At 35.1% G+C, this 72,089-nt stretch overlaps 3 protein-coding genes across 3 annotated transcripts; all 3 read right to left on the bottom strand.

Annotated features, from left to right (window-relative positions):
• Positions 1-28,026: 28,026 nt before the first annotated feature.
• Positions 28,027-30,513, bottom strand: LOC127097370 (probable pectinesterase 53). Its single transcript, XM_051035871.1, has 5 exons — positions 30,209-30,513; positions 29,885-30,074; positions 29,587-29,787; positions 28,288-28,523; positions 28,027-28,183 (listed from the first exon to the last, which is right to left on the bottom strand). The coding sequence occupies exons 1-5, from the start codon at positions 30,511-30,513 to the stop codon at positions 28,027-28,029; spliced, it is 1,089 nt and encodes a 362-aa protein (XP_050891828.1).
• A 9,491-nt stretch (positions 30,514-40,004) lies between these two features.
• LOC127097362 (probable pectinesterase 53) lies at positions 40,005-42,491 on the bottom strand. The gene is made up of 5 exons (XM_051035860.1): positions 42,187-42,491; positions 41,863-42,052; positions 41,565-41,765; positions 40,266-40,501; positions 40,005-40,161 (listed from the first exon to the last, which is right to left on the bottom strand). The coding sequence occupies exons 1-5, from the start codon at positions 42,489-42,491 to the stop codon at positions 40,005-40,007; spliced, it is 1,089 nt and encodes a 362-aa protein (XP_050891817.1).
• Positions 42,492-63,648: 21,157 nt separating this feature from the next.
• On the bottom strand, positions 63,649-64,188 carry LOC127097352 (uncharacterized). The gene has a single exon (XM_051035850.1). The coding sequence runs from the start codon at positions 64,186-64,188 to the stop codon at positions 63,649-63,651; it is 540 nt and encodes a 179-aa protein (XP_050891807.1).
• Positions 64,189-72,089: the final 7,901 nt, after the last annotated feature.

Here is a 72,089-nt window from a genome sequence, read left to right as displayed (position 1 = left end):
ATACATATTACACAGACTCAAGGCATGGTGTTTACACCCAGGGAAAACTGGGGTTTATCCGGTTAAAGTTCTAGAAAAAAAATGGATTGGGTAATCGATTACCATAATCATGGTAATCGATTACCCAGACAAAAAATTGATTTTTTGGCCATTTTGGAATGTGTAATTGATTACCCTAATCATGGTAATCGTTACACAGATGAAAAATTGATTTTTTGGCCATTTTGTACTGTGTAATCAATTACCCTAATCATGGTAATCGATTACACCTGCGCAGGCAGCAGTAGTAGCTCTGTTTTTTACACAGAGGACCTTTTGGTTCACCGCTTTCAACCCCTTTGCTTCCTCTATAAATAGAGCACTATCCCACCCATTTTTCAAGCTTGAAAGCCACAAAACCTCTGTCCAAATCACATTTAAGCTCCCTCTTTTCAACCTAAACCCTAACTCACCCAAACTCTCTTTTCTTCTTTGAACCACCAAACCACTATGTAAAAATGCACAACCTCCACACAACAAAAACAATAGCAAACTTGTGAACTTCACTTACATAATCATTCACCACCACCATGTAAACATACACCTTCCTTCTCTTCCATTTTCCTACCACAACAACCATAGCCACCCTCTTCCAAGCTTTTTGCTTCATTCTCAAACCCAAACACAACAACAATCTAGTTTTGACACCACAATCTTGATAATATTTTGGACTCAAACTCCTTGACATTTTTGGTTTTGTTTTGTGTTTGAAAATGATTTTTTACTCTTGAGTTGTGTTTTGAGAGATATTTGAGTCAACTTTGAGACAAGTGGGTTTTGTTGGGTTTACACCTTTTGGGGATTTTGTGCTCTTACTACTTCTTATCCACCATTTTCAATCAAACTTTGTTTCTTGCTATCATTTAATATTTATTGTTGACTTGTTGTTACATTTATTTGGTTGATGAGTTCTATTAGATCATGACCATGGTTGTTTAGAGTTGATCAAATCTTCAATGTTTCAAACCTATTAATGGTTGATCAATAGATCATTCATGATACTTTGAGGCATTGATAGATTGCCTCTATTTAACCCATATTTGAGTCATTTGATGCATAGATTAAACCATATTCTCTATATTAACTTGCTAACCCATTTTCTTATTGTTATTCTACTAACTACTAACTACTAACATTTATATTATTGCACTTTAATTCCTTGCAATTTATTTTATTGTTACTAACCATTAACTACTAACTTCTAACATTTACATTATTGCACTTTACTTCCTTGCAATTTATTTTATTGTTCATTTACATTCACTAACCATTATTATTGTGATATTGCCATTCTTTATCTTGTGATTTACTTTTATGTCATTACCTTGTAATTTACATTCAATTACTCATTATCATCATCATTGTACAAACTCATCATGCATGTTTATTTACTTGTTATTTATTTTATTGTCATCATACATTAAAAATAACAAAAACATGATAAAATGATAAAGACCAAAAATATTCACTCCACTCTTAATCAACTTGACTTAGAGGATTTCATCTTAGGACCTTTGCTTGGAAGTCTTCCTTTACTCTTTATGATATTTTGTAAACACTTGGATTTTTATCCGTAACTTACATGCATATTGTAAGAATGGCATCATGGCACCACCTTAGGGGGACATGTTTGCAAGACTATTATCCTTTGTTTAGCTTAGGTCACTTTAACATACAAAAGGCTTTCTCTTGGGCTACCTTACAATGAGACTCTTTAATTTCTTGTTGGTTACTTTGCATTCACGTTGCATAAGCTAAAATTCATAAGCAATCTCATTTCAAGACCATTTTCATAATTCAACTCATATGCACATATAAATACAAACCTCGGTCAATATCGAGTGCGCCTTTTCCAAATCAATTCAAAACACCTTTGTAAGTCGATTACTTGTAAAAGTATCGCCGTCAACCTTACATGGCTTACTCTTGGGCCTTCTTGCAATGAGACCTATTCGGTCTTCATTAATCGATTAGATGAACTATTCACTAAATAAATTCAATTCATTCACAAAAAATACAAATTCAAAACCTCGATCCAACATCGAGCATTCTTTATTAAGAATTAAAAACACATAATCACAATCAAATACTATTTCTCTTAAGAATAAAAGAGGTAATGGTTTTGAGTATTCAACTCCTCTCCTCGATTATTTAAGCACGAACTCTTGTACTCGATTAATCGAACAACCGTCATTTCTAGTCCACCTAAGCACAAACAAATCAAATTCTTTTACAATAAGAAATAAAAAGGGAGATATCTTTAAGTCTTCAATTTTCTCTCCTCGACTATTTGGATACAAGTTCTCTTACTTGTTTAGTCAAATAATTGTCGTTCCTCTACAAACCTCAAAACCCCGATTAAATCAAAATAGTTTTTTATAATAAGTTGAATGAAAAAGGAGTTGACTTCGAGTTTTCAACTTCACTCCTCAATTGGACGAATACGAGTTCTCTTACTCGGTCAGTCGAACAATTGTCATTTCTCCGTAAACATACAACTTAATCAAACCATTTTCATAACAAATTATACGAAAAGGGAGAAGGTCTTGAGTCTTTGATTCCTCTCCTCAAATGCTTGGATATGATTTTGTTTACTCAGTCATTCAAGTATTTGTCGTTCATGCTAAAATACGTCAATCTTATACAACCTTATTTTCATAAATACTCAGATGAAACAGAGAGCGGTTTAGAGTCTTCTATTCCCTTTCTCGGTTATTAGGATACGTGTTATCTTACTCGATTATCGGAGTATTCTTCATCCATTCAAAACACCTTAATTATCATCAAATCCTTTTACAATTAAGGATGAAACAAAAAGCGGTCTAGAGTCTCCTATTCCCTTTTCCGATTATTAGGATACGAGTTGTTTTACTCGACTATCCGAGTAATCGTCACCCAACCAAAAACATCTCAACCAATCAAAATATCTAACATATTAATCCAACTTGTCACCCTCATGTGATCAAAACTCTTTTCAGAAAGAACACTATTTAATCCTTTCTAATGCGCATAACAAACCAATACTTAAGCCTTCGCCGAGAGTAGACAAGCCAACGTTTAGCCTTTAGAACGCGACCTAAAACAGCTGTTCGGTAAAAGACACCAACCAACCGTAGTTCCCCGAACTACGAATGCTCTGATTTCCTTATTACACCTTAAGGATACGTAGGCAAGAGATTGTTGTATCTTCGCGAGCACACTAATGAGAAAACCCCCCTTTCCCTTTCTGAGGTTCTCAACCATTTCTATTTTTAATAATTTTATAACCTAAAGATAACAAACAAACATAAATTAACACTCGAAACACACATTAGAACTAAAAGGTTCCCGTTGAGTACAACGGACGTAAGGGGTGCTAATACCTTCCACTTACGTAATCCACTCTCGAACCCGAATATGGTTGCTAACACCTTCCCTCTGTGTAACCAACCCCCTTACTTGTAATCTCTGCCATTTTATTAGTTTTGATTTGAAAACTTATTATATTTGGGTTTTGTTTTTTACTTTTCCCTTTTCCCTTGGAAACAATAAAAGCGCGGTGGCGATTCTGGTTTTATTGACATTAAGTTTATCCATAGCTTAATGGTCATGAATTTACCATTATAGAAATTAAGTGGGGACACTGATGGGGAGTAGTCTCTAGTGGGTTTAGCCTACTCTTTTATGTGTATATAATTGTATATTTAATGTTTTTATATTTGTTTATGTGATATAATCTGCATGTTGTGCTTGGTGATCTCTGAGTGGTCAGATAAGTTCTAACCCGAACTTGAATGCAATTAAGCTAGGAGGATGGTATTGTCATGTTCGACTTGTGTGGAGTAGTCCTTAACAAGTTGGCTTGAGACCCATCTACTCAGTGGAGAATCTTTTGGAGTTATGACTGTCACACAAGTTATTTGTGGTTAGACATTACTTTCTCGGATTTGGGGTCCGAGAATATGAGGACCGTAGAACATTTAACCCTTCTTGGCTTATTTAGGACGTAGTGTGGAGACTGTTCAAGTTAGACTTGATAACAGTTGTTACACGATACTACATTCTGACTAGTTTGTCTTGAGAATATTATGGGTTGATGAGTCAGTCATCCTAACCTGTAATATCTGGTAGATGGAATTAAGACTCTAGGAACTTTTTAGAACATGATCTATAGGTTTTATCCTTAGTACACTCCTTTGGGATGGTTCCTAACCTGACTCCATGCTCGTGACTCACAACAAACCCTTGATTCTTGGTTTATCCAATCAAGTCTTGGCAATATCAATGGAACTTGGGTGTTGATAAGGTGAAAACCATAATCCACCAAAATGGATGGTTGATCTTGACAATGACTTGATTCATCCCTTGACCTTTGTTTGTTTGCCTTGCGTCTGATCCCTTATTTGGGATTGTTGCATTCATGCATTTATGTGCATCATAACATTCATCACACAAAAAATAACTTCAAGGACCTGAGGTTTTATTTGCAAATATTTTAAAACCATGGATTATGAACGAAGGAACACTAATAAGTACAATTTCAGATGCCCCGACTTGAAAGAGTTAAGGAAGCTATCATCCTTTGTATTAGATCCCTTGGATTTCAAGCAACATCATGGGAAGCTTTTATCTATTTTGTCTGCTGATGTGGTTGAAGGACTTTTGAGTGTGTTGGTTCAGTTCTATGATCCTCTATACCATTGCTTCACTTTTCCTGATTATCAGTTTATGCCTATGTAGGAGGAGTATGCCCATCTCTTGGGAATACTTGTTTCTGACAAAGTTCCTTTTAGTGAATTAGAAGAGATTCCCAAATCTCATATCATAGCTGAAGCTCTTCATTTGAAGAAGTCTGAGTTTGAGGCTCATTGGGTGAAGACAGGGGGACTGTTTGGGTTGACTTTCGAGTTCCTCATCAAGGAAGCTATTACTTTTGCTCAAGCCGGTAGCGTGGATGACTTTGAAGCTATCTTTGTGTTGCTCATCTATGGTTTGGATTTGTTCCCTAACTTTGACGATTTTGTTGACGTTAACGCCATTAGAATCTTTTTGATTGGGAATCATGTGCCTACTCTTTTAGGAGATATGTACTTCTCTTTGCATCTAAGGAAATCTAAAGGTGGTGGAACTATTGTGTGTTGTGCTCCTCTTCTGTATAAGTGGTTTATTTCGCACTTGCCTCAGACGCCTGCTTTTATGGAGAACAAACAATGTCTAAGGTGGTCTCAGAGACTTATGTCTCTCACTAATGATGATATAGTTTGGTATCATTCTTCATTGGGGAGCTTGGAGATTATTGATTGTTGTGGTGAATTCTCTAATATACCTCTCATTGGTACACAAGGAGGAATCAACTACAACCCTGTTTTGTCTCGTCGTCAACTTGGGTTCCCCTTGAGAGACAAACCTAATAACACTTTGTTAGAAGGTCTTTTCTATCAAGAGGGTAAAGATCCCCAACATTTGAAGCAGAAGATTATGCATGCTTGGCATAATGTGCATAGGAAAGTAAGATCCGAGCTTGGTCCGTGCAACTGTGTAGCTTTGGAAGCTTACACTCTTTGGGTGAAGAAGAGAGCTTTAGAGTTAAAGATGCCTTATGCTTGTGAGAGACCTGTGTCTATGGTTGTGGATGAGCCATTAACTCTCCCTAACCAAGATGTAGAGGAGTTGGAAGACACACTCGCCCAGATGAAGCAAGAAAAGGATATGTGGGAAGAATATTTCCATGCTTTGAGCCGAAAGCATGGGGAGTTATAGCCTGAGTCTAAGGATAAAGATGCACCTATTGAGCTTCTTGAAGACCGAGTAGTAAAGAGACAGAGAGAGCCAGAGGTTTCATCTTCCTCTAGTATGCCTCAGCCTTCTATTGATTGGAAGAAGATTGTTGATCAGCTTGTCCTCGAGAAGACTCAGATGAAGACTTCTTTTGAGTCTGAGATTCGACGCACCCGAAGGAAGTACGTGTCCGCGGCTCGATCATCTGCCATTATTGTTAGGGATCCTTAGGATGACTAGTCTCCTTTCCTCTTGTATTTTGTATTTTTGGTTTCTGAAATTGTACTCAGTGTAATCCTTCCATTTATATAAATAAAAGAAATTTTATGGTCAATCAAATTGTGCAATTGTTATATATTTGAAAATAAAATAGTATGTTCCTTCAAAAAAATCAAAACATTGCATTTCATGCATCATTTGGATAGCAGGTTTTTCCTTCTGCCAAATGTCTTATTGGTTATTCTTCTGTGCTTCAGCCAAGCTGACTCATTGATACAATACCCATGCCAATCATCCAAGAATCATGGAACACTTAGAGAAAGAGAACAGAGACTTGAAGGACGAGATCTCCCGCCTAACTGCCATGACGAAGTTAGTTTTAGCTGCTCAGAGTCAATCTTCTCCATCGCCCGCAACTCCTCCTCCTTAGAGGAAGGTCATATCAGAGGTTGTTTCTTCAACTGTGCCTGCCACTCAGTTCGCTCCTACCATGCCTGCCGGATTCCCTTGCGCAATGCCGCCCAACTTTGTGCCCGAGGGTTTTTGCGCCTACTTTTGCTTCCATGACGGCGTTTAGCCCTGTCATGTCTGTTCCACCACCGGTTGTTCACACTCTGCCTCGTGTTGAGGACACCATCTATCATTCAGAAACATCTAAGGGTTCAGATGTCTATGAGAAGATGGATGAAATGAAATACCAATTCCTTGAGCTGTGAAAGGAGTTGAAGACCTTGAGGGGAAAATACTTGTTCGGTAAGATCGTTGCGAAACTTTGCTTGGTTCCCAATGTTAAGATCCCGATGAAGTTCAAAGTCCTTGAATTTGAAAAGTATAAAGGGAATACTTGCCCACTCAGCTATCTTGTCATGTATGCTAGAAATATGTCGATGCAAACTGATAATGATCAGTTACTGATTCATTATTTTCAAGACAGTCTAGTTGGTGCCGCTCTGAGGTGGTACATGGGTTTGGATAGTGCGAGTGTCTGCATATTCAATGATTTGAGTGAACCATTTGTGGAGTAGTACAAGTATAATATGGATATGGCGTCGGATAGAGACCAATTGAGGTCATTGTCTCAGAAGTATAAGGAGACATTTAAAGAGTATGCCCAACGATGGAGAGAACTTGTTGCTCAGATCAACCCTCCTTTGGAAGAAAAGGAGATGACCATGATTTTTCTCAAGACCCTCAACTCACTTTACTATGAGCAGACGATTGTTAGTGCCCCCAGTGATTTTACCAAAATGGTAAACATGGGGATGAGACTAGAAGAAGGTGTCTGAGAGGGACAGTTGTCTAAAGAGGAGGTTTCGTCAAGCAAGAAATATGGTAGTGGGTTCGCTAGAAAGAAAAAAGGAGAGACCACTACAGTGTCAGTGGGGAGGCAAATGAGGCCCCATGTCAGAAGAAGTCTGCAACCCCGTTAACATCATCATCAAGTATCATCCATTATTCCAGTATTTTCTAACAATCAATCAATGCCAGTTCAACAACAACATCAACAACAACCACAACAAAGAACAAACAACTACAACAGTAATCAACGACAACAGAATTTCAAGAGGAAGAAGGTCTCTTTTGACCCTATTCTGATGACTTATGCTGAATTGTATCCATCTCTGGTTCTTAAGAACCTTCTTCAATTGAGAAATCCTCCACAGATTCCAGAACCACTTCCATGGTGGTACATGCCAGAGCTTCACTGTGCTTTTCACCAAGGGGCTCCTGGCCATGATATTGATAATTGTTACCCCCTAAAATATGAAGTCCATAAGTTGGTCAAAAGTGGGATGGTGTCCTTTGAGGACCGTGCGCCTAATGTCAAATCTAACCCACTACCCACTCATGGTAATTCATCTGTCAACATGGTGGACGAATGTCTTGGGGAATTCAAGATATATGATGTTCGTTTCATTAGAAGGTCCTTGGTGAGGATGCACAAGGATATCTGTTTGGTGAGTGATTGTGAGCATGACCATGACGGTTGTGCAATCTGCAGTGTCAACCCCCGAGGTTGTGTGGTTGTGAAGAGAGATATCCAGAGGTTGATGGATGAAGGTATGATCCAGATTTTTGAGTCCTGTCACTTAGGTGACGATGTCATTGTCATAGTTCCTGTATTCAAGACTCCGGAGATAGTAGTAATTCAGTTCGACAACATCCGCAGTAACAATGTCAGTAATAGATCAGTATCGCCATTGGTAATACGGTTAGCGGGCCCTACCCCGTACCCATCCGGTAAAGCTGTCCCATACTAGTATAATGCTACTATGTTAGAGAATGGTCAAGAGGTTCCATTACATATGACCGACTCTGTTGTGAGCATTGCTGATGTGACAAAGGTGACCTATAGCGACCGTGTTTTGGGGCCTGTATTCCCGAAGAGTGTAGAAGATGTATCTGTTAGTAAGAACGTGGATGTGTCTGCAGTGGATCCAGTTGGTGCTCCAAGATGTCAAACTAGTGAATCCAGCGGTTAAAGCCTACTGATGATGATGAGGTACTCCGTTTTTATCAAGAAGAGCGAATTTAATATTATGGAGCAACTGCTCCAAACTCCCTCCAAGATTTCAGTGTTGTCTCTGTTTATGAACTATGAAGTGCACAAAGAAACATTGAAAAAAGTATTGGAGCAAGCATATGTAGAGCACGATGTTACAGTGGATCAGTTTGATCATATTGTGGCTAACATCACTTCCTGCAATAATTTGAGCTTTTGTGATGAAGAACTTTCTAAGGAAGGTAGAAATCACAACTTAGCGTTGCACATATCAATGAATTCCAAGGAGGATACATTGTCGAATGTGTTGGTTTTATACCGGTTCTTCTTTGAATGTACTCCCCAAATCAACTCTGTCTAGACTATCATATCAAGGAGCTCCGATGAGGTACAATGGCGTGATTGTCAAAGCTTTTGATGGTTCTCGCAAGACTGTAATTGGTGAGGTGGATCTTCCTGTAAAGATAGGTCCAAATGATTTCCAAATTACTTTCCAAGTAATGGATATCCACCCGGCCTATAGCTGGTTGTTAGGAAGGCCATGGATACACGAGGCAAGAACTGTCACGTCAACTCTACATCAAAAGTTGAAGTTTGTTAAGAATGGTAAACTTATTATCATTGGTGGAGAGAAGGCTCTTTTGGTGAGCCATCTATCGTCTTTCTCGTACGTAAAAGCTGAGGATGAGATTGGAAATTCGTTCTAAGCTCTATCTGTTTATGAGGAAAAGAAAGTTGGGGCACCTATGTCCTCTTTTAAAGACGCTCATAAGATTGTTCAAGACGGTAATTTTAATCAGTAGGGCCAGATGGTAGTGGTCGCCAAGAACCAGAGCAGAGCTGGTTTGGGATTCCAGCAAAGGTCGTCTATGATTAAAGTTGAAGATGTGCAGCCTAATTTCCGTAGGGGAGGGTTCATTCATGGTAATGAACAACACTTAGTTGCTGTGATCGAGGGTGATGAAGATGAAGACTGCACCAATTTTGTGACGCATGGAAGAGCTTGCAACAATTGGACTGTTGTCGATGTTCCTGTTATTATGCATCATTCTAAGTAATTACTTTTACTGTTTTTGAAAATCCTTCTCCTGTGCCTATGGGAGAAGTGAACATTGTTTGGCATTTTCAAATTTGATCATTAATAAAATGCAATTCTATTCATCCACATCTATGATGTTTTATTTTTTGCTTTTTCTGAAAAAATGGTAATCACGAAAAACATAAATAAATGAATACAGTTGTCCATCTGCATAATATTTGGTCACAAATCACTTCTCTAAAATCAAAATATCAAATCATTATGCAGGTTGGTTTCTAAACACATTGAACACAATGCTCCTACTCCTTCGCCAAACTTTGAATTCCTTGTGTTTGAGGTTGTGGAAGAAAGTGATGAAAAAGTGTCTGATGAATTAACTCGTCTACTTGAGCATGAGGAAAAAGTTATTCAGCCATTCGAAGAGCAGATTGAGTTAGTCAACTCTGGTTCCAAAGATGATGTGAAGGAAGTCAAGATTGGGTCTCGACTGTGTCCAGAGGTCAAGAAGTGGTTGATTGATCTTCTCCGAGAGTATTCAGATGTGTTTGCCTGTTTCTATTAAGACATGTCTGGTTTGGATTCTGAGATTGTGAAGCATAGATCGCCGTTGAAGCCAGAATGCCCTCCAGTCAAGCAAAAATTGAGAAGGACCCATCCTTATATGGCAGTAAAGATCAAAGAAGAAGTGCAGAAGCAGATTGATGTTGATTTTCTTATTACCGCTGAATATCCATAATGGGTGGCCAATATTGTGCCTGTTCCAAAGAAAGATGGAAAAGCCCGTATGAGCGTTGATTATAGAGATTTGAATAAATCCCGACCGAAAGATGATTTCCCTCTGCCACACATTGATATGATGGTAGACAATACATCTAAGTTCAAAGTCTTTCCATTTATGAACGGATTTTCCAGATATAATCACATCAAGATGGCACCCGAAGATATGGAGAAGACCATATTCATTACACCTTGGGGAACATTCTGTTATAGAGTGATGCCTTTCGGTTTAAAGAATGCTCGTGCAACTTACCAAAGAGCAATGACTACTCTTTTTCATGATATGATGCATAAAGAGATCGAAGTCTATGTTGATGATATGATTGCTAAATACATTGACGAAGAAGAACATGTTGAGCATTTGTTGAAGCTATTCCAGCGTTTGAGGAAGTATAAACCCTGCTTGAATCCCAATAAGTGTACATTTGGTGTTCGTTCTGGTAAATTGTTGGGTTTTATTGTCACTGAGAAGGGTATTGAAGTTGATCCTGCCAAGGTTAAAGCAATACAAGAAATGCCTACGCCCAAAACTAAGAAGCAAGTCAGAGGTTTTCTCGGTCGCTTGAATTATATCTCAAGATTCATTTCACGTATGACTGCCACATGTGCACCTATATTCAAGCTTCTTTGGAAAGATCAGTCTTGTGATTGGACCGAAGACTACTAGAAAGATTTTAACAGTATCAAAGAGTATCTGCTTGAGCCTCCGACTTTGTCTCCGCCTATTGAAGGACGGTCGTTGATCATGTATTTGACAGTGTTTTATGAGAGTATGGATTGTGTTCTCGGTAAGCAAGACAAAATTGGAAAGAAAGAATATGCGATTTACTACCTTAGTAAGAAGTTCATTGACTGTGAGACTCGGTATTCTATGCTAGAGAAGACTTGTTGCGCATTGGCTTGGGCTACTTAACATCGACGTTAATATATGTTGAATCATACCACTTGGTTGATATCAAAAATGGATCCAATCAAGTACATTTTTGAGAAGCCTGCTTTAACTGGGAGGATCGCCCGTTCGCAGATGTTGTTATCAGAGTATGATATTGAATATCGACCTCAGAAAGCGATTAAAGGTAGTGTCTTGGCTGACCATTTGGTGCACCAACCGATTGAAGAATACCAGTCAGTGCAGTATGATTTTCCTGATGAAGAGATTTTGTACTTGAAGATGAAATATTGTGATGAACCATTGCTTGAAGAAAGGCCAAAACCCGATCCCGGTTTGGGCATGGTATTTGATGGAGCTGTTAATCAATATGGTAAGGGGATTGGGGCGGTGATTATTACTCCTCAAGGCACGCATTTTCCATTTATAGCTAGATTGACTTTCAAGTGTACAAACAACATGGCTGAGTATGATGCTTGCATTATGGGGCTTGAAGAGGACATCGATCTCAGAATCAAGTATTTAGGCGCCTATGGAGATTCAGCTTTGGTTATGAACCAGATCAAAGGTTGAATACCATATAAAGATTATGCGAGGGGGATTTCAACTTTATTTACAAAGGTTGAATTTCATCATATCCCTCGAGATGAAAACCGGATTGCATATGCTCTTGCTACGTTGGCTTCAATGATTATGGTGAAGTATTGGAATGAAGTTCCCAATTTGACTGTGATACGTCTTGACAGGCCGGCTCATGTGTTTGTTGTTGAAGAAGTCAAAGATGAGAAGCCGTGGTATTTTGATATCAAATGTTTCCTCCAATGTCAGATTTACCCGTCTGGGGAATATTTGAAAGATAAGAAGACTTTGAGGAGATTAGCCAAAAAAAATCTACCTGAATGGTGATGTGTTGTACAAGAGAAACTTCAATACGGTTCTGCTTAGATGCATGGATAGACACGAAGAAGACCTATTGATGATTGAAGTCCATGAAGGTTCCTTTGGTACTCATTCCAATGGACATGCTATGGCGAAGAAGATGTTGCGAGCAGGTTACTATTGGCTGACAATTGAATCTGACTGTTGCAAGTTTGTGAAGAAATGCCACAAGTGTCAAATATACACAGATAAGATTCATGTTTCTCCGACACTATTGAACGTCATTTCCTCTCCATAGACCTTCTCCATGTGGGGAATTAATATGATTTGCATGATTGAGCCCAAAGCGTCGAACAAACATTGTTTCATTTTAGTGGCAATTAACTACTTCACAAAGTGGGTTGAAGCGACATCGTATGCGAATGTAACCAAGCAAGTTATTGTGAGGTTTATCAAGAATCAGATTATATGTCGATATGGGTTGCCAAGCAAGATCATTATTGATAATGGATCGAACTTGAATCATAATACGGTGGAAGCGTTTTGTAAAGACTTCAAGATTGCGCATTATAATTCTTCTCTCTGCAGACCCAAGATGAATGGGGTTGTTGAAGCTACAATTAAGAACATCAAGAAGATCATTCAAAAGATGGTTGTAACGTACAAGGATTGGCATGAGGTGCTCCCATTTGCTTTGCATGGGTATTGTACATCCATTCGTACTTCAACAGGGGAAACCCCTTTCTCACTTGTTTATGGCATAGAAGTTGTGCTCCTAGTAGAGGTTGAGATCCCATCATTGCGTGTCTTGATGGATGCCAAGTTGACTGAGGCTGAATGGTGTCAGACCAGGTATGACTAGCTGAATTTGATTGAAGAGAAGAGATTGACTGACATGTGCCATGGTCAGTTATATCAGTAGAGAATGAAGAAAGCATTTGATAGAAAGGTCATACCTCGTGTGTTCAGAGAAGGTGACCTTGTGCTCAAGAAAATTCTATCTTTCAAACCAGATTCTAGGGGAAAATGGACTCCTAATTATGAAGGCCCATATGTTGTTAAGCGAGCTTTTTCAGGCGGTGCTTTGATACTTACAACTATGGATGGTGAAGAGTTCACTCGTCCCGTAAACGCAGATGCAGTCAATAAATACTTTGCCTAAAAAAGAAAAGAACAGCTCATTAAGTTGAAAACTTGAAAGGGCGGCTTAGGCAAATATGAGCGTCTCGGTGGATTGAAACCTGAAAGGCAGATCCAAGCAAAAGTTAGAGACATAAAACAGAAAAAAAAATTATCCCGATAAATTGAGTACCCCACCTTGGGGAAATTTACGCAAAAATTAGGGATTATGGCAAGTAACTACATCCTGATGATGTTCAGTTTTGAAGACATTCTTGAGCAAGTCAGTCAATTCTAATTCATCATCCACAGCCAATGCCAAGAGCACAGTGGATATCAAAGTTGGTATAAGGACCAGTGATCATTGTATTCAATGTAGCCCTTTTCCATGTAAATAACCATTTTTCAATTTTTGTAAAGATCTTTGGAGTCTTGTCATTTACAGACTACCATCTTATTAAATAAAGTTGAGCTTTTATCCAATTGTTTCTATTCTTATTTATTATTCAGCCAAATAGATTTAAATTTTAGTACGATCATTTTTGTAATTAAATTTTAAATCAAAATCATGTTTTCTTAATCATATAAAAGCAATTACTTTAAGGAGCAATTAATGTCATGTAAAGGAATACCAACAGCGGTTTGAAAAGCGGTAAGCCCAAAATGTGGAGCATTATTGGTTCTCCCCAAGTAGTGGACGTGATCCCTATTTCATCCCCCGCAGGTTTTCAGCAACCAAGTTTTGTTGGTTTCCCCAACCGAGTTTGTTGGTCTCCCTTGAGTTATAGGCGCGTTATTTTGGCAGTTTGCATGGATTCGATGGAATTTTGCTTCCCCGCAAGTCGTCAAAGTTACTCCTGATTTTGAGCAGCTATTATGGTCATCCTTTATAGGGTTGTCTCCCATTTAATATGGTCTTGACCTAAAATTCCCCGCAAAGTTTGTAGCAGTTTCCTCAGCAGATCCTCTCCTTGTGCTTTCCCCAGCCCAAATTAAGCCATCGAGACGTTTGATCTCTCTCCACTAGTTGTTTCCCTCCTGTGGGGATTGGCTAGGAGTTGTATCAATGATTCAAACCAGTGACATTTGTATCCTTTGTGATCATTTTGTTAGCATAATTATCATATATACATATACATATACATATACACTTATATAATTTCATTATTGCATTATTACACTTGGTGATGCATTATTAATTTTGATCCTTTGCTATGATGGTATACTTTTCCCCCCATGTAGATTTGATTTATCTATCCTCTTTCAATTATAAAGTGTCATCCCATTAAGCAGAAAGGTTTTAACCTTTCTCTTTCTCCACTAAGTTATTTCCTCGAGGATAATCATTATTTCGGTTTCCTCCCTAGTGGATTATCTGGATGGAACCACCCCCTTGAGTTATATCCTCATTGGGTTGAGTCTTTGATTGACCGTTTCTTTCTAGATCTTACTTAGATAGATGCTTTTGGTTCCCTAAGAGTCTATTACCCAGTAACTGGTAATATTCTTCTTAGTTTGCAAGTATTGTCTCTTTTGCCCAATACCCGGTGAGAGCCACCTTGTTTCCCCAGCGGATTCGTTTTCACGTCTCCCAGGAAGATTATCCTTGATATGTTCATCCTAACCAATGACGGATATTTTCTTCCCTTGCTTTGAGTTTATCCTTGATGTTTTCATCTTAACCGATTACGAATATTCTCTTTTTAGTATTCTACCCAGTAAAAAGGTATTTGTAATCCCTATTTTGTTCCCCATAGAGTTAATCCTTGATATGTTCATCCTAACCGATGACGGATTTCCTTCTCTTTGCGGTCTTCTGCCCAGAAACCGGTAGTTGTAAATCCTGCTTCCCATTTGCAGAGTCTATCCTTGATATGATCATCTTAACCGATGACGGGTATTCTCTTTTTGGTATTCTATCCATTAACTCATAGATGTAATTCCTATTTTTCCCCTTTGAGTCTATCCTTGATATGTTCATCCTAACCGATGATGGATATTCTGTTTCCGGTATTCTATCAAGTTTTCGATAGATGTAATCCCTACTTTTTCACGCAGTTTATCCTTGATATGTTCATCTTAATCGGTGACGGATATCCTTCCTAGTGTCCCGAAGCAAGTCTATCCTTGATATGTTCATCCTAACCGATGACAAATTTTCTTTCCTTTGAGTCTATCCTTGATATGTTCATTTTAACCAATGACGAATATTCTCTCTCTTTGGTCTTTTTCCCAGTAACTGGTAGTTATAAATCCTATTTTGTCTTTCTCCAGCAGATTATTCTTACCCAGTAACCGGTAACAAATACACCTCCTGGTTGCTCTCAGCGACTCATCCTTGATGTGTTTACCCTAACCGGTAACGAATATCCTCCCTGTCAGAATTCTGTTATCCCCTTACCCAGTAATCGGTGGCGGATAATATAATTTGGTTCCTCCTGTGTTGAAGATTATTTCGTCCCCAGTTGAGTTTAAGTGCGTATTTCCTCAGTGAAATCGCTATTTCCTGCTTGGGTCGAGTATTTCAATTCTGATCTACCTGCAGATGTTCTTATTATTCCCTAGTTGAGTCTTTCCATTTGATTTATTTTCATGGAATCCCCCGTGTCCCCCAGTAGTTTTAAGTCATAGCCTGGCCTACTCATAACCCGTGTATTTCCCCCAGAGTCTCTGTCTCCCTAGTGAGTTTTCCTTATGGAATGCATTTCACTCCCGCGGACTTTTAGTCTCTTCGGATTATTTTCCTTTGTGGCAATATTTTCTCCATAGATATTATTTTTGCATTCATATCATATGCATCATGAGATCTCGGGACCAAAATTTGTTTCAATATGTTGTTATTTAAGCCCATTCTACTTAGTCGATGCGAAGATTTTAACCTTCACCCCTCAACTAGAATGTCCTTAAATAGGGGCAGCTGTAAGCCCCTAATTTTGACCCTAAGATCCCTCATGCTATCTCATCATATGCATTGGCATTGGGATCACATATTGGTATCCTCCTTACACCTTTTTCATTGGGTTTGCATTGGAAGAGATCACTAAGCATCATTTGATTGTATCATACTTTTTTTCATTAATTATTATCCAAAATACCAAAAAATATGTCACTGTATAGTTTAACCCTTTTTTAGGTAGAGCACATGCTCACCTTTGATCTATCAAGCTCACATCTAGGGTTTAAGACCCCCAATGCAAGGAGTTCAATCAAGAATTGGTTTAATATGGCTCTAAGCATCATATATGATACCCCATTATCTTCACATGTTATTTTGATCAAGAAATCATCAAGAGTTTGGAGTTTATTTGCCTTGGAAACCCTAATTCATTTGGGTATCTTATGTAACTTCTTCCACAAGATTATTCAACCATTGATCAAATATTTCAAGGGATACTTCAAATTTCATCACCTTATTCATATATGACCCTCCATGAGTCCCAAAAGTCTAGAGAAAATCAAGCTAGCAAGTTGGTTCGTGGTGGTTGACCAGAGGAAGTCAACCGATCAAAATTAGGGTTCCCTAGACCCTATCTCCTACAATTTTTATCAAATGAAATGATTACAAGACCAAAGTTACTCTAAATGACATTCCAAACAACTTTTATGTTGAGGTCTAGATCTAGGTTTGCTTGGAATGTCATTTTTTATGGTGAAAGATTATAGGTCATTTTGTCTAAACCCTAATTTGGAGGTCAACTTCCCAATGCCATAACTTGCTCAATTTTTAGGCTATGAAATATATTCAAGTTTCATGATCAAATTCAATACGTGTACTTAAACGTTTATGTTTGGAGGAAGAGAAAATTCAACTTTTAAATGCATGTGATATGAGGAGACATTATAGGTCATTTTGGACCCATGCCATTGAACAAGTGATTTTCCTCAACTTCTAAAAAGCATAACTCCTTCATGATAAATCCAAATAAGGTGAAATTTATGACTAATTTTAAGTATTTTGAGAGAGATATAACTTTGATGAAGGAACTTTTCTTATTTGAAGCTCATATAAAAAGTTAGCCAAGGTGGAAGAAGTGAACATATGGCTCGACGCTTAGATTTTTTTTTGATATGTTTGATTTTCCAAACTTCAACCTCAAAATTCATCATGATCAAAGATTCTAATGAAAAAGTGTTCAACATGAAAGTTGTTCCTCTTGACCTAACCTTTTCAAAAAGATCAGTTTCATCCCATATGGACAAAGTATGAGTGACTTGCGCATGGATTAGAGTTGGATCACCATTTGGCATAATCGAACTTGCATCTTCCATAGACAAATGCATGGCTTTCTAACATGACTTCATCAATGTTTGTACATAATTTTGGACCTGATTGAATGATTATACGAGCCTATCACACTCCCATGCATCCATGCAAAGGCAAATTCTATTTTTGGAGTTTTGAAAGAAGTGTAGAATTATCAATGATATGGCTATAAATAGAACCCTTCATGATCAGAATTAAGGATACTTGTGCACCAACTTTGAATCCCCAACCCTAAACCCTCTCATTTAAAGGATAACCTTGAGGATATCCATTGGAAATTGAGTTTGTATCTCCACTAATTTGATATTCAAATCTCCAAGAGTCCTGCTTCCTTTTTGATCCAATTCTACTCTATCAAGCATCCAGAGTAAGGCTAAGTGAAGTTGGAAGCAAGATCGTGGCCATCTGAATCTGCAGTGGAGGTGATTTTCTCATTTTTTTTCATTTCTTAAATTCTCACTCAATTCTCCATAATTCTTCTTGATTTTTGGCTGTCTGAAGTCCTACCAATGTAGGCAAGAAGATTGAGTTTCTTTGAGGTCAAATCGAAGCAACTCAGATCATGATCCTCAAATTTAAACTCCCTGAATCTTTCAATATACTTGGAGTTAGATGAAATTGAGGCCAGATTCGAGCTCCTGAGCATTTTTACTTTAAATTCATGTCCTTCTTTTTTATTTTGGTGATGGTTGAAGGTGGACTAGTCCAGTGAGGTCCATCGTAGAAGAAGATCGGAGTCGCAGCTCCAGCGATGCGTTGGCATGTCTCAGACCATATGATCCTCTCATTTTGTTTTAATCTCACGCGTTGGTTTTAATTACCATCCCTGGAGTGCATTGACTAGAGTCCATTGTGGAATGCGCATTGAGATCCACTTGATCTGCCACCTTAATTAATGAGGGAGATCAAGTGGTCCACGTTTTTTTGCATTTTCTATTTTTTAGTTTAATTGCTTTATTTTCATTAATTTATATTAATTTTAATATTGATCCAAAAAATATGAGACTTTCACCAAAAATTCTCAAATATTTTTCTATTTCGTTTTCTAAATTAAAATTATTTTTTAGATCATTATTAAAAATTTTCATGATTTAATTATTTTTTGCATTTTTTTAATTGTTTAAAAATACTTTTAAGTTTCCGAAATTAATGAAATTTTTTCTCCAAGGTCCTTTGACCTTGTTTGACCTATGATAAATCTCATGGCCATTTATTTGGTGTTTTGATGAGATTTTAGGATTTTGACCAACCATTATTTAATTTAATGCATTTTTTAGTGGATTTTATTTGTTTAATTGCAAAATAAATTGTGTTGAGCTTTTGGTATTGACTTGTTGAGTTTGACTTGTGTTGTTGGGCCTTGGTCAAGGTTGATTTGACTTTGTTGAGTTAAAATCATTGGATTTAGGGCATTGATGAAATGTACATTTCATCTCCCAAAATGAATGAATGGTTTAATTTGATAAAAGTCCTTCTTTGACCAATTTGTGTTGATTCCATTTCCCCTCCCTCTTCATCTCAATCTCATTTTGCTCTCATTCATTTCATGGATCTATGATATCTCTATGTCCTAAGGCTAGTTGATTGTAAAATCAACATAAGTATGGATGAGATTAGGTCCACCCCTTTTGCATTTTCTTTTAATTGTGGTATGTTTTATGAGTATGGTTCATAATACCATATCTCTAACATGCATTAGCACCAAAATTTCTATTGTGCAGCCTCAAATAGTTGTGACTTCTGCATAAGTCCAATTACGATTGCTTAACATAGCGCTAAATTTTGACACAAAAGAAATATCATTCTAGTAAGTGAGATTGTAAGTCTCCCCTCTTTCATGGTATTGTGTGGAAACTTAGACTTTTTTCCTTCCTTTGTAAGATGTCTTGGTTCAAGGATCCATGCTTGTGAATAGTGGGTTGAGTGTTCTCCAAAGAATGACTTAAACAAAACAAAAGCAAAAGCAATACTAACGTCTAATCAACTAACAACTAATATTTAATTTCAAGTCATTTACTTTTATGCACTTTAAATTCAAGTTTTTATTCATTTTCTATTATTCATACATTTAACATGTTTATTTTGATGCAATTTTCATTTTGCTCACTTGAGCCATACTTGGTGATTATATTGTGTTTGTATATACTTGTTTGTGTTTGTGGTCCTTTGACCTTAATGTACATAATAACAACAAAAAACCCTAAAAGACATTTGTGTGGACTGTTGGATTTGATCTGAGATATTGGACTTAGAATGAGGCAACACTCCCTATGCAAAAGGACTTGGCCAATGCCAGCTTTCATGAAATCAAGTGCTTGAGAAGTGAACTTTCATATGAAGTCATTTGTTACATGGTCTTATTGAGAAGTGAACTTCCATGAAACCAAGTGCTTGATAAGTGAACCCATTTGAGTTCATCTGTTACATGGTCTTATTGAAGTTGTTACTTTGAACCTGTGTCTAATGCCTATTTCTGAAGTCATCTGATACATGGGAGATTGTGAAGAAGATCATGCAGTTGCTAGCTTGGATGTGGATATCTTTATTTGATGCATTTCTCTTCATCTTGCTATTTGTGAATTGATATTGCTTGATTCTAAAGTCCAAGGGAAAATTGGGTTTCTATATGACACTCTTGTCTATTGGATTGTATCCCATTGGTAAGATCTTTTCAACTTTTAACTTTTAAATTTGTGCTTAGGATTAGTCTCTTCATATCCTCCCCACTTCTTTAATTTCAAATCTCTCCCTATTTTTCAAAAATCTTCTTTGCTTGTGATTTCTAAACTTAGACTTCATTGCAAATTAGAAACTTTGGCCTTATGCCATTGCATTTTCAAACTATTTTCTTAATCAAACTTGTAAATGAATATAATCATATTGACATAAAATTTCAAAAGTAAAAAAGAACTAACACTCATTCAAACCTTTTAGACCCCTTTGTGCCACTTTCAAACTTAAAATTTTGTTAAAAAGCAAATCATTCACTTTGAAATTGATACCACAAACTACGAGGTTTGGATCCCTCATTTTATGTTGGTACGTAGGCACAAGTCTGAAGGTCTTGTCAAACACAAAAATATAATTAATGAATTATTTTCTTATCCCCACACTCTATTTATTGCAAACATCATTTTGTACAAAAACACATATGCACACAAAAAAGGGCTCCCTATGACTACCTAAGACACTTTGGGTGCTAATACCTTCCCTCTGTGTAACTGTAGCGGTGTATTCGTCGCTATATGATCTATTGGTTAAATCATAAGCAAAGCATACAAGGAATTAGAGTCGCCACCGCACTTTTATTTATCCAAAGGACTGGCTAAAAAGCGAACAAAAGCCTAAGAAGTTTTACACGTAGAAAACTAATGAAAAAGATCAGAGAGTCTGAGTAAGGGGTAAATTACACAATGGGAAGGTGTTAGGCACCCACTACGTCCTAGGTACTCCTAGGGAGCCCTTTTCACACTTTGTTGTTTGAAAATTATTTGTTATTGACATAAGCATTGTGCAAACATGATTGGGATGGTGAGAAAAGAATATACAATTTTTATTGGGTTTGAACGGATGAACCCGTTGCCTACGTACCTTCCATCAAAGGTAAGGATCAAAACGCCGTAGTTCGGCTAAAAACTTCCAAAAGTTAGTTGGGTTCAATTTTAAACACAAACCCTAGGTCTTACGTTATCCACGGGAGAAAACTCAACCTTATACAAACAACAAGTCCACCATGTGAGAACAGCTTCAACTTGCCAGGGAGGGGTTAACCCTATAATAGGCAAGGAAGACTTACAATTCAATCACTAAGGACAAAAGGTGAGATTAACATCAACCACTAAGATAAATCAAACCTATAGCTCATGTATGAAAGTATTAACAATGGACAAAGCCAAAACAAGTGAATGGGTGAAGTTAATTGATTATGATTATGAAAATGGAGTCAAAGTATGATTAAGATTAATTCAAAGAAGTATTATGAAATGGAGTTTGAAAAAAAGTCAAGGACTTGGGTCCAGTTTTTTAGTTAGAAAAAAAACATGAAAATGTTTGCACAACACTTAACTCAAATTGAAAAGCAAAAGTGTGAAAAGGTTTAGGACATAATGGGGATGAATGGATGAAGGTGGATTGTAAAACTTCTTAGAAGGTTCACCTCTTGAAATCATATAGAAGATGATTCAAGTGTGTCCTTTGGAATGAGCAATGGATAATGACAAACAAACAAGGAAGAAATTCAAAAAGCGGATACCGGATGCCAATCACTGGTCTTATACCAATCTCCTAAAACAGAATGGGATATTAGATGCCACTCAATGGACTTACACTAATCTCCTCAGAAGAAAACAGGAATGAAATATGAAAGTCAACTGCCAATCTATCTGGACTTAGGTTAACTCCACACATGCTCATAGGAATACCAATGCCACATTACAGGGACTTACAATGGATCCTCACATACAAGAACAAAAGCAACAATATGATCATAGGAAAGCAACTGCCAACTTACAGGGACTTATAACTGCATCCTCACATACAATCAAACCAAACAACAGAAGATATGAGTGACCAATGAGGTCTTACACTCTATCCTTCCATATCATAGGAGCAAATGTCAAAGGAATGGACTTACAATTGTCCTCAACGGGCAAACAACAATGATAGCATCACAAAGACAAATGAGATGATCATGCACTAATGGGCAATTGATGATGATAAATGCATAAAGCATACAAGCAAACATGTGCATGTATAGCAAGCAATCAATCAAATGAAGTCAAACAGCACGCTCTATAACCAAACAAGGAGGCTCATACAAGAGGGTTAGGCACTGAGGCCAACTGGAATAGGGTCAAAGATTTGCTCTTAACCTTGCCATTGAGAGGCTAAGGTGAAGCAGATGAAAGGATATGAGGGGTGTGCCTCATTGCTCTTATCCCTGGTCAGGGAGAGCATCTGAAGATAAGAAAGTGTGGGAGCTCAGAAAGATGGAGCTCTTTCCACATTATTGACTCAATAGATCTTGGGCTAAGATCTCAATGCTACAACCATGTAATGGGAGCAAGGAGAAGACTCACTGAATAGTGGGAGATAGGCTACTTATCTCTTATATCCACCAATTGCCTTACTTGAAGGACTTTTCCTGTTTGGGACAAAATTAAACACACACAAGCATTGCCTCTTAAGGAGGACTTCAGACAGTTGCCTGGCCAAGTAACAGGCCAGGTCTTCCAGACTACATGAAGAAAAAGGAATTATACCTCAAAGAAAATTGCTAAATAGCAAAGCAAAGCAAGTTCAAAGAACTTAAGCAACTAAGGGTACCTGAAATAGTCAAACTAATCAGTATACAGTTCAACAGTTAAAGCAAAAGGAATTGAATCAACAGTCAACACAGAGGAACAAGTGTGCAAAGCACAAGACTCAAATCATATGAGTCATACCACCTACAAAACAAAGAGGTTAGCACATGATATATAATCAAGCTCAATCAAATTTGTATGATCTCTTTGAGGCATTGTTGCTTAACCTGAAACAATGAACTCAAACATAAGCCAGGAGACCCCTAGGACAAGCCTAGAGTCAAAAATAAATGAGAAAGTCAAAACAGCAAATGAAAGTCAACCAAAATCAAGTTCAAACATTTTAGAAGCAAGCTCAATTGGTTTCATATTCATATCATGCATTATCATCATTTCACAAACAAAAGAATGCAAAGCATGGCAAATGAGAGCATATAGAAGTCAACAGCAAGACTTATCTCAAAACCAAACATGATCAATTCCAAAAATTATCAAATAATTCATGGTCAATCACAATCCATAACATGACATGCATATAAAATTTCAGCTCAATTGGATCATGGGAAGATGGTCAATTAAAATCAGGAAGTCAAAACAATTTCAAGCATGCACAAAGAAGTCAATCAAACATGTGTCAACTTCAAAAAATCATAACCAAATGAAAACAGATGAGAAATGAATGGGATCAACACCAATGCAAAGCTTAAGATGTCTAGTATGCACATGTGAAATTTCATGATCATCCAATAAGATATGAGAATTTCCCAAATGGAATGGCAAGATGTATCACACAAAGTCAACATTTGACTAGGCAGGGAAGAAAAATCTCAAACAAATAGGAAATGGCATAATTAAATCAAATAAAATTCACACATAAACTGGACATATGAGAGAAGGTTCATGCAAAATTTCACATTAATTGGAGGCCAGGAAGCATGTCATCAAAAATTATGAAATTGCATATCATTGGTGTGACACAAGTTGTCACACCCTACTTCAAAAATTCATATCTCACAAACCACATATGATAAATTCAAGAACTCTACATCAAAACAAACATGAATGAGTGTAGATTAACCACAAAAAATTTCAGGGTCATTGGATAAATCCTCACAATTTCACAAAAGAATTGGCAAAAGGTACAAAATGTGCATACATGTCAAGAACCCTAATGCCATTAAAAATCCAGTCATCCAAAAAATCATTAAAAATCATGATAAAATAGTAGACATCAAACAGGACATGATGCAAAAATTGGCATGAATTTTGGAATTGAATTGCATGAGTTATGATTTTTGTAAGTTGAGTAATCAATTTGGAATAAAATGAACAAAATAACATGGTTTAGTAGGTCAACATGTTGACCAGTGGCACGACGGTAAATATGGATTCATTTAAATGAAACGGTGAGTATTGGTTTAAAGCGTGGCAGATGGTGATAGGTGCATGCCAATCAAACAGGACAAATCCCATGCAACCCACGTACAGACAAAATCTGGGAATTTCAAATTAGGGTTCATGGCCACTGTAGCAACATTCATTCTAATCCAGAAATCGTGAAAAATTAAACAGTCCAAAACATGAAATCAAGCACACCATTGTGATCAACAAACAAAATACAGCATAAATCCAACAAGCATTTGAACTAAATCGACTTAGCAAGAGAGCAGCAAGCAAGAACATGTTTGAGCATCAATATTAAAATCCATATTTCTCATGCATGACTCAACCAATTCATGTGATTCAAGTTGCAATGGACTCAGCAATGTAAGATCTACCAGAAACATGGCATGGATTAGAGAAAAAAGAGAATCGAAATCTTACTTGGTTGTGAAGAAACTTGTGAACCAGTGGTTATTTGGATGATGCAAGCTCAAACAGGTGCTCCTGATGGTTGATGTTGATGTATACTTGAAGTAATCTAGCTCAGCAAGGCCTGGAAATGTCCAAATCGATTTTCACCATTGAAGGGTTCTTTGAAAAACAGAACATGAGAGTGCTGCACAGTTGGTGTTTAGTGCTTGAGAAGGCTTCCAAATGATGGCCAGATCATGAAACAACCAAAGGATGCTCGGGCTCTTTGGAGTTTTTTGCAGAAAAATGCAAGGATGTGAAAATGGAAATTTTAGAGAAGAGAGAATTCTGCTTGATATCAGGCTGCAGCTAGGGTTGAATGGGCAGAAAATGACTTTAAATACTTCTGTTTTAAGTTTGTTAATGAAGTGCTAAGCAAGGTTAACTTAAATGAAGCCATTTGCAAATTTGCTAATTTCCAACCAAATGGCCAAATGTGCTGAAAATGTCTAATTCAAAAAGTCAACTTTGCACCTCTCTTGAATTTAATGAAGACAAGTCCAAAAATGCCATTTTGCATGGTGAGGTTTTGATGAATGATGAATGCATTTTTGGAAAGAGGGGAACAAATAGAGCTTGTAGGAAAAAACCCCATCAAAATTGGCCAAAGGGTTCATGAGATATGGCCTTTTGAAGTTCATGAAATTGTGAAAATGAATTGATCATATCTTGCCAACCATACATGGGATTTGGGTGTTCTTGGACTTTTTGAAAATGGGAGAACAAGATCTTCAACTTTCATGTTGGGCAAAAATTCATTTGAAGCTTGTATCATGATGTAAGTTGGGGATCAAGAAGTTTCCATTTTTGGCAGTTAAAATTACAGGTCCACTTTCTATTTTGGGAAATTTTCTGTTTGACCTCAAATTCTTCCATGATGAGGTTTGGCATGATATATGAGGCTTGTATAGACATGAATGAGCTCCTTCAAATCAATTCCATCCATCAAATCATTGATTAAATCCACAGTTGACCAAGTTTGACTTTTCTAGGGTTTTGGATAACTGAAGCACTTCTGATGAATTCCAAACCCTAATTCTTTGAGAACTTGATTTCAAATGATGTCCCAAGTTATATGAACTCTTGATTATTGATCATGGTGCCCAAATTCTGCAAGAATGGCCACCATCCATTGCAATGACTGACCTTTGACTGTCTTTGACCTAGTTGCTGATGATTGCTTCAACTGCAAGCAACAAGGTTAAACTAACAATATTTTTGTACTTTGGAATGATAAACATATGAAAGGCAAAGATATACAAGTGCAAGACATGCTTGGTGATCAAGAATCAACTCACAAGGCAACCTACCCACTAGGAGGGAAACTAGGGCATGCAGTGATCCTTGAGGCCATGATATGATATGATGTGGACCATGAGGGATCTTAGGGCCCAAAATTGGGGTCTTACAGATGCCCCTATTTAAGGTCATTCTAGACGGAGAAGTGAAGTTTAGAAATCTTCATCTCGACGCGGTAGAATGGGCTTAAATAACAGTAATGAGACAAATTTTGGTCCCTAAGAGACCTCATGATGCAAATGTATGTATGCAAAAGACACAAATTCTGTGGGGAATATATGGTTCACACAGAAGAAAAGACGATCCATCGGAGTAGTACACAAATTCTCTGGCATTTTATTAGTTTTAATTTGAAAAATTATTATCTTTGGGTTTTGTTTGTATTTTTCCCTTTTCCCTTGGAAACAATAAAAGCGTGGTGGCGACTCTGGTTTTATTGACGTTAAGTTTATCCATAGCGTAATGGTCATGAATTTACCGCTACAGTATCATGGTAAACCGTATATGACTCTAGTTGATAAATAAAAATAGAAGTTCCATCAGATAGTGCAGGTGGGAAAGAGATAAGTGGGAGATGAACCCATGCTCCTATGAAATACTTAAGGTGTGGAGAGTTAGGCCATAATGGTGCTGAGTGTAAGAGTGCAAATCAAACGTGTTTCAAGTGTGGGAAACAAGAGAAACTTATTGTTGAGTGCAAGAGTAATGTTTCGACTTCATACAATTGTAGTGAACTTGGACATATTAGTACATAGTCAGAAACCAAGGAAGGCGCCAGGTTCCACGCAAGCTCATGGTAGATTGTTTGCTCAGAGTGGTGTAGATGTCTCGAGATAAGATAATTTGATTCAAGGTACGTGATTTATTAACGGTGTTTTTCTGATTTCTATGATTGAGACTAGTGAAACACATTCATTTATATCTCTTGATTGTGTTGACAAGTTGAATCTTAAAGTGTCTTCTATGATTAGAAGTATGGTCGTTGATACCCTAACTAATTGTTTGATGACTGCTTCATTAGTGTGTTTAAATTGTCCTTTGACCATTTATGGAAAAGACTTGGTTCACTCATGTGATTCTACAAAATCCATATCAAGTTACAATGTGGCAATTCTGAAAATAAAACTATGTGAATCAATTCATTAAAACCATGTGACTTGGTTCACTCATGTGATTCTACAAAATTCAAATTTTTAAATATTTCTCTCGAACTTCAATCATGTTTTTTTAAGAAATTAATTTGGTAGTAAACCAATACCTTTTAAATTGATCCTTAAGTTGAAGAGAAGTAAAACTATTTTTCAAGAATCAATAATCTCTTGAATTCTAGTTACAAGTAAAATGTTATTTCACAAACACAACATACATATCAAGTTTTGGTTCTTTGAAAAATTGAATCGATTCCCATTAAAATGTGAATCGTTTCATGCTAAAGAACACCCACTTTTTAAATTAACAACTTTTAAAAAATACACCATAAAAATAATTATTCATCATTAAATATATATTTAATTAGTAAAATAATAGATGCAACTAGCCGTCTATAAAGTAAGGTGAGTTTTTAAATTGGAACTTTTATTTTAATTTAATTGTTATAACTAACTCCTCTCAATATATATATAAACTTATACAATCAATTATTAGCAATGTCATCAACTTTTTTTTATCATAGAAGGGACTTATTTCTTTTTTATAAAGTTTATGAGGTGTCATGAGTTTTCCTTATTAAGGAAACATAAATGCTCTTCAAAGTAAATCTTATTAAAACATTTTGAGATGATTAAAAACATTTTGAGAGGATTAAGTCTTAATAGAAGAAATGAATGAATACAATTCATTATTTTCTTTAAAGCTTTAACAAAAAAAAAATGTCAATAGAATAAAACTCCATAAAGGAGAAAAGAATACAATAGATGAAAAAAAAAAATATTATAAAATCTGAAAAGACAATCAACATCGGTTCCTAAAGAAAATTTAAATAGATAAACAATATTAAAGTGTAGGATTAACATGCATGTTCATTATATATTTTACTATTAGTAAATAGTAAATTAAAGTATTATGGTTAGAAATAGAAATATTATTTTAATTAGGGTTGATAAGCCAAGTTTCTCCTTCAATAAAATGAATTTCAAGAAATGGTTGAGCCTCTTCATCGGTTAGGTTTCGTGCCCACGGAGCTCTTCCAGAAAAATTAGATCCAGGTCCACTACATTTATACTCACCATAGTATATTGTGTTGCTGCATTTATTTATATACAAATATATATAATTAGTCATTGTGTTTAATGAAAAAATTGTATAAAGTGGAGAAATTGATCAAAGAATATTAATTATAATACTCACGGATAGTGTGTTCCATTCATAGTATCTTCCCATCCTTTAGGAAGAACAATCTCTTTCATATTGGTGTAAGAGTAAATGACTCTTGAATATTCTCCCCATGGTCTGCCAAGATAAATATGTCCACTACCTTTTACCTCACATTTTTTAAAAGAAAATCCAGTATCTAATGATGAACTCGATCGTTTTTGAGCAGTAATATAGCCTATATTCGTAGCAATTGAATTGATAGTGCATTCCTGAAATGAATCAGAAATTAAACCAGGTCTTTTTTGTTGTTTATACAATGACAGTGTTTAATCAATGTATTTCAGAGACAAAAATGATTAACACATATAATATACCTCTTTTTTCCTAAATTGTATGTATTCTAATAAAATTTGTTTGATTCAAATTATGTTATTTTACATTATCATTAAATTATTAATATTTTTTCTTCTATGCCCCTCAATATTAATTACTTATCCTATCTTAATTCCTTTAGTTTACATTTTTTTATAGGATTAATGAAAGATACATTTATAAAATTACTCATAATTACTATTTTCTATATAATATTAACTAAAATTTTAATTTTTGTAAAATTATCAAGATATATTTTGAGGGATTATTAATAACTTTCATCGAAATAATACAGTGGCATGTCATTGAAACAGCTTGTATGAATCTATTTCAGGAGCAGACTTTCATTAATAAAAGAGCAAAAAGATAAGGGAATAAAATCAAACAATAATTTTACTTTTTATCCCAAGACTTTTTACTTCACCAAATCATCTTTGCCCACTTTAATAAACATATCTAGCACTCAGATATATGTTAGTAATATATAATTTAATCTATTGTCAAACTTAAATTTGAGATCCTAAAAATATTTAACAAATTATATATTTAAAGTATTAATGTTTTGTAAAAAAATTATTTTTCTATATTTATTAATTATATAGTCAATTGTTGTTCACATAACTACTAATATGATCAGAATGTCTCTTTAGTTTTATCTCAGAACCAATTTTAAAATATTGTTTTCAATTCAGTTTGGTTGAGAAAAGTCTATAGGAAAAAGATTAATTTGATGAGAATATTTTCTGCAATACATTTTACATGACATATTTTATCCAAAAGTGTCTCATAAAATAATAAAATTTATCAAAACAAAATAAATATAAAGTAATTTTATATGATGTATAAAGTTTCTATTTATTTTGGACCTTAGTTAAGTCTATTGTTCAATTTAGAATTTAGTAGTGGTAGAATACATGTTAAATCTATTGTTCAATTTAGAATTTAGTAGTGGGAGAATACCTCATATAAGGACCTTCCAAAACCAAAGATAAAATCAATAGCGCCTTCTATGAAGCAATTTTTGAAAAAGTGAAGACCTTTGTGATCATATAAGGTGTCTTGAACTCCAAAAAATGAACATCCGTAAAATGCAGCTTTGTTTCCAGAGATGCGAAGAGCAACAGCTTGTTCTACTTTCTTTCCAAAATATGAAGCACTGTTCTGTTTAACAAATAAATAAATCTAGTGAACAACTATCTTTATCATTATTATTTTTCACTATATAATAAGAGCATAAATTAATTTATTATGTAATTACCTCAAATGTAATGTTGATGGCGATAAAATAGTCAGCATTCACCGCAACCGTTGGGGTATTGAACGTCCCCAATGGATGTCCATCACTTCCAATGGTAGAACTTGAATCATTCCAAGAAATAACTGAAAGATTCGTTGCATCCCCCAAAAAAGTTATGAAAGGTAATGTTTTGGGGATCACAATTTTCTCCCTAAATGAATTGATCATCAAAACAAATTACACAACTTCAACAAAAATAATTTCAATTTAACTACATCATAAAATATACCAAAAGATAAAATGTTAAAAATTAATAAGTTGAGTTATAATGAGCATTGTTATTACCTATAAACCCCTGGTCCAATCAACAAAATAACTCTCCTAGTGTTTTGTAGTTGAATGCTACTAAGAGCTTCTGTAATGGTCGTGAAATTAGAATTACCATCTTGACTAATAGTTATTTGAATTTTTTTACTCTCAGCTTCCCTCAACTTTAAATCAAGACTTTGTGGTTTAATGACATTCATATTCAATTTGTTTACTAATATGTTTCTTTTTTTATAATTAGGCTTAAGAATATTTAATTCAAAAGTCAAGTGAAAAGTTGAAAACAAAACTAAAATGAGAAGGAAATTAAATTTTGAAACCATGATAGTAATACTTTGTTTAAATTCAAGACAGAATAACTTTGGAATTATAAAGAAATACACATATTAATATATAGAGAGAGACACATATATATGATTATCACTATTATAATAATATATCTCATTTTTAAGTTAATAGAAAAATAAATGAATATAACATGACACATGATATTAATGAATATAGTAATGTGGTAAATAAATTATATGTGGCATTCACATAAATTTGATGAAATTTATCACAGTAGGTAATTCATTTTCAAAAATACTAAAAATAGTTATATGCTCAAAAATGAATTTATTGTATGAATCCTAAGATTATAAAGAAAATGTAAATATTAAAGAGAATCTTAACTTCCTTCAACTTTATTTTTTAGTTTTGTTTTTTAACTTAGAAATGAAAATCCTAAGATTAGAAAGAAAATGTACACAAAATGATGAGATTTGTTTGATTTTTTTTCCTTTTCATTATTAATTTTAATTGTAATGAAGTAGTATCAATAACACATTTCTAAATAACACATTTCTATTTCATATGTCTCAAAATTTAATTAATTTCTTCATAACTATTAGTAAGTGTGAGAAAAAAGTTCAAATTAATTAGGGTAGGTGAGTTCAAATTAGTTTGATAAGCAAAGGACCAATAGAAAGAATACAAAAGATACTCAACCCAATAAAAAAACAAGATCTTAACAAAGCAAGGCAAGGATTTAAAATTCGGTATGCTAGTTTATAATGAAAATTCCTTCTAGATTTTGTGACTAACCAGTCCCAAACTAGTAGTTTAATGCGATACAATGACAAAGCAACATTTTTAAAACACCTTTAAATAAGACATCATTCTGACTAAGTCAAATCATCCAATAAACTTTCTACGAAGACTTAATCTGAAAAGTCTAGAGTTATCTAAAAGTAACAAATAGTCTAGAATCCTAAGACTTAGAGATTCTAGATTTTTTTTTTACTGCTATTTTTCAATTTTCAATTTAATATTGCACTACTACAATACCCGAGCTAATAAATTATGTCGGTACGTCGGTTTTAGTTAATGATTGAAGAGTTAAATCTCATCTATTATCATATATAATTTGTTTTAAATCTCATTTTGACTGACCTGTATCATATTTTACACAAACAAAATATTTTAAGAATCAGAATCAAATCATTTTAACAGTAGAAGTTTACAATGTTCTCATGAACACATAATACAAGATTTACATTGTTTTCAAAATCAAATGTACAAATTTACATTGTTCTCGTCAACACATAATACAAGATTTATATTGTCTTCATCAACAAATGTACAAACTTACATTGTTCTCATCAACACAGAATACAAAATTTATATATTTGCACATAAAATAGAAAAAATAAATGATGAAGGGAAACTAAAGTCATTTCAGTGATACTAAAGTCATTTCAGTGATATAAATCATTTTAGTGATCAAAATGGAAAAATAAATTATCAAGAGAAACTAAAGTCGTTTCAGTGATATAAATCTATTGTTGGAAGAAGAACATGCGTGAAATAGAAGATTGAATGTACCGCACACGTGATGACTTTTGATGTTCGAGTGTTGATGAATGTCAATTGTTGGAAGAGTTTTGATGAGAGTTACGATGAAAATCGCTTTGGGTTTTGGCAAAGAGAATGACGATATGAAGTTAGAGTGTTGATAAATAATGAAAAATTAGAGTCTAGTTCTATGAAGTATTTCATGCAAAAGAGAAGTCAGGTGAGTTTCCAAAAAAAAACTGACGTGCATGTCTTAATTAAAAATAAAAGTATATAAAAAAGCACCAGAACGCCATATTTTGAAAATACATTTAAAATAGAAATCACGCCGGTTTTTTTAGAAAAACTAAGAGATTTGAATATATAAAATTAAAAATTTAAAAGGACTTTTAAAAAAAAATTGAAAATATTAATGCAAAATATATTACGTCTTAGTTAGACCATGTAACCAGGTTAATACTAATAAAAAATAAAGAAAAAAACATTAACAAAGAAAAAAGTGAAGCTGGAAAGACTCAAATTGAGAAATAGTAATTAAACCATTGAAGAAAAAAGTAAAATGCAGTAACTGAGATTCAAGGCAAGCTCCCTTATAGCTATATTTTCTTGATTTTTAAAAAACCCCGAGGAATAGGTTGCATATATATTGTCGCGGCTGAAAAATCACAGAGTCACCACCATATTTTATTTGTTAATAAGGAACATGAAGATAATGATAAAACCTATAGTTATATGAGAAACTATGTTTCGGGAGTCGATTAAGCAAGTGGAATGTATTAGACATTCTTCACCTCCATTGTACATAAATCGGATCATGTTCTAATTCTAAGGTTAATGTGTTTGTTTCTAAGGGAATGTTTGCTTATGTCATTTATTATTTGCTTAAGGTATTTATTTACAAATAAAATATTCTTATTCGGAGAGAAAGATTGATTAATGAAGTTAGACACAAAAAATGTTTTACGCCTCTATGCCTACGTACTTTCATGTTAGATGAATGATCAGAACATCGTAGTTCTTCTAAAAATGTTTGTTTGTTTGATTGTTTTTAGATTATTGAATGTTCTCAACGCATTTATTATGGAGAAATATTTGATTTAGAAAATGCCTCAATCCACAAGGGCAAAGGACTTTAAATTTTAACTGTATTGAGTTGATTTTAATTAATTTGGTAATTATAAAATGTTATACTTAATTTAATTAGAAATAAAATAAAAATTATAGGCCTAAATATGGTTTACTAGTCAAAGTATGGTTTACTAGTCTACAGATCCTAATCTGACAGATCTTGTGGCATGCAATCATAGCCCTAAATATGGTTTACTAGTCAAAGTATACAGGACGGAGGGTAGATATGCAAAATCAACCCAAGAGCATGGTACACACGAGTGTATGGTGTTCTAAGTGAGTCAGCAAAATGATTGGCTGCAGACCATCCACGTGAGCATTACATGGACTAAACTAGGGGAGGTATTTAAAGGAACCCCAAACTAAAACCCTTCGAACCCTAACCCTGGTTGATGAACCCTAGCTGGGTTCAGATGAACCCTAACAATCTTCCACCAAAAAACCCAAGAACCATAACCCTAGGGTTCTTATGATGAACCCTAACCCTCTTCGTGAGGAACCCTAATCCTAAGAAGATGGACATTCATCTTCTACTTCCACCAAACTCTAACCGCTGCCCTGATTTCACCCCCACCTACCCAGATCCACACTAAAGATTGGCTGGTCCATATATCAGCCTTCCCTGAACCCTAATCAAACCCCCAAATTTCCAAAATCAAACAAAATTCCTAATTCCCCAAACCCTTATCCCTTTCAGTTTACCCTAATTTCAAAATTAAACCCTAAACTAGAACAACAATTTGTAAGACCCCAGTTTTACCCCTAAGATCCCTCATGCCATCACATCAACTTGGAATTAGTATTGGGATCACACTTTAGTATCCTCCTCACCCTTTATTCATTGGATTTGCATTGAGAGAGATTACCAAGCACATTTGATTGTATCATACTTTATTTTTCCTTGTTTACTAACTAAAATACCAAAAATATGTCTAGTGTAGTTTTGTTTCTTTTGTAGATAGTGTGTGCATCCATGTTGAAAGTATATTTCGTGTTGGGTTTTTGTTATCGTATCCACAGGGATTGTAAGATATCACCGCCGTTCGATGGTTGTATTAATCTTAGCTAAATGTAACAATAGGGTTTTGGTTTTAATCAAGTTATCTTGCATATAAAGTAATAAATTGCGGTAAAAGTTATGGTTTGATTAAATGAGAAATATTGTCAAAGTTAGGTTTCAATGATCACTTTGCATGTATTTGCTTGGTCAACAATCTTATAAACTCCTTTAGATGATAAATAATTTCACAAAGTCCTCTCAATATGTTTCTCTCGAACACACATTGTGAGTTTTGCCATTTTGATCCACTGTTTCTCTCGAACACAATCTATCAAAATGACAACTTTTTGGTTCAACCTTATGGTGAACAAAATCATTCATTACTATCTCTAGCTAACAAACAAGTTTGGATGAAAACCTAGGTCAAGAGTCGGTAAACATCTCTCGATCATAAACCAACACAAAGAGTTTTAAATAGAAACAAAGTTTTCATCATATATTCACCATTAAAGAGTTTACATATGAGGATCCTTACATTTACACACAAAGCTAGTAATCACCTACATCTAACCTTGACAAATGGATGACTTAGCTACTCATTTTCATGGTAGCTTGGTCGGCAAGTAAGGAAAGAAGGTTGATCAACATCCAAGTCGGATAATCGAAGTTGGATGGGAATCCACCTTCTTTTTGTAGAAGATGGTTCTAAGATGAAGAGAAATGAAAATTAGGGCATAAAAGCTCCCAAGAACAATGCTGCAAAAATATCTAGAAGAAAGTACAAAAGTGGAAAAATGAGGTAAAACTAAGGTATGGTGCTCAAAAGTGGCACCTGCTACTTATAGACCACTGCTGGGCTGTCATGTTCGCTAGGCGAGCAGAATGGCTCGCCTAGCGAGGGTCTAAAATGGGCACATAAGGCCCCTGCGCCCAGAGAAAACAGGGCCTGCTGAACTGTCATGTTCGCCTAGCGAACATACCTTCGCCTAGCGAAGGACACGCTTCAACCTTCGCCCCAACGAGGTTGAGAGGTTTTGCTACTGGAATGCTCGCTGGGGATTCGCTAGAGCTTCGCCTAGCGAGTGAGTGCTGGCTGCGTTTTTCACCAAAACAGAACGAACTCGCTACCACCTTCGCCTTCAGCTCGCCTGGCGAATTAATTTGACAATTTACTGGAGCTTTTCGCCAGGAACTCGCCTAGCGAACCAATGCTTCGCCACAGCCTCGCCTAGCGAGCAGGCTGATGAAATGCTTGTATTCTATGGTTCCTTTGCCAATTTTCTTGTGTCTTCATTTTCAATTAGTTCATGTCTTTCCTGCACAATAACACACAAATCAAAGGCACCAAGCTTGTTTATCACTGTAATGCATTCCATGTAAAACAAATGTGGTTTTGACAATTTTAGCAAGGAAAAAGAGTGAAAGATGCCCACATATGATAGCTCAAATAAGCACTTTTGGGCATCTAACAACTCTCCCCAACTAGATTCTTGCTTGTCCTCAAGCAAAGTATGCCTCTTGAAGGACAAGAGGATTTGCTTTAAGAAACTGGTTTCTCCGAAGTTGGATAAACGACTCAAACACAAGCGAAATCAGCAAATACAAGTTCCCAACGGTTCGAATAAAATAATACATAAGAACTAAAACTTAAATAGCAATGCAAAATATTTATCTATCTACAACAATACTATTCTGAATGAATCATCCTATCTCTCCTCTTCGAATAAGGAATGAAGATTTTGCGCGTTTGCAACCGCGGGACTAATCTCACTCTCTAACAAATAATGAAGAAATCAAATAGATTCATACAATGTCTAACAATTAAAAATGGTACTGTGGAAGCATAAAGATCACTAAGGGCTTTTCGGTTGAAGCTTGGTTAGGTTAACAAACAAGGGTCATTTCTAAGGCCATTGAAACGAAAGTGCCGATGCAAAAGAGACATTCACAGTATTATTCACACTACTCGACTTTGTTTCATTTATTTCTTATTTGAAACCTTCACAACACCTATTCCACAACTCAATTTTTATTTTTCACTATTTTTCTTCCAAGCAAGCATTCATTTTCATTTTTTCTATTTTTGTTCTTTTCTTTCACATCAAATATACAAAACAGATGTTTCTTTTCTATATTTTCTATACATATATTTTTCTATGCTTGCTCGTTTTTTCTTTTCTTTTTCAAGAGTTGTGGTACTTACCAATTCTTTTTCGTTCTCCCCAACTTATTTCTTCCACACCCTAAGTGAATTCTCTTAACTTTTTACGGCAAAAGAACAATAATCAAGATTTTCCGGGTTGTAAAAAAAAAGATTTTTGAGATCTCGCTTTATTTCAAGCCGAGATTCAACTGTTTAGGCTCAAAGGGGTTAACAAATACTCTCTCTGCTCACAGGTAAGTTGTTTTTGGATGTAGTTGTGCTCGAAAGAAAACAAGTGCCTTGATCATTTCTAATTACTTCCACAATTTCACAATAATAAAAGACAAAGAATGAATCACATGAATCAACAAAACTTATTAGAATCCAGCATTTAAGTGAACAATGGAGGTTTCCTCACAATTTGTGGTTTTAAGTTCTAGATGAAGCATTCATTCAATTATGTTGCAAAAAGACAATATTCAATTTACCAAAAAGAGTAAAGTTCCTAATGCATTCTAAAATTCTAGCCGACGGTAACCATGTACCTTAGCCTTATTCACTTGTTTATTCTTATCATTGCCATCCAAGCTCGGATGCACCTTCATTGGGTACTTCTTGAGGAGCAACCAATCTAGAAGGGTTTACCACTCAATCAACCAAAAATTTATTAAACACACAAAATTAAAAACATAATTAAATAACATTAACTGAAAATATAAATTTGTTCATGGGGGACAAAACACCCCAATAGTACAACACCAAAATCAAGATACAAAATCCGAAAATACAAATAGAAATAACATAAAAACTGAAAACACACAAAAACTTAACCCACTAAGGGCTCAGGACTCCTCCTCGCTACCGGCCTCAGAACTGGTAGCCTCATCATCAACATCATCATCATCAGCATCAGCGCCCACCCCCTCACCATAGACAGGCCTGTCCACAGGCCAGTTAGCGTTAAGCATAAACTGCTCACGTGCCAACACTGCTCGAGCACCGGAGGGGTCATTACCTTGCAGTTCCAACCTCTGCATAATGTTGTGCATATCAATCATAGCTCTCTGGGATGCCGCCATCCACTCAAAACTGTAGTCACACACCGCTCGGAGGTAGGGATCAAGTCCGGGAGTAGAAGCACTAGGACCATCAGAAGCCCGAGTACTTCCTGAGGCTGTACTGCCACCGGTAGTCTTTGCTCTACAATATTTAGCCACATACCGATCATCGATAGGTGATGGGATCCTTAGCTGCCCACGAGACGGAAGTCTCACCCTTGCCTGAACGTATAAGCTCATGATCAAACACGGGAAAGCCAGGGGACAATTAACACGAGCCCCCGACTTAAGTCCGCTCTCGACCACGGACTTCAGCTCATTTGCGATTATCCTCGCCACATCTATCTCGACATTGGTGAGGATGGAATGGACCAAATGTGCCACTGGGATCGGCACAGTAGAGGTGTGTGATTTAGGCTGGATGTTGGTTAAAACCAAGAGCAGTATCAGTTGAGCCATGGGAGTCATGTCCTCCCGGTGATACCTCACTGGAACCCCAGATGGGTTCGGCTCAACAGACTTCCCAGGTAAAAGCAGGGCGGTAGTAATGGCAGGAACAACTCACAAGGCAACCTACCCACTAGGAGGGAAACTAGGGCATGCAGTGATCCTTGAGGCCATGATATGATATGATGTGGACCATGAGGGATCTTAGGGCCCAAAATTGGGGTCTTACAGATGCCCCTATTTAAGGTCATTCTAGACGGAGAAGTGAAGTTTAGAAATCTTCATCTCGACGCGGTAGAATGGGCTTAAATAACAGTAATGAGACAAATTTTGGTCCCTAAGAGACCTCATGATGCAAATGTATGTATGCAAAAGACACAAATTCTGTGGGGAATATATGGTTCACACAGAAGAAAAGACGATCCATCGGAGTAGTACACAAATTCTCTGGCATTTTATTAGTTTTAATTTGAAAAATTATTATCTTTGGGTTTTGTTTGTATTTTTCCCTTTTCCCTTGGAAACAATAAAAGCGTGGTGGCGACTCTGGTTTTATTGACGTTAAGTTTATCCATAGCGTAATGGTCATGAATTTACCGCTACAGTATCATGGTAAACCGTATATGACTCTAGTTGATAAATAAAAATAGAAGTTCCATCAGATAGTGCAGGTGGGAAAGAGATAAGTGGGAGATGAACCCATGCTCCTATGAAATACTTAAGGTGTGGAGAGTTAGGCCATAATGGTGCTGAGTGTAAGAGTGCAAATCAAACGTGTTTCAAGTGTGGGAAACAAGAGAAACTTATTGTTGAGTGCAAGAGTAATGTTTCGACTTCATACAATTGTAGTGAACTTGGACATATTAGTACATAGTCAGAAACCAAGGAAGGCGTCAGGTTCCACGCAAGCTCATGGTAGATTGTTTGCTCAGAGTGGTGTAGATGTCTCGAGATAAGATAATTTGATTCAAGGTACGTGATTTATTAACGGTGTTTTTCTGATTTCTATGATTGAGACTAGTGAAACACATTCATTTATATCTCTTGATTGTGTTGACAAGTTGAATCTTAAAGTGTCTTCTATGATTAGAAGTATGGTCGTTGATACCCTAACTAATTGTTTGATGACTGCTTCATTAGTGTGTTTAAATTGTCCTTTGACCATTTATGGAAAAGACTTGGTTCACTCATGTGATTCTACAAAATCCATATCAAGTTACAATGTGGCAATTCTGAAAATAAAACTATGTGAATCAATTCATTAAAACCATGTGACTTGGTTCACTCATGTGATTCTACAAAATTCAAATTTTTAAATATTTCTCTCGAACTTCAATCATGTTTTTTTAAGAAATTAATTTGGTAGTAAACCAATACCTTTTAAATTGATCCTTAAGTTGAAGAGAAGTAAAACTATTTTTCAAGAATCAATAATCTCTTGAATTCTAGTTACAAGTAAAATGTTATTTCACAAACACAACATACATATCAAGTTTTGGTTCTTTGAAAAATTGAATCGATTCCCATTAAAATGTGAATCGTTTCATGCTAAAGAACACCCACTTTTTAAATTAACAACTTTTAAAAAATACACCATAAAAATAATTATTCATCATTAAATATATATTTAATTAGTAAAATAATAGATGCAACTAGCCGTCTATAAAGTAAGGTGAGTTTTTAAATTGGAACTTTTATTTTAATTTAATTGTTATAACTAACTCCTCTCAATATATATATAAACTTATACAATCAATTATTAGCAATGTCATCAACTTTTTTTTATCATAGAAGGGACTTATTTCTTTTTTATAAAGTTTATGAGGTGTCATGAGTTTTCCTTATTAAGGAAACATAAATGCTCTTCAAAGTAAATCTTATTAAAACATTTTGAGATGATTAAAAACATTTTGAGAGGATTAAGTCTTAATAGAAGAAATGAATGAATACAATTCATTATTTTCTTTAAAGCTTTAACAAAAAAAAAATGTCAATAGAATAAAACTCCATAAAGGAGAAAAGAATACAATAGATGAAAAAAAAAAAATATTATAAAATCTGAAAAGACAATCAACATCGGTTCCTAAAGAAAATTTAAATAGATAAACAATATTAAAGTGTAGGATTAACATGCATGTTCATTATATATTTTACTATTAGTAAATAGTAAATTAAAGTATTATGGTTAGAAATAGAAATATTATTTTAATTAGGGTTGATAAGCCAAGTTTCTCCTTCAATAAAATGAATTTCAAGAAATGGTTGAGCCTCTTCATCGGTTAGGTTTCGTGCCCACGGAGCTCTTCCAGAAAAATTAGATCCAGGTCCACTACATTTATACTCACCATAGTATATTGTGTTGCTGCATTTATTTATATACAAATATATATAATTAGTCATTGTGTTTAATGAAAAAATTGTATAAAGTGGAGAAATTGATCAAAGAATATTAATTATAATACTCACGGATAGTGTGTTCCATTCATAGTATCTTCCCATCCTTTAGGAAGAACAATCTCTTTCATATTGGTGTAAGAGTAAATGACTCTTGAATATTCTCCCCATGGTCTGCCAAGATAAATATGTCCACTACCTTTTACCTCACATTTTTTAAAAGAAAATCCAATATCTAATGATGAACTCGATCGTTTTTGAGCAGTAATATAGCCTATATTCGTAGCAATTGAATTGATAGTGCATTCCTGAAATGAATCAGAAATTAAACCAGGTCTTTTTTGTTGTTTATACAATGACAGTGTTTAATCAATGTATTTCAGAGACAAAAATGATTAACACATATAATATACCTCTTTTTTCCTAAATTGTATGTATTCTAATAAAATTTGTTTGATTCAAATTATGTTATTTTACATTATCATTAAATTATTAATATTTTTTCTTCTATGCCCCTCAATATTAATTACTTATCCTATCTTAATTCCTTTAGTTTACATTTTTTTATAGGATTAATGAAAGATACATTTATAAAATTACTCATAATTACTATTTTCTATATAATATTAACTAAAATTTTAATTTTTGTAAAATTATCAAGATATATTTTGAGGGATTATTAATAACTTTCATCGAAATAATACAGTGGCATGTCATTGAAACAGCTTGTATGAATCTATTTCAGGAGCAGACTTTCATTAATAAAAGAGCAAAAAGATAAGGGAATAAAATCAAACAATAATTTTACTTTTTATCCCAAGACTTTTTACTTCACCAAATCATCTTTGCCCACTTTAATAAACATATCTAGCACTCAGATATATGTTAGTAATATATAATTTAATCTATTGTCAAACTTAAATTTGAGATCCTAAAAATATTTAACAAATTATATATTTAAAGTATTAATGTTTTGTAAAAAAATTATTTTTCTATATTTATTAATTATATAGTCAATTGTTGTTCACATAACTACTAATATGATCAGAATGTCTCTTTAGTTTTATCTCAGAACCAATTTTAAAATATTGTTTTCAATTCAGTTTGGTTGAGAAAAGTCTATAGGAAAAAGATTAATTTGATGAGAATATTTTCTGCAATACATTTTACATGACATATTTTATCCAAAAGTGTCTTATAAAATAATAAAATTTATCAAAACAAAATAAATATAAAGTAATTTTATATGATGTATAAAGTTTCTATTTATTTTGGACCTTAGTTAAGTCTATTGTTCAATTTAGAATTTAGTAGTGGTAGAATACATGTTAAATCTATTGTTCAATTTAGAATTTAGTAGTGGGAGAATACCTCATATAAGGACCTTCCAAAACCAAAGATAAAATCAATAGCGCCTTCTATGAAGCAATTTTTGAAAAAGTGAAGACCTTTGTGATCATATAAGGTGTCTTGAACTCCAAAAAATGAACATCCGTAAAATGCAGCTTTGTTTCCAGAGATGCGAAGAGCAACAGCTTGTTCTACTTTCTTTCCAAAATATGAAGCACTGTTCTGTTTAACAAATAAATAAATCTAGTGAACAACTATCTTTATCATTATTATTTTTCACTATATAATAAGAGCATAAATTAATTTATTATGTAATTACCTCAAATGTAATGTTGATGGCGATAAAATAGTCAGCATTCACCGCAACCGTTGGGGTATTGAACGTCCCCAATGGATGTCCATCACTTCCAATGGTAGAACTTGAATCATTCCAAGAAATAACTGAAAGATTCGTTGCATCCCCCAAAAAAGTTATGAAAGGTAATGTTTTGGGGATCACAATTTTCTCCCTAAATGAATTGATCATCAAAACAAATTACACAACTTCAACAAAAATAATTTCAATTTAACTACATCATAAAATATACCAAAAGATAAAATGTTAAAAATTAATAAGTTGAGTTATAATGAGCATTGTTATTACCTATAAACCCCTGGTCCAATCAACAAAATAACTCTCCTAGTGTTTTGTAGTTGAATGCTACTAAGAGCTTCTGTAATGGTCGTGAAATTAGAATTACCATCTTGACTAATAGTTATTTGAATTTTTTTACTCTCAGCTTCCCTCAACTTTAAATCAAGACTTTGTGGTTTAATGACATTCATATTCAATTTGTTTACTAATATGTTTCTTTTTTTATAATTAGGCTTAAGAATATTTAATTCAAAAGTCAAGTGAAAAGTTGAAAACAAAACTAAAATGAGAAGGAAATTAAATTTTGAAACCATGATAGTAATACTTTGTTTAAATTCAAGACAGAATAACTTTGGAATTATAAAGAAATACACATATTAATATATAGAGAGAGACACATATATATGATTATCACTATTATAATAATATATCTCATTTTTAAGTTAATAGAAAAATAAATGAATATAACATGACACATGATATTAATGAATATAGTAATGTGGTAAATAAATTATATGTGGCATTCACATAAATTTGATGAAATTTATCACAGTAGGTAATTCATTTTCAAAAATACTAAAAATAGTTATATGCTCAAAAATGAATTTATTGTATGAATCCTAAGATTATAAAGAAAATGTAAATATTAAAGAGAATCTTAACTTCCTTCAACTTTATTTTTTAGTTTTGTTTTTTAACTTAGAAATGAAAATCCTAAGATTAGAAAGAAAATGTACACAAAATGATGAGATTTGTTTGATTTTTTTTCCTTTTCATTATTAATTTTAATTGTAATGAAGTAGTATCAATAACACATTTCTAAATAACACATTTCTATTTCATATGTCTCAAAATTTAATTAATTTCTTCATAACTATTAGTAAGTGTGAGAAAAAAGTTCAAATTAATTAGGGTAGGTGAGTTCAAATTAGTTTGATAAGCAAAGGACCAATAGAAAGAATACAAAAGATACTCAACCCAATAAAAAAACAAGATCTTAACAAAGCAAGGCAAGGATTTAAAATTCGGTATGCTAGTTTATAATGAAAATTCCTTCTAGATTTTGTGACTAACCAGTCCCAAACTAGTAGTTTAATGCGATACAATGACAAAGCAACATTTTTAAAACACCTTTAAATAAGACATCATTCTGACTAAGTCAAATCATCCAATAAACTTTCTACGAAGACTTAATCTGAAAAGTCTAGAGTTATCTAAAAGTAACAAATAGTCTAGAATCCTAAGACTTAGAGATTCTAGATTTTTTTTTTACTGCTATTTTTCAATTTTCAATTTAATATTGCACTACTACAATACCCGAGCTAATAAATTATGTCGGTACGTCGGTTTTAGTTAATGATTGAAGAGTTAAATCTCATCTATTATCATATATAATTTGTTTTAAATCTCATTTTGACTGACCTGTATCATATTTTACACAAACAAAATATTTTAAGAATCAGAATCAAATCATTTTAACAGTAGAAGTTTACAATGTTCTCATGAACACATAATACAAGATTTACATTGTTTTCAAAATCAAATGTACAAATTTACATTGTTCTCGTCAACACATAATACAAGATTTATATTGTCTTCATCAACAAATGTACAAACTTACATTGTTCTCATCAACACAGAATACAAAATTTATATATTTGCACATAAAATAGAAAAAATAAATGATGAAGGGAAACTAAAGTCATTTCAGTGATACTAAAGTCATTTCAGTGATATAAATCATTTTAGTGATCAAAATGGAAAAATAAATTATCAAGAGAAACTAAAGTCGTTTCAGTGATATAAATCTATTGTTGGAAGAAGAACATGCGTGAAATAGAAGATTGAATGTACCGCACACGTGATGACTTTTGATGTTCGAGTGTTGATGAATGTCAATTGTTGGAAGAGTTTTGATGAGAGTTACGATGAAAATCGCTTTGGGTTTTGGCAAAGAGAATGACGATATGAAGTTAGAGTGTTGATAAATAATGAAAAATTAGAGTCTAGTTCTATGAAGTATTTCATGCAAAAGAGAAGTCAGGTGAGTTTCCAAAAAAAAACTGACGTGCATGTCTTAATTAAAAATAAAAGTATATAAAAAAGCACCAGAACGCCATATTTTGAAAATACATTTAAAATAGAAATCACGCCGGTTTTTTTAGAAAAACTAAGAGATTTGAATATATAAAATTAAAAATTTAAAAGGACTTTTAAAAAAAAATTGAAAATATTAATGCAAAATATATTACGTCTTAGTTAGACCATGTAACCAGGTTAATACTAATAAAAAATAAAGAAAAAAACATTAACAAAGAAAAAAAGTGAAGCTGGAAAGACTCAAATTGAGAAATAGTAATTAAACCATTGAAGAAAAAAGTAAAATGCAGTAACTGAGATTCAAGGCAAGCTCCCTTATAGCTATATTTTCTTGATTTTTAAAAAACCCCGAGGAATAGGTTGCATATATATTGTCGCGGCTGAAAAATCACAGAGTCACCACCATATTTTATTTGTTAATAAGGAACATGAAGATAATGATAAAACCTATAGTTATATGAGAAACTATGTTTCGGGAGTCGATTAAGCAAGTGGAATGTATTAGACATTCTTCACCTCCATTGTACATAAATCGGATCATGTTCTAATTCTAAGGTTAATGTGTTTGTTTCTAAGGGAATGTTTGCTTATGTCATTTATTATTTGCTTAAGGTATTTATTTACAAATAAAATATTCTTATTCGGAGAGAAAGATTGATTAATGAAGTTAGACACAAAAAATGTTTTACGCCTCTATGCCTACGTACTTTCATGTTAGATGAATGATCAGAACATCGTAGTTCTTCTAAAAATGTTTGTTTGTTTGATTGTTTTTAGATTATTGAAAGTTCTCAACGCATTTATTATGGAGAAATATTTGATTTAGAAAATGCCTCAATCCACAAGGGCAAAGGACTTTAAATTTTAACTGTATTGAGTTGATTTTAATTAATTTGGTAATTATAAAATGTTATACTTAATTTAATTAGAAATAAAATAAAAATTATAGGCCTAAATATGGTTTACTAGTCAAAGTATGGTTTACTAGTCTACAGATCCTAATCTGACAGATCTTGTGGCATGCAATCATAGCCCTAAATATGGTTTACTAGTCAAAGTATACAGGACGGAGGGTAGATATGCAAAATCAACCCAAGAGCATGGTACACACGAGTGTATGGTGTTCTAAGTGAGTCAGCAAAATGATTGGCTGCAGACCATCCACGTGAGCATTACATGGACTAAACTAGGGGAGGTATTTAAAGGAACCCCAAACTAAAACCCTTCGAACCCTAACCCTGGTTGATGAACCCTAGCTGGGTTCAGATGAACCCTAACAATCTTCCACCAAAAAACCCAAGAACCATAACCCTAGGGTTCTTATGATGAACCCTAACCCTCTTCGTGAGGAACCCTAATCCTAAGAAGATGGACATTCATCTTCTACTTCCACCAAACTCTAACCGCTGCCCTGATTTCACCCCCACCTACCCAGATCCACACTAAAGATTGGCTGGTCCATATATCAGCCTTCCCTGAACCCTAATCAAACCCCCAAATTTCCAAAATCAAACAAAATTCCTAATTCCCCAAACCCTTATCCCTTTCAGTTTACCCTAATTTCAAAATTAAACCCTAAACTAGAACAACAATTTGTAAGACCCCAGTTTTACCCCTAAGATCCCTCATGCCATCACATCAACTTGGAATTAGTATTGGGATCACACTTTAGTATCCTCCTCACCCTTTATTCATTGGATTTGCATTGAGAGAGATTACCAAGCACATTTGATTGTATCATACTTTATTTTTCCTTGTTTACTAACTAAAATACCAAAAATATGTCTAGTGTAGTTTTGTTTCTTTTGTAGATAGTGTGTGCATCCATGTTGAAAGTATATTTCGTGTTGGGTTTTTGTTATCGTATCCACAGGGATTGTAAGATATCACCGCCGTTCGATGGTTGTATTAATCTTAGCTAAATGTAACAATAGGGTTTTGGTTTTAATCAAGTTATCTTGCATATAAAGTAATAAATTGCGGTAAAAGTTATGGTTTGATTAAATGAGAAATATTGTCAAAGTTAGGTTTCAATGATCACTTTGCATGTATTTGCTTGGTCAACAATCTTATAAACTCCTTTAGATGATAAATAATTTCACAAAGTCCTCTCAATATGTTTCTCTCGAACACACATTGTGAGTTTTGCCATTTTGATCCACTGTTTCTCTCGAACACAATCTATCAAAATGACAACTTTTTGGTTCAACCTTATGGTGAACAAAATCATTCATTACTATCTCTAGCTAACAAACAAGTTTGGATGAAAACCTAGGTCAAGAGTCGGTAAACATCTCTCGATCATAAACCAACACAAAGAGTTTTAAATAGAAACAAAGTTTTCATCATATATTCACCATTAAAGAGTTTACATATGAGGATCCTTACATTTACACACAAAGCTAGTAATCACCTACATCTAACCTTGACAAATGGATGACTTAGCTACTCATTTTCATGGTAGCTTGGTCGGCAAGTAAGGAAAGAAGGTTGATCAACATCCAAGTCGGATAATCGAAGTTGGATGGGAATCCACCTTCTTTTTGTAGAAGATGGTTCTAAGATGAAGAGAAATGAAAATTAGGGCATAAAAGCTCCCAAGAACAATGCTGCAAAAATATCTAGAAGAAAGTACAAAAGTGGAAAAATGAGGTAAAACTAAGGTATGGTGCTCAAAAGTGGCACCTGCTACTTATAGACCACTGCTGGGCTGTCATGTTCGCTAGGCGAGCAGAATGGCTCGCCTAGCGAGGGTCTAAAATGGGCACATAAGGCCCCTGCGCCCAGAGAAAACAGGGCCTGCTGAACTGTCATGTTCGCCTAGCGAACATACCTTCGCCTAGCGAAGGACACGCTTCAACCTTCGCCCCAGCGAGGTTGAGAGGTTTTGCTACTGGAATGCTCGCTGGGGATTCGCTAGAGCTTCGCCTAGCGAGTGAGTGCTGGCTGCGTTTTTCACCAAAACAGAACGAACTCGCTACCACCTTCGCCTTCAGCTCGCCTGGCGAATTAATTTGACAATTTACTGGAGCTTTTCGCCAGGAACTCGCCTAGCGAACCAATGCTTCGCCACAGCCTCGCCTAGCGAGCAGGCTGATGAAATGCTTGTATTCTTTGGTTCCTTTGCCAATTTTCTTGTGTCTTCATTTTCAATTAGTTCATGTCTTTCCTGCACAATAACACACAAATCAAAGGCACCAAGCTTGTTTATCACTGTAATGCATTCCATGTAAAACAAATGTGGTTTTGACAATTTTAGCAAGGAAAAAGAGTGAAAGATGCCCACATATGATAGCTCAAATAAGCACTTTTGGGCATCTAACAACTCTCCCCAACTAGATTCTTGCTTGTCCTCAAGCAAAGTATGCCTCTTGAAGGACAAGAGGATTTGCTTTAAGAAACTGGTTTCTCCGAAGTTGGATAAACGGCTCAAACACAAGCGAAATCAGCAAATACAAGTTCCCAACGGTTCGAATAAAATAATACATAAGAACTAAAACTTAAATAGCAATGCAAAATATTTATCTATCTACAACAATACTATTCTGAATGAATCATCCTATCTCTCCTCTTCGAATAAGGAATGAAGATTTTGCGCGTTTGCAACCGCGGGACTAATCTCACTCTCTAACAAATAATGAAGAAATCAAATAGATTCATACAATGTCTAACAATTAAAAATGGTACTGTGGAAGCATAAAGATCACTAAGGGCTTTTCGGTTGAAGCTTGGTTAGGTTAACAAACAAGGGTCATTTCTAAGGCCATTGAAACGAAAGTGCCGATGCAAAAGAGATATTCACAGTATTATTCACACTACTCGACTTTGTTTCATTTATTTCTTATTTGAAACCTTCACAACACCTATTCCACAACTCAATTTTTATTTTTCACTATTTTTCTTCCAAGCAAGCATTCATTTTCATTTTTTCTATTTTTGTTCTTTTCTTTCACATCAAATATACAAAACAGATGTTTCTTTTCTATATTTTCTATACATATATTTTTCTATGCTTGCTCGTTTTTTCTTTTCTTTTTCAAGAGTTGTGGTACTTACCAATTCTTTTTCGTTCTCCCCAACTTATTTCTTCCACACCCTAAGTGAATTCTCTTAACTTTTTACGGCAAAAGAACAATAATCAAGATTTTCCGGGTTGTAAAAAAAAGATTTTTGAGATCTCGCTTTATTTCAAGCCGAGATTCAACTGTTTAGGCTCAAAGGGGTTAACAAATACTCTCTCTGCTCACAGGTAAGTTGTTTTTGGATGTAGTTGTGCTCGAAAGAAAACAAGTGCCTTGATCATTTCTAATTGCTTCCACAATTTCACAATAATAAAAGACAAAGAATGAATCACATGAATCAACAAAACTTATTAGAATCCAGCATTTAAGTGAACAATGGAGGTTTCCTCACAATTTGTGGTTTTAAGTTCTAGATGAAGCATTCATTCAATTATGTTGCAAAAAGACAATATTCAATTTACCAAAAAGAGTAAAGTTCCTAATGCATTCTAAAATTCTAGCCGACGGTAACCATGTACCTTAGCCTTATTCACTTGTTTATTCTTATCATTGCCATCCAAGCTCGGATGCACCTTCATTGGGTACTTCTTGAGGAGCAACCAATCTAGAAGGGTTTACCACTCAATCAACCAAAAATTTATTAAACACACAAAATTAAAAACATAATTAAATAACATTAACTGAAAATATAAATTTGTTCATGGGGGACAAAACACCCCAATAGTACAACACCAAAATCAAGATACAAAATCCGAAAATACAAATAGAAATAACATAAAAACTGAAAACACACAAAACTTAACCCACTAAGGGCTCAGGACTCCTCCTCGCTACCGGCCTCAGAACCGGTAGCCTCATCATCAACATCATCATCATCAGCATCAGCGCCCACCCCCTCACCATAGACAGGCCTGTCCACAGGCCAGTTAGCGTTAAGCATAAACTGCTCACGTGCCAACACTGCTCGAGCACCGGAGGGGTCATTACCTTGCAGTTCCAACCTCTGCATAATGTTGTGCATATCAATCATAGCTCTCTGGGATGCCGCCATCCACTCAAAACTGTAGTCACACACCGCTCGGAGGTAGGGATCAAGTCCGGGAGTAGAAGCACTAGGACCATCAGAAGCCCGAGTACTTCCTGAGGCTGTACTGCCACCGGTAGTCTTTGCTCTACAATATTTAGCCACATACCGATCATCGATAGGTGATGGGATCCTTACCTGCCCACGAGACGGAAGTCTCACCCTTGCCTGAACGTATAAGCTCATGATCAAACACGTGAAAGCCAGGGGACAATTAACACGAGCCCCCGACTTAAGTCCGCTCTCGACCACGGACTTCAGCTCATTTGCGATTATCCTCGCCACATCTATCTCGACATTGGTGAGGATGGAATGGACCAAATGTGCCACTGGGATCGGCACAGTAGAGGTGTGTGATTTAGGCTGGATGTTGGTTAAAACCAAGAGCAGTATCAGTTGAGCCATGGGAGTCATGTCCTCCCGGTGATACCTCACTGGAACCCCAGATGGGTTCGGCTCAACAGACTTCCCAGGTAAAAGCAGGGCGGTAGTAATGGCAGGAACATCTCGGTGAAGCCTTAGGTCGGTGTGGTATTGGTCTCTCTGGTCAGCTCCCAGCTGGAGCGGTTCCCCAAGGATTCGGTTGATAGCATCCCGGTCAAATGGAATTGGACGCCCGGCCACTTTAGAAACCCAAGTAAAGGGCTCGTCGTCGTCGGGCAGTGCGTTAGCATAAAACTCCCGCACTGTCGCAATGTCGTAATGCTCTAAGGGACTAATCAACCTATCCCACTTCTTTGCGTCTATCAACCCGGTGAAATTTCTGTAAGTGCCCTGTGGGTTGATCAGAAAGCGCTTCTCTGGAAGTATCTTCCGCTTCTCCAGAGCGATGTATCTGGCGGCCTGCTTCGGGCCGACAAACTTGTCTTGGTCAAACTGGATAGGAACTGTCCGAGATGTAGTTGCTCCCTTTCTTTTCTTACCCGCTCCAGATCTTGACTCCATCTGCAAAATATACAAAGAAACAACACATACCAACAAACAGATTAGCCATCAAAGCATAATTCAAAAGATTGCCTTGCTCGCTGCTGCTTCGCCTAGCGAAGTGGCAGCGAACGCTCGCCCCAGGTTCGCCTAGCGAGTGCTAGCGAACCTTACGGGTTTTGGGGTTTTCTGCATTTTCAAATATTTTTCCCCCAATACCCATACTCTAATGGTTCCCACATCAGAACCTCATGATTTCTCAAGCAATTAATCGTTCTATGCTATTGGGGATTGCCTAATTGCATGCAAAACCTAAAATAAAACTAAATCCCCAATTTGAAAACCTAAATCTCCAAAAATTTCAAACTCTAAAATACCACATGCAACCTCAATGTTTCCCATACCACACTCATCCTTTTTGCCATTCAAATTGGAAATTTAGAGTTCAAACAAAAAGAAAAATGTAGTAGGGCAAACCTTAGTTACACGGATTCGGAAATGTGAAGTGAGAAGAGTTTGCAATCGACCGAAAAGAGCAAGTGTTGGTGATAAAGATGCAAATGAGAGAGTTTGAGAAGCCTAGCACAAATTCCTCAGCAGAGCCGTTCAGAAATTTTTTTGAAGGTTTGGGGCAAAATGGCCCTGCTGAGATTTAAATAGTAAACAGTACTGCAGCGCTCGCTGCTGCTTCGCCTAGCGAGCTGCTAGCGAGCGTGACAGCAAGTTCATTGGCAAATGCAGCACTTGCAAGTCATCCAGCATGGGTTTAGCACAGTGTACTCAATACAACATAAAACATAAAACAGTGAATACTTACAATGTTGGGGTGCCTCCCAACTAGCGCTTGTTTAACGTCGGCTAAGCTCGACGGTGCGATGCTCACAGAGGAGCATCGAGCGGCTGAGCACAACTCTCGCGATCCACATGACCGCCGAGATACACTTTCAATCGTTGGCCATTCACGGTCCAACTATCTTTCTTGTCCATGTCTTCAATGACAATGGCCCCGTACTCTTTTACTTCTTTCACCCGAAATGGCCCGGACCATTTTGATTTCAACTTCCCGGGAAACAACTTCAACCGGGAGTTGAACAATAGGACCAATTTTCCGGGCACAAATTCTTTGTTACGGATCTTCTTGTCGTGATACTTCTTTGCTTTTTCCTTGTACAACCAACTTGAGTGGTATGCGGCATTGCGCATCTCCTCCAACTCAAGTAGTTGTACTTTCCTTTTGTTACCGGCCAACTCATGTTCAAAATTTAAAAACTTTAGGGCCCACAAGGCCTTGTGCTCCAATTCAACCGGCAAATGGCAAGTTTTACCAAATACCAATTGAAAGGGAGTTAGGCCAATTGGAGCTTTAAAGGCCGTACGGTAGGCCCATAATGCTTCGTCCAATTTTTGGGACCACTCTTTTTTAGAATTAGACACGGTTTTTTCTAGGATTCTCTTAATCTCTCGATTAGAGACCTCCGCTTGCCCGTTAGCCTGAGGGTGGTACGGAGTTGTCACCCTATGCGATACACCATAATGTTTTAGAATTGTTTCCAAAGGTGCATTGCAAAAGTGTGACCCTCCGTCACTTATCAACACTCGGGGGGTTCCAAAACGGGAAAATATGTTTTTCTTTAAAAATTTTATCACCGTTTTGGCATCCGCCCGAGGTGAGGCAATCGCCTCAACCCACTTAGAGACATAATCGACAGCAACAAGCATGTACTCATTCCCATAAGAGGGTGGGAAAGGTCCTACGAAATCTATGCCCCAACAATCGAACACTTCCACTTCTTGGATATTTTGGAGAGGCATCTCATCTCTCTTACCTATCCCACCACTTCTTTGGCAACTGTCAAAACTTTGTGCATGGGTATGTGCGTCTTTGAAAATAGTTGGCCAATAAAATCCCGATTGAAGAATTTTAGTGGCCGTTCTAACCCCATTATAATGTCCGCCATAAGGCGAGTTGTGACAATGCCAAAGGATGCTCTGGGCTTCATCACCAGTTACGCATCTCCTTAACAGGTTATCGCTACCCAACTTAAACAAGTATGGGTCATCCCAAACATAATACTTCGCATCCGAAAGGAACTTCCTCTTTTGGTTCGAAGTTAGGTCGGCAGGCACAAAACCACTAGCCTTGTGGTTTGCAAAGTCTGCAAACCACGGCCTAACTTGAACCTTAAACAATTTTTCATCAGGAAATTCTTCCCGGATTTCTTTTTCAGACGCGGTAACCTCCACGTTCACTAATCGGGATAAATGATCCGCTACCAAGTTTTCCGACCCCTTCTTGTCTTTGATTTCCACATCGAATTCTTGTAACAAGAGGATCCAACGGATGAGCCTTTGCTTCGAATCCGGTTTGGTTAGCAGATATTTAATCGCCGCGTGATCGGTATACACAACGACTTTAGACCCTATAAGGTAAGACCTAAACTTTTCTAGCGCATACACTATTGCGAGTAGTTCTTTTTCCGTTGTGGCATAATTTATTTGAGCCTCGTTAAGAACCTTACTCGCATAATGTATCGCGTGAAAAGTTTTGTCTTTTCTTTGGCCAAGTACCGCTCCAACAGCATAGTCACTCGCGTCACACATTAGTTCAAAATTTTCATTCCAATCGGGAGCGACTATTATTGGAGCGGTAACCAATTTTTCTTTTAAAACCTCAAAAGCTTGCAAACAATCTTCGGTGAAGAGAAATACCTGGTCCTTGGCGAGCAAATTGCTCAAAGGCTTAGCCACCTTTGAGAAGTCCTTGATGAAGCGCCGGTAGAACCCCGCGTGCCCCAAAAAGCTACGGATGCCCTTCACATTCACCGGAGGGGGTAATTTTTCAATTACTTCAACCTTAGCTCTATCCACTTCAAGCCCCCTTCTAGAGACTTTGTGGCCTAGCACGATCCCCTCGGTCACCATGAAGTGACACTTTTCCCAATTCAGCACCAAATTGGTCTTCACACACCTTTCCAACACCGTCTTCAAATTTGCCAAGCATAGACTAAACGTCCCACCTAATACCGAGAAGTCATCCATGAAGACTTCCATTGTTTTCTCTATCAGATCGGCAAAAATGGCTTGGACACATCGTTGGAAGGTCGCCGGTGCATTGCACAGCCCAAAGGGCATTTTTCTGTATGCGAACACTCCAAACGGACACGTGAAAGCCGTCTTCTCATGATCAACCGGGTCAACCGCAATTTGGTTATACCCGGAGTAGCCGTCCAAAAAACAATAGTATTGTTGGCCCGATAGTCTTTCGAGCATTTGATCCATAAATGGGAGTGGAAAATGGTCCTTTCGAGTCACGGTATTCAACCGTCTATAATCTATACACATTCTCCAACCCGTGGCAACTTTAGTCGGGATCAATTCGTCTTTGTCATTTCGGATTACGGTCATTCCACCCTTCTTCGGAACCACGTGCACGGGACTAACCCACGGACTATCCGAGATCGGGTAAATCATTCCCGCATCCAATAGCTTCACCACTTCCTTTCTTACAACCTCCTTCATCGTAGAATTTAAGCGGCGTTGTGGTTGAGCCACCGGCTTAAAATCTTCCTCCATCAAAATCTTGTGCATACAATAGGATGGACTAATTCCTTTTAGATCGGAAAGAGTCCAACCCATAGCTTCTTGATTGGTTTTTAGCACAATGATTAGACGGGCTTCTTCTTCTTTTGTCAAAAGGTTGCTTATGATGACCGGCTTTGCCTCGGTCTCATCTAGAAACACATATTTCAAAGTTGAAGGTAACTCTTTTAATTCAATTGGCGCTTTCTCGTCAATGACCTCCTTCTTCAAGTTTTCTTCCTCTACTTCCCACGGTTGTAGGTCTTCCAAACTATCAAGTTCCTTTAAGCATTCCTCAAGAGCTAGCTCCTCTTCAACAGTGAAAACCTCCAATGAGTCGTCAAGAGCTAACTCCATAGGAGATATCTCATGAATATGCTTTGAAACCTCCATAATAGCGTCTTCGATCACATCGATGCGAAAGCTATCATTTCTATCCTTGGAATGCTTCATCGCCTCGAATAGATCAAATGTGACTTCCTCATTTTGAACTCGCACCTTCATTAAACCGTCATCAACATCTATCATCATTCTTGCGGTCTTCATGAATGGTCGGCCCAAGATGAGCGGAGCATCATCATCTTCCTCCATATCAATTACAATAAAATCCACCGGGAAAAAGAATTTGTCGACCTTCACCAAAACATCTTGGGCTACGCCATGAGGATGGGTCGTCGACTTATCCGCCAATTGCAACGTCATTCGGATGGACTTAATCTCGATGTTGCCAAGCCTCTTGATAATTGACAAAGGTATAAGATTAATGCTCGACCCCAAGTCAATAAGTCCCTTCCCGACATAAACGTCACCAATTTTAACCGGCAATGTAACTCTTCCCGGATCAACCTCTTTCTTAGGAAGCGTCCTTTGAATAATGGCACTACAGCTCGCATCAAGGACGATGGTCTCCGGTTCCGTATACCTCCGCTTTTTGGTTAGTATGTCCTTCATGAATTTGGCATACTTGGGCATTTGTTCCAAGGCTTCGGCAAACGGAATGTTGATTTGCAATTGTTTAAAAATATCCATGAACCGGGCGTAATGCCGTTCATTTTCCCTTTTGGAAGGAGCATGAGGGTAAGGAAGGTTTTGGATAGGAGTAGCGCTCACTACCTCCTTTCCCTTTGCAATTCTAGCACTTTTCCATCTAGGCTTCTTCACTACCTCCCTTATTACCTCATCACTTTTATTTTCCTCAATCTCCACACCTTTTTCTTTTTCAACTTCACCATTATTTCTATTCTTTTCAACTTCTTCCTCATCACTCCACACTCCTATTTCACCATCAACATTTTCCTCCACTATTTCCTCCTCAATTTCTTTCTCTTTCTCTCTTTGTTCACTCTCAACTCTTTTTTCATTCTCACTACCCAACTCCCTCCCACTTCTCGTCATAATCGCCTTACAATGCTCCTTAGGATTTGTTTGCGTATTAGCCGAAAAAGAAGGACCGGTTTGTTGTTCAGCGAGTTGCTTGGCAAGTTGCCCAACCTGAGTCTCGAGATTTTTTATGGCCGCGTCATTACTCTTTTGATTGGCCATTGACATTTGCATGAATTGCGTCAATGTCTCTTCCAATTTAGAATTGACGACCGGCGGTTGTTGAGATTGATACGGATTTTGGGGAGGGTTTTGACGGCTAGAAGAACCACCTCCATAACCTTGGTTATGATAATAGTTGCTTCTAGGTTGGAACCCTTGGTTCCCTTGGAATTGTTGTTGTTGTTGTTGTTGAGGGTGCGGTTGATAAGGTTGTTGTTGTCTCGGTTGATAGTCCCGTTGATTGGCCATGTAGTTTACTTCGTCAAAACCGGGAGGTGGACAAAATCCGGTGTCATGTTCACCTTTACAAAGTTCACAACAAGCTATTTGTTTAGCTTTTGACGGTTCTCTTAACTCTTTGATTTGTTGCGTTAAGAGTTCCACTTGTTGTGAGATGAGCTTGTTTTGGGCAAGGATGGCATCATTCGTCCCTAACTCAAGCACTCCCGCCTTCTTCAAAGAATTTCCACGACTTTGACTCTGAAGATCATTTAGAGCCATACGATTGATAATGTTTGTGGCTTCTTCGGCACTTTTTGACATCAACGAGCCACCCGAGGTGGCATCCAACAACGTCTTGCAGTTTGGTTGAAGTCCATTTCTGAAGATATGGATTTGAGTCAATTCGTCAAATCCATGCCCTTTACATTTCCTAAGCATGGACTTGAATCTCTCCCACGCTTCATTTAAAGATTCACTGGTTCCTTGAGAAAACACCGAGATGGCCGTCTTTGATTCCATGAATCGGTTATGGGAGAAAAATCTTTCAATGAATTTCTCTTCTAACACGTTCCAGTCTGTCATTACGGCTGGTGTTTGATCGAGGTACCAATCCTTTGCTTTACCGAGCAAAGCGTGGGGAAATAAACGTCTGAACAACGGAAGCTCCTGAGCCTGATCCACTCCGGCAGCCAATGCTATCTCATAAAATTTTGTGAGAAAAGCAAATGGGTCTTCATGGTCCATTCCGGTGAATGGACTCCCATATAATAAATTCAGAGTTCCCGTCTTCATCTCAGCTTGCCTTCCTGTGTGGTTGGCAAACTGAGCGGTGTTCCTTGGACTATTGATACATGGAGTAGAAATAGGTGGTGGTGGTTGTGGCTCCATGTTTGGTATGAATGGTGGTGGATTTGTGGTTGAAGAACTTTCTCCTTGCTCTTGGCGTTGTCTAGCCTGTTGCCTCCTACGTCTCGTTTTGCTATTGAGCCTCCTTGCGGTTCTCTCGATCTCAGGATCAAAAAGAAGTTCGTCCACAGGGATTTGCCCTCGCATAAAACGTAAGCTGCACACTAAACCAAACAAATTACAAGCACAAGTCAAAAATTCACAAGCTAAAACTTAAACAACCATTGCGATGCTCGCAATATCAATTTACAATCCCCGGCAACGGCGCCATTTTGTTGAAAGTATATTTCGTGTCGGGTTTTTGTTATCGTATCCACAGGGATTGTAAGATATCACCGCCGTTCGATGGTTGTATTAATCTTAGCTAAATGTAACAATAGGGTTTTGGTTTTAATCAAGTTATCTTGCATAAAAAGTAATAAATTGCGGTAAAAGTTATGGTTTGATTAAATGAGAAATATTGTCAAAGTTAGGTTTCAATGATCACTTTGCATGTATTTGCTTGGTCAACAATCTTATAAACTCCTTTAGATGATAAATAATTTCACAAAGTCCTCTCAATATGTTTCTCTCGAACACACATTGTGAGTTTTGCCATTTTGATCCATTGTTTCTCTCGAACACAATCTATCAAAATGACAACTTTTTGGTTCAACCTTATGGTGAACAAAATCATTCATTACTATCTCTAGCTAACAAACAAGTTTGGATGAAAACCTAGGTCAAGAGTCGGTAAACATCTCTCGATCATAAACCAACACAAAGAGTTTTAAATAGAAACAAAGTTTTCATCATATATTCACCATTAAAGAGTTTACATATGAGGATCCTTACATTTACACACAAAGCTAGTAATCACCTACATCTAACCTTGACAAATGGATGACTTAGCTACTCATTTTCATGGTAGCTTGGTCGGCAAGTAAGGAAAGAAGGTTGATCAACATCCAAGTCGGATAATCGAAGTTGGATGGGAATCCACCTTCTTTTTGTAGAAGATGGTTCTAAGATGAAGAGAAATGAAAATTAGGGCATAAAAGCTCCCAAGAACAATGCTGCAAAAATATCTAGAAGAAAGTACAAAAGTGGAAAAATGAGGTAAAACTAAGGTATGGTGCTCAAAAGTGGCACCTGCTACTTATAGACCACTGCTGGGCTGTCATGTTCGCTAGGCGAGCAGAATGGCTCGCCTAGCGAGGGTCTAAAATGGGCACATAAGGCCCCTGCGCCCAGAGAAAACAGGGCCTGCTGAACTGTCATGTTCGCCTAGCGAAGGACACGCTTCAACCTTCGCCCCAGCGAGGTTGAGAGGTTTTGCTACTGGAATGCTCGCTGGGGATTCGCTAGAGCTTCGCCTAGCGAGTGAGTGCTGGCTGCGTTTTTCACCAAAACAGAACGAACTCGCTACCACCTTCGCCTTCAGCTCGCCTGGCGAATTAATTTGACAATTTACTGGAGCTTTTCGCCAGGAACTCGCCTAGCGAACCAATGCTTCGCCACAGCCTCGCCTAGCGAACAGGCTGATGAAATGCTTGTATTCTTTGGTTCCTTTGCCAATTTTCTTGTGTCTTCATTTTCAATTAGTTCATGTCTTTCCTGCACAATAACACACAAATCAAAGGCACCAAACTTGTTTATCAATGTAATGCATTCCATGTAAAACAAATGTGGTTTTGACAATTTTAGCAAGGAAAAAGAGTGAAAGATGCCCACATATGATAGCTCAAATAAGCACTTTTGGGCATCTAACAATCCACCTGTGCCTTATCAAGTTCACAACTAGAAGTTTGAGACCCTCAATGCAAAGAATCAAACAAAGCATAAGTACAATTGAGTTCTAATCATCATATAAGACGTGGCATTCACATAAATTTGATGAAATTTATCACAGTAAGTAATTCATTTTCAAAAATACTAAAAATAGTTATATGTTCAAAAATGAATTTATTTTATGAATCCTAAGATTAGAAAAAAAAATTAAATATTAAAGAGAATCTTAACTTCCTTCAACTTTATTTTTTAGTTTTGTTTTTCAATTTTCAATTTAATATTGCACTACTACAATATCCGAGATAATAAATTATGTTGGTACGTCGATTTTAGTTAATGACTGGAGAGTTAAATCTTATCTATTGTCATATATAATTTGTTTTAAATCTCATTTTGACTGACCTGTATCACTTTTTACACAAGCAAAATATTGACAGAACCAGAATCAGATCATTTTAATTGTAGAAATTAACCATATTCTTATCAACACATAATACAAGATTTACATTATTTTCAAAATCAAATGTACAAATTTACATTATTCTCAGCAATACATAATACAAGATTTATATTGTTTTCATCAACAAATGTACAAACTTAAATTGTTCTCATCAACACAGAATACAAAATTTACATATTTTCACATAAAAATGGAAAAAAAATAAATGACCAAGAGAAACTAAAGTCATTTCAGTGATAAAAATGAAAAAAAAATCAAGAAAAACTAAAGTTACTTCAATGATATAAACCTATTGTTGGAAGAAGAACATGCGTTAAATAGAAGACTGAGCGTACCGCACACATGATAATTTTTTATGTTCGAGTATTGATGAATGTCAATTGTTGGAAGAGTTTTAATGAGAGTTACAATGAAAACCACTTAAGGTTTTTGCAAAGAGAATGTCGATATGAAGTTAAAGCGTTGATAGGTAATGAAAGGTTAGAGTCTAGATCTCTGAAGTATTTCATGCAAAAGAAAAATCAGACAGGTTTCCAAAAAAAACTGATGTGTATGTTTTAATTAAAAATAAAAATCTATAAAAAAACACCAAAACGAAATATTTTGAAAATATATTTAAAATAGAAATCACGTCGGTTTTTTAGATGGGAAAATATATTGGAGGCTCCTTCAAAATTACTAGCTTTCAAATTTTGGCGGCACAGGTGTCAAAGGATCTACATAAGTAGAATCTGATAGAGAAGAAACATAATCAACTCCTAATCTCTCTGGAAATTTAGGAAGATTTCTATCCGCAAATGTTAAGAGATAAATGGGATTTATCAAAACTTTTGAAACCATTTTCCTGGAAGATAAAGATACCAAATCACCACAAGATTTCCGAGAATTAATAGCTGGTGTAAAAAAAGATTCTCTAAATCGCCGAAAAAAGTTCTTCACCAAGGGAGTGGAAATAACTGGCCTAGGTGGATGTAAAAAAAGAATCAACAAAATATGCCAAGAATCCCACCTAGCTCGAAAAATTCACTAAATTTCTATCTTCAACTCCTACAAAAGTTGGGTTCTGGAATATATCTACAGGGCCCAGTTCCTCAATATTGAACCGAAAAGATGACCGAGGTAGATCATTAGGAAATTTATTTTCCCACCTTTATGACGTGGGTAGCATATCTGAAAACCCAGAAATGCCCTCATGTCTTTTAGGAGATACATATTTAAACACACCAACTCCCATTTTTGCCAAAATTTAGTCTGGAGATGCATCTGCGAATATTTCTGGAGTGAATTGAAGATGCATATGTGAAATATTCTTTGCATGTTTCTTGGCATAAGCGTTGTTCTAAGTTTTCATTTTTTATGAATTCAAAATCATTTTAATTAGAATAACATTTTCATTATTTAATTCAAACATTAATAAACATGAATATCGTAAAACAAGGTAATGCATTAATTAAAAAATATTCAATCATATTACAAACATTATTCTCAAAGTATGGAAACAATACTAAAACATCCCAAAATACAAATAAAAGAATAACCTATTGTGTATGCCTAATCTTAAACCCAGACTCCTCCTTTGTTACCGGTAACCCAAGGCATTATGTGCATTGGTAATAATGGATCGTGCTAGGAAAACCACATCATTACCATCTCTCTCAAACAACTCAAACTCTATGTCCTCATACGTAATCCACAAGATATTCTGACATATTAATAACGCAATGACATGTCCATCCCTAGCCTGCCCATTCATCCGGATCTCCTCATTAGTAGGCATAGGTGGATGTCCAGGAGTGTTCGATGTCATGACTTGGTGCAAGACATTATAGAACCAAGTCATATAACCGTCCACATAAGACCATTGAATTATGGATGACATACTCTGATATTCCTCTAGTACCAGATGGCTCTTGTAGTCCGCCAGTATGTCATCAAGGTGTTTGTGGATGATGTTGTTAGGAGCAGGCACAAAAGGGGATCTTAAAATGATATGCACACATCCAAAGTAACTCATGAATCACTCTGTCAGATACCTGCACATCAAATTCGTCCCACATGCTGCCATCCAGAGTAAAATGAAATGGGCTCGAACATAACAGTGTCCTGGTGAGTATTTTATGGTGTCCATTCAATGACATCGTGTTGAGCTCGATCAATATACACACGGAACGGCTGCACATGATCATTCCCTCTTAGTGGGAAATATAGGCAGGCATGTGGCCAATCCTCAATACTCTAGCACACGATCAAACCCGTGTATGCGGTGAAAATGGGATAGGATACATCCCTGAACATGAATAAGAAAAAAAATATTAGTAACAAGTGTAAAAAAATGGTTTTAATATTAATAGTGGCTATGGAAATTACTCTCAGCATGGTGCAAGAGCCTATCATTTTCTTTGTCGTCCAAAGATGACATTCGCTCAGCTTGGAGAACAGGTATACCAAAGAGGAGCTCCTAGCTCCACTTGTAAATTGGCTGACAAGTCGATGAAATACTTAAGGTATTCCACATCGACATAGGTTGCACTTTTGTCCATAAAATGGAGGTGCCAATAGGAAGAAACACCTCAAAGCACACTCTCTATGGTAAGTAACCTGTAAACCATCGTCGTCGACATTCTCGGGAAACTCCAAGTTTTCTTCATAAATCTTCTCCAAGAAAGAAAATTTTCCATGTGCACCTCTGGTGCTCTCACATAAATCAAGGCATCCATTGGGTCAGCTCCCAAATAAATGACCATCATCTCTTGGGCTTCATTAGTTTGATCCTGGAATGATCAAGTAACCTTCCCCTACTGGGAAGGTGTAGAAGGGAAGTAACATAATCCAATGTGATTGTCATCTCGCCAATGGGGAAGTAGAAATATGACATTTCCTTATGCCATCTCTCAGCAAAAACCCTTGTATATCGTGGCTAACGATCTTGTATCCGGAGCAACATAAGCCTGCAAGATCGAATTATTGGAGGACACTCTGGAACCAATGATCCTTGGGCTGATAAAGCTTCAGAATTTTTATGTTGTGGTTAATAGGCTTCAATATATATATATATATATATATATATATATATATATATATATATATATATATATATATATATATATATATATATATATATATATATATATATATATCAGTCGCAAGGCAAGTTTTTAAAGCATATAAATAATAATCGTTAACAAAATAGCTCTCCGGCCCAAACATGCCCAACAAAATGATCTTTATACTATATATGTAAGGAGGTGTCAAAAGGTTCTCCTTGAAAAGGATCTGGAAGTGGAGGAACGCCATCATGTGAAGTAACAAGGGCTTCCTCCCGGTCTATATGATTAAGGAGGATGTGCCTCTAGGTTGAGGACCCTTATGATAGAAGGCTCATAGAAGTCGATGTTTCCCCCCTCATAAGGTATAGGGACGGTTCCTCTCCTAACTCTCGCATGCTCATTCTGAAACCTAGCCATCTAACGTCAAATAGACACATGTTGGATCTTACGGCCGAGTCTCAGTCTTCCGTCGTTGTTTGCAGCCATTTTTCCTGAAACAATACGAGAAAAAGACACTAGTTAGCATCCAGGAAAGTTTCGGATATGCATCTCTAAAAACCAGTAAACCTCAAATTCAAAGATGCATCTCTGAAAAAACGTGTTTCTTCATCAATGGTAGAAACTGATACCAGTCTTTCCCTAATAACCCAAAATGCAATCAAATCATAGTACATGTCTCTAACAACTATTTATTATGATTTTCACTACTACCTGGGGCATTTATAACAAGTTATTTAAACTAATATATATTAAATAAAAATAAAAATAAGTTAAATGAGAAACTTAATCAAAAAAGTGTTAAGGATGAATAAGTTGAGTTGGGATTGAAATGCTTAAAGTAGAGGTAGTGCTTATCCTTGAAGAAGGTTAAAAATAAACTGGAAGTATGTTTCTACGAGCTCTAATGAAGTTGAGATTGAAAAAGTTTTAGAAAATAAAGATGAAGAAGAGGGGGGGGGGGGGGGGGGGGGGGGTGGCGCGATATATGTACATTAAACACGTTCAGAGTTGCATCTTAGTATTTCTCATGGATTTGAAATTAAGGGTTATTCAGAGATGCATCTGTGAATAAACCCTAAAATAAATATGAAAATGCATCTCCGAATTAAATTTTAAAAAAGTGAGGCAACAGTGTGTTCGGAGATGCATCTCTGACCGTGTTTAATGTATGTGCATGAAGGATTTAAACTTAGTTCAGTGTTCATGAAAACATATTGAACTGAAAAGCCGAACATGAAAAATAAGAAAGACACATGATCAAAACTGATGGCAATTTCTTTTTTCACCCCTTATGGTATGACTCACACCCTTGGTTAATTTTATATTTTCATATTTTCAAAAAACTCAAAAAATAATAATTTGTAGACTCTTGATTTGATTTTATTTGATTTTTAGTTGTATTTTCTGATATTATAATTTTATTTTAATTGTTTTTCAATTTTCCAATTATTTTCTTAAATATGAACATTGTTGATATTTTCGTATTTGTTGCTTCATTGATCTATTATATCCGTCAATTCAGATACACCCATACTAAATTTAAAAAAAACACACACAACATAACACTTTACAAATATGCATATCCTAAAACACTAGTGCATCCAAAAATGAATCTATGATAACTGAGGATTTTTTTGGATAATAGGATGCAAGATCAAAATTCAATTTCATTATTTTCATTTAATAAAATATTATGGAAGACAAAAGTTATTATTAATTATATAATATGTGATACTAATGACCATCTTACAATGTAAATCTCTTGGCTTTCGACAAAAATAAGAATTTATAATTTATTCTGAAGGTACAAAATTATTATCCATGAATTAAATATTTTGCCATAATTTGAAGCACTTGTACACTCTGTCGATAATCATCAACAACTCTTGCGAGTAAAGCACTGGTTTTATGTTGATGAAGACTATCAATACATTGAAGAATGTATTCCATAACATCGTCTATGTTTTTTACCATGGATGGATACTGCATGTTCGTCAAATCCATTGATGCATGTATAAGCTTAACAGGGACACCATAAGCACTGACAAAATTTGATTTACATTGAAGATAATAGTTTATTTCAGTAATATTATCAATTTGATAAATCAATTTTGTTATTAATCTATTAGTGTTGGTTGAATTTGCAATAAGAGAATCCATTATGTAATCTGTGAGATCAATAAGACTTACACCTTTCGCACCTCCAGGTTTTGAGTTGAGAATATTCGTACAATATAATGAGTCGGAGGATTCTTTGCAAATAATATCTACTTCAACAACTTTATTTAAAATTGAATTGGAGGAAGAAACATATGCAAGAAGAAGCACCAACAAGAAAAAAGAGTAGTGACTCATTTTTATGTTTTTCTTTTCTTATTATTATTTCTTCTTTTATTTTATTTTGTATGTTTTCCTAATTGATTTTAGGTTTAGTTTTATAGCTTTCGTTTGTCAACTTGACAACATTATAATTATAATATTTGATATGCATTGATTATTCAAATTATGGTCAATAAATGAAATTAATTATATTCCATAAAATAATGTTTTTCTTAGTATATTTCCTGTTTGTGTTTTTAATTGATTATAGACTTGATTAATTTGCAGTCATTAATTAATTCAAAATCACATGGATGAAACAATAAAAGTCTAAAACTTAATTTTCAAGCAATAGTGTTAAATCTCGCTCATAAGAGAGTTCTGTAGCTTATTATAAATTTTCTCACTCTTAAAAATTATTCTGTAAATTTACACGTAAAAGAGATCCGGTTTATTTAAAAGACTGATAAAAAATTAAAATGTTAATATTTATATGAATTAACTATTCTTGTTAAGGTCAATAAATAAAAAAAATATAATTAATGCAATTTTTAAAAAAAAATAATAATAAAATTTCATCACACGTGAATTTTGGAGACTTCAAATAATTTTATTGATGTATCAAAACGTCTTTGAAAAATGGAATCAACCTTCAAATTCACACTTCTACTGTTGTATTTTCATTCTTCTTAATTGGTGTTTCTATAATCTTTTCACATCTTTTCTTTAAAAAAGACATTTTAAATTAGCACAAAATAATAATAATATTAATGATAATATTTAGGTTTAATTACATTTTTAATCTTTCTATTTCATATTAATTACAAAAAAATAATTATTTATTTATTTATTTGGTTTTCAAATTTATTTATTGATTTTAAACAATTTTGATCCTTATGCTTTAAAAATTGATGATATGTTATTTTGTTTTTAATGAAATTTACAAAACTCAAAATATGTGGATATTTTTCTATTCCCTTTATCTAAAAAACAACACAAGTTTCTTCTCAGATTCATTTTCTTTTTCCCTTTATCTTTTTATCAATTTTTTTTTCTATTCTAATTCTTCTTTCTTGATTTTCTCTTCAAGTTTCAAATCAAAATCCTATTAAATTACAAGATTTTCTAGATTTTAATTTAAAAAACCTATTTATTTTTTCCGGATTTCATTAAAACAAACCCATCCTAACATGGACTCTATTTATCATTATCAAAAGCGATATTTAGAAAGATAATTAAGAGAATAAAAAAGAAAAGTTAGATTTTGGGATTTCAAATTATATCAGATGTGTGTGTGTGCGGCCCAGTGGTGAAGGTTTGAATCATTAGAGCGCATTTCTCTCAAAATCTCATATTCAAATTTCACTAATTACAAATTATTTATAAATTCAAAATTTTATTATAATAATAATAATTATTATTATTATTATTCAATTTTCAATTTAATGTAATATTTGGTACTCTTAATAATAAACTATTTTAATGACACATTGGTTGTGCCACATCATCAAATCATTTGTCAAAACCATTTAAAATTAAAATTGAGGATTTATTTAGTGAATGAGTTAAAATAAAGGAATCAAAATTGTAATTTAATTAAATATTTATATTTGAAAAAATATTTAATTTATAAAAATATTACTACCTCTATATCTTAATATAAGATCCTCTTGAGTTTTTTTTCCTCCGAGTTTTTTTCCCTTTTTATAAAATCCTCTTCAATTTTTGTCCATACATGATCTTTTTACCTATATATATCTCATAAAGTTGTATCTTTTTCTACGATTCACACTAAATACTCTTATAAAATAAATGTTTCTCTTGGTTAAGGATAAATTTATAAAATTATACAAAAATTCAACAAATTTAACATTTCAATTAACTTTCTTAATGCATGTTCCGTTCGGGAATCAGAAATGGATATTTTACCTCCACATAAGAACCATAAATAAAGATAGTTGGGTAATGGTGATCTTTAACTGTCGCTTCAATCTCCTTTACGGTGGTGCGAGGTGGACCTGAATGGTTAGTACTCCAATGTGCAATTCAGTTCAATATTTAAGATGAATGTAATGAAAGTGGAGATCGGAGATTGTGCATTGTTCTTATCGTGTGAACTGATATTATAATTTAAGTTAAGTAGAATGAATTTGAGATGGATTAGGCCATGGTCATTTGGGTCTTTGCCCGGTCCATAACAGTTGTCCTCAAGGCTTTGTTGAACACTGAAGGAGCCAGAGAAAGCCTTAAATACTTTTGATCGAGCTCCATTATATTATCCGATGTGGAATAAAACTAAAATGCTTGGGATTAGTTTTTAAAGTGTGATGGGGAACATGCACATTTAACATAGTTCCATCATCGAAACGCTATAGGATCCTTTTTTGACACGTGAAGTAACGTTAGAGCTGTTAAAACAGACTACCCGATCCTAAACAGACTAGCCTTAACGGTCCTCAAACGTTTTAGTACTGGGCTAAAAAGCCTTATTATAATATGGGCTTAATAATTACTACCCGAGTCCGACCTTATACGGACTTCGGGCTACCCGACACTAAACGAACTATTTTTTTAAAATTACCTTTTATACAAAAATTAAAATAAAAATCCCTAATATTTAAAACAAAAACAACAATTTTTTTTATTATTTTAAGTATAATATATTTTTAAATTTTATATTATTTTATATTTAAATATAATATATGTCTAAATTGTATAATACAATACTCAAATATTTAACATAAAAGAAACTAATATAATATGAGAAAATTGTGAAGTAAAACACAAAACAATTAAATATTAATTTGATTATATTAATGTACGATATTTAAAAAAGAAAGATTGAATAGAATAATGCTAAAATTTAGTGAAGTGGAAAAAATTAATGTGTTATTTTAGAGTGAGACATTATAAATATTAAGATAATTTTTTTTTTATAGTTACGAGGGTTTAGAGATCTACTTGAGGCCCATACGGGCTAGCCCTACTGGGCAACGGACTTTGTAGGGTTGGGCTAAATAAGTTATAAAAATTATGGATTATAATTTTAAGGCACAAACCCTATTATGTTTTGGGTTTGGCGGATCGTGTAACACTCAGTTTTTAAATTAAATTATTTAATTAAGTTAAATATGTGCTTAAATAATTTATTGGTACGGGGTTGGGTAGAATTTACATGAATTATCACCATTTTTCATAAATTAAAATAATAGAAATTGAGTAAAATATGAAATAATGAGATAGGAGGGTGAAAATTGAATAATGGAGAATTTAGGGTGGTAAAGAGTGAGACAGCCTATGTCCCATTAGTGAAATTCTAAAATAAAATACAAAAAATTTAAAAAATTTAAATAACAAGACTGAATTAATTAAAATATACTACTTCACATATATGCTTCAAATATGTTTTACATAAAGTTTGACACCGTTAAGACTAGTGGCCTTGCCACATAGATAAAAATTAAAATAAAAGTACATGAAGAAAACCAAAAGAAAGCTTAACAGAAGAACCTCCTAAGTTGAACAGGACTGACACTTATACTGACTGTATATAATATTACGTAGTAGTAACGATGTGATAAGCGTTTGACAAAATGCTAGCAACCTTCAGCCTTGACATTATCGTAATCTGTCACTCCACAGTCTTCCCTCCTAAATGGTCTAGCTCGTCGCCTGATCGTCATAGATCAATCCAAAGATGCAAGACAAAAAGAATATAGGGCTAAGATTTACGTACAAGTTTAAAAGTGGGAATAGAATGTAAAATAGTAATATAGATATATGACAACCACAATTATTCCAACAAGCGTATCTTTATCCCATATTTACCTATACTCTATAAGTTTTTATTCTAATGCATCCCTGAACTATATGTTGACTCAGGCCACTAAACGATGTCAAGGATACCTATCCCATTTACCAAGATCAGATATCACAAGACCACATGCCACCAACGTACTCCCAATTACCAAGAGCTACGCCACCTAACTTCACATGGAGTCCAGGTGTTATAAGTCGATCGTCCCTGAGGATTCAGGCTAAGACCCTCGTCTTGCCTAGCATGCATAAATAATAATCCCCGTTGGGATTGTAGGCGACTGATCAACCTCGTACGTCCCATACCGCACGATAGTGGACTTACACATTCCTCAATACAAGTCTATATGATCACTCAATCATCTTGTGGCAACTCTCAATCATAAGTATTAAGTTAATATTTGGGAAATATCATATCAACCTTTCAGGTTATACTTATTATCTAATTACTTCGGTTGAGTGCCAAATCCATTAAATGTCTTGTCTATTTCTCCTTGGCGTGATCCTTATCTCTATATAATCAATTCAGTTTATACAGTGAATAATGTACGGTTGACTTCCCAGGTAAGAGAGGTGGACCGTAAAGGACATGGTCGACCAAGTATTTTCCTTAGTCAGAACCCAACCGACTACAATTACTCAATGTATACAACTTCCCTTCTTTCATTAGGGGTCTAACACTTAATATTTAATCAATGTTGTTGTTTCTCTCCTTAATAGATCATTTTCTTAGTCTATCAATCACAATCATTCAAGTATAAATAAAATAAACAATTAGACAATTAATCTAACAATGCAAGCACAATACAACCTCAAATTGTCATAGATCATTCTTATGATAAATAATTAAGGCCGACGTAACCTCGCTTAGTGATTTGCGAAAATCATTATTCGAGAATAAGCTCTCCTTACTTATTTATCGTTAGTAGGGCTTGGGTCACCACTACACACATATATCTATATTAAGCTATTTTACGCTAACCGTCCTGACGTATACGAGACCTTGCCCACACCTTTTATTGTTGAGCGTTGTTGAAAGTCCACGAGCGTTTTCTCCGATGTTGGCCCAAGACCTAATTTACGATGATAATCGTTGAATAATACGAAATTTATAAAATAATTAGAATATAATTTACGGTTAATTAAACATAATCCCGTTACAAGTTAAAATATTTATTTATTTAAAATATTTAATAATAACCTCCATTATATTTAAATAATTATTAAATTCAAGTATAAATTAGACTATACTCCCGTTGGGATTTGTTTGTTTTAGAAAATTATAAAGAGTGTATTGCTAATAACATTTTAATTTTATAATAATACTTGGACATTATAACAACTTAAAATAGTAAAATTTATCTTGGACTTTATAAGTTCAATATCTCGACGTCTGAACGGAAATTTAAATCGAAATCTTAAAATAACCTTTATATAAATAACATAATTAAAATAATTAAATTATAACGGCTTACCGGTTACTTATGAAAATGATTTGAGCAGAACTTTGACGTATCAAACTCCTTTAAAACTTTAGAAGAACTTTGACCCCAAAATAACTCTAAAAACTACAAACCGACACAGTGAAAACTTCGACAACTAAAACTAATATTTCTATATGAAGAAACTAGAGAAAGAAGAAAATAAAAAGGTAAGAAAGATGATTTATGAATGAATGAATGAAAATGGGGTGAGAAAGACCCCTATTTATACTAGTTGTAAGATATTAAAATAATGTAAATTTATCTCCTTTTGCCCATGCTTTCTAACTTTTCAACTCTTGCTAGTAAATATGTCTTTATCAAATATTTACAAGTCTTGCATGAATAGTTTTATAGATGTTCTAATATGACTTTGTGAAAATAGTTGGTGAGAAATGTATCGAAGATTGATTTTCTACTATTTCATGACATAAGATCATATAGAATATTAATAGAAAAATAAAATATATTTCTTTTATAAAATGAAATGATAAGTATAACAATAATAATAATAATAACAACAACATGGATAATTATTTAATAAATTTATTAACTTAAGGTTATTTTATTTACTATTTTTTTTTAAAGATTAGTTTGTAGAGTAAAATAGTGATATTCAAATAACATCAAATAATATAATAACAAAACAACAAAAGTAATAATAATAAAAATAATATAGATAATTAATTAACTTAAAATTAAGTATTTAAATGACTAATTTCAAAGTTTATTTTGTAAAATAAAACGATGATATTCAAATTGAATAATAATATTAATAATAAAATAAAGAGTAATTAGTTGATAAATTAATTATTATAGCTGCTAGTTTCAATGTTTAGTTTGTAATAATTAGCGATGTTAAAATCTCAATTATAATCAGATATATTATTTAAGGTATGGAAAATTAGGATGTTACAAAGAGCGAGAGCTCGAAAGGTGAGGTGAGAAATAAAAATATTAGTAATTGGAATTAGATTTTTTATTTAAAAAGGAAAACAAGGAGAAAAGGTTGGGACAAAAAAACATAGTAGGTGAGAATTTGAGCAAAAATGCAAGAGTGGAAAAGAGGCAACCCTAGGTTGGAGAAGAAGTCATAACCAAAACTTTGAATTGTTGCTGAAAATTAAGGTAAGAAGGGATTACTGTAATATTGATGTCAAATGCATGAAGGATAGAGAGGGATCCTCACCATTCTCTAAGTTTTCATCTTATTTTCCTCCATTGTTGATGTTTATGTATTTTTGAAAGAAAGTTGTGTATGATATGTTACGATTGTTGTGAGATACATGAAATTCATGATATGTTTTGTGCTGGAAATTATACATGATGTTATGATATGAATCTGAATATTGTTGTTCATGTGAATTATGATTTGGTATGATGAACATGTTGATGAAATTGGGATAGATTGATGAATTAGTTGATTAATCTGTAAGTATCTGTTTAGATAATGATAATATAAATTATACATGTTAATTTTTGTGTGATTTTGGTAAGTTGGGGTTGAAAATGCAGGGTTTAATATCTTTTTTGTCCTATACCTGACTTTGGGGTTCATTTTAGTCCATTAACTTAAAAAAGGTTCATATTTGTCCATTAACTCTATAAAAGTTTTCATATTAGTCCTTTCCGTCTAATTAGCGACGAATTTAGCGACCAGTTTTTGAGTTTTTTTTGTCGCTAATAAGACGAAAATGGCTAATATGGAACCTTTTGAAGAGTTAAGGGACCAATATGAACCATTTTTAATTTAAGGGACCAAGATGAACCTTGTGGTAAAAATACAGGACTAAAAGGTTATTAAGCCAAATTGGAGCTTTGAAAGAGGTCCAATGGCAAAAATCACAGTTCTGCTTTCTGCACGGCGGTGAGAGGCGTCAATTGGGTGACGAGCCGATTGTCACTGCAAATGGGTGAGCTTATGGGAGTGAGTGTGATAACGGAGAGACCTTCATGGTATCTGAGATGCGTTTGTGTGTGGAAAGGGTGACAGACACATCATGACGATCGTCACGACGGGTGGGGTGATTGTCATGACCTAAGTTGACAAATTTTGAGTTGCCGACTCAATTTTTTGAGTTGTTTCTAATTCGAGCGACTATTGGTTGTTGTTTTGTTGTGTTTGATGAGTTGGTGAATAAAATTGATATTCTTATATATGGTGTAAATACTCGTGGATGTATGAGTATGTGTTGTGGAATGCTTGTATGATTCTGCATTAGTGAGCCGTAATTGTAAAACATGATTACTTATGTTTAGATGGTGGACTTATTTGGCAAGTATTTTGTTTGAAGGGGGCGATGAATGTTAATTACATTGGCGTATTGTTGCATTTGTCATGCAGCATGGTGCGCGAACTTTAGTCCAGTGTTGTGCCACTAGTTCAGAAGGGATGGTTAGTGACGAGTCCTGATTCAGAAGGGGGATCAGTGAGTAGTCCTAATTCAGAAGGGAAGGGGGTCAGCGACGTTTATGGTTCAGAATGGGGGAGGGGGGACCATTAAGTGATGGGAAAAAATCAGTAACATACCTCTGATGTCCAAATTTGTATTACATGCATATAAAGTCGAGGAGTTGATGCATTGCAGACATACCTGCTTTGTGATCGAGTTATTATTGTTGTTGTGCAAACGATATTCA

This window comes from Lathyrus oleraceus, chromosome 1 (assembly GCF_024323335.1).
Source record: "Lathyrus oleraceus cultivar Zhongwan6 chromosome 1, CAAS_Psat_ZW6_1.0, whole genome shotgun sequence".
NCBI classification, from domain to species: Eukaryota; Viridiplantae; Streptophyta; class Magnoliopsida; order Fabales; family Fabaceae; genus Lathyrus; species Lathyrus oleraceus.
This window is presented reverse-complemented; position numbering and strand designations above follow the sequence as displayed.

Excerpts from the sequence above, each read along its gene's own strand:
- LOC127097370 (XM_051035871.1), bottom strand. The coding sequence starts at position 30,513 with ATGGTTTCAAAATTTAATTTCCTTCTCATTTTAGTTTTGTTTTCAACT. Across the intron at positions 28,524-29,586 it reads TTGGAAGGTCCTTATATGAG|GAATGCACTATCAATTCAAT; the intron begins GTATTCTCCCAC and ends GATTCATTTCAG. Across the intron at positions 28,184-28,287 it reads ATGAATGGAACACACTATCC|CAACACAATATACTATGGTG; the intron begins GTGAGTATTATA and ends AAATAAATGCAG.
- LOC127097362 (XM_051035860.1), bottom strand. The coding sequence starts at position 42,491 with ATGGTTTCAAAATTTAATTTCCTTCTCATTTTAGTTTTGTTTTCAACT. Across the intron at positions 42,053-42,186 it reads ATTGGACCAGGGGTTTATAG|GGAGAAAATTGTGATCCCCA; the intron begins GTAATAACAATG and ends CAATTCATTTAG. Across the intron at positions 40,162-40,265 it reads ATGAATGGAACACACTATCC|CAACACAATATACTATGGTG; the intron begins GTGAGTATTATA and ends AAATAAATGCAG.
- LOC127097352 (XM_051035850.1), bottom strand. The coding sequence starts at position 64,188 with ATGAGTCACTACTCTTTTTTCTTGTTGGTGCTTCTTCTTGCATATGTT.